Genomic DNA, 72,089 nt, shown 5'->3' on the forward strand with positions numbered 1-72,089 from the left:
TGATTGTTTGTTGTGATTTTTCTGGTGACATCCGAATATATATTTCTAGGAAGTGCAGTAAATCCAAGTCGACGACGACGACGAGCCGATTGATATCGTGGATATTGATATTGATAACTCTATGTACTCGTGGTTTACGACTTTCATTACTTGAAATTACGTTTAAGTGAAAAGTCTTTATTTCTAATCTTTCTCTCTCGGTCTTGAAAAAAGTGTAACGTGGGTGTTAAATGATTATGTGTAAATTGTTTTAAAGTATCGCATTAACACAAGTCAAATAACTTCTTTTTTAATAAACAAAATAAATAAATAATTGTTTTAAACTTAACTCTTTGTCAAGTCAAGTGTGGGAACAACAACGCAACACAATGCATTTCCTGAGGATGTATCTTATGAGGTTCGTTTGAATTGAGTTACTTTTTTTGTTTTGTGTGTCATAATATTTCTTTGTGATCTTTTCATCTTTGTTTTAACATCTTGATGGTGTTGCTTTGCTGACTGTGATTCTTTGAGAGTAGGTAAGGTACATACTATAGAGTGCAGGCATTTATGTACTTTAAGCTGAATTATGAATGAATTAATGTCGTCATGTTGAATTGTGAAGTTGACATCCCGATCCCCAAGAAAATACGAGCAAGAAAAGTATCTAAAGGGAAAAAAGTTTATATTTAATTCCCTTGAGGCGAATTTGTAGGACAGCAAGAGATTTCTGTTGAGTTGGATTTTTCTTCTGCTGAATTTTTGATTCAAAGAGATTTCGGAGACGGACTTTGGTGGGTTTTGTTAATTCGGGCGTTAAATATTTGAGAATAAATTAAGTTCATACCCGTTATTCTGTGTTTTGTTAAAAAAGTTTTGAAAATGATCGTTTAATTCAAAATGATTTATTGTTTATTAATTGGCTATTACTAAGTAGTTAATAAATTTATAAAAAAAATATAATTTCTGCTTTACTAGTGCTTCCTTAGTTCACATAAAGTTAAGAAAGACAGTTCGACCTTTAAAGATTAAGGTGATCTAAATTCGAATTTATCTGTTAAATTTTTCTATTACATCATTGTTTTGAAATATGTCTCTTTAAAAATGCTAAAAACAACTAAAAGTTTGTTTTGTAAACCTAAGTTAAAACTCAAAATATCTCCTAATAATAAATTGTATGATGGCTTTAAAAAGTACAAATCTTTCTATTAGATACAATTTACGTATTTTAGTATCTCACTTAGTTTCTGAATTAGATAAAATCTAAAGCATTATAGTATCTCACTTAGTTTCTGGAAATTCTTATCGGTCATTTAAATCTATATGAAGTGAACAGAAAACCTTGAATTCGATACTGTCATAGTTTTGAAAAATATATTTTGGACTGAATTTTCATAGCTGATTTCTAATACAAACTCTAATTATAACTATTTTCTCAAAATTTAAAAAACACCTGCTTTCAACATTATTTTTATATTTTTAAATATATTTCAGAAACTTGGTAGGTATAATAGAATTGTTTGGCCAACAGATTCATTTCAAGAATCAAACTTCCTTTAAAACCTTTTTGCCTTTTTCTATTCAAAAATAGCAAAAATAGTGTAGCGTCTGAAATCTAACAACTACTGAAGTTTTTTTTTGAATATAATGCAAAATAGTATAAATATTTCCAATGAATATTGAAGAACAAATTATCGATTTGGAATGCGATTACGGATTTTATTAAAAAAAAAGCTTCTTCATAAATTTAGATAGCCTCAAAAAGCCTTAAAGAGGTTTTTTTTCGAATTTTAAAACTGATATCTTAAAAACCTTACGTGATACGTCCGATACGAATTAAGACCGCGAAAATCCATTAGAAAAGTTTAATTTTTATCCCTGAAAGAAAACATTGTAGTACCCGTGACATGATGGTTAGTGCGTCGGACTGTCATGCCAGAGGTCTTGGGTTCAATCCCTGCCTGTGCCATCTAAAAGATTTTTCACGAGTACTGCCTAGCGTGAGGAATTGACAAGTCCCCAAAGATTAATTCTTGTCGTAAAAAGTGCTTTCTCAAATTAGCCGTTCGAATTCAGATGTTAACTGTAGGTCCCTTCCATCCCTGATAATAGTACTCGCACACAGGAATGGTTGAGAATTGTATGTCTCCAGGCCCTAGTTCTCAACGGACTGTTGCTCCACAACATAATAATAACAAGAAAACAATGTCGACCAGTGTATTTCATAAATATTGAAATTCAACATTTAAATTTTTAACTGATTGTTTTTATATTTTATTATTATTCCTAACATCCTCAATCATTTCAACTCTCATTAATAAGGCTTGTAAGTTGTTATTATTAGTTACTTTGTTCTATAAAAATAGGTTTTTAATCTGTTGCACAATCAAAAGAAAGATAAAGATGTCCTGAATTCGAATCCCAGCTTTAAATATTTCTGTCACATAAGGTTTTTAAAATATGCCATTTTACAAATTTACCATGGACTGTATGATGATTTTGCAAAGAAAAAATTTGATCTTTTATACAAAGTTTAAATCATTTTAGTATCTAACTTTACTTTCGTTATTTCCTATTAGTTACGAGTTAACTTATAAGTGTTTATTTGACTCTATATAAAGTTTTTAAAGACCTTAAATAAAATTATGTTTTTGAATTATTTGTTAAAAAGTTAATTTTAGTTATGATTCCGAATCCAAACTCCGATTTTAACTTAATTTGCTCAAAGTCATAAATTCTTGTTTTTAATATTATTTGTATAGTTTTTTTATACATATATTGCAGGTATTATAACCTTTGCTTTTATACCGTTTTGCTTATTTCTGTTAAAAACCGTCTTAGCATGAAATCTTGAGTGTTCTTTTAAGATTAATTTATGGTCGATGAAGACTCTATTTTTTTTCATAAATAAGTAAGATATTGAAAATTTTAAAACGGATTATTAAAGTAAAGAATTGTTGATTTTGAAAATCGTTACGAATTTTATGAACAAGAAAACTAATTCATTAAGTTACATAGATTTAAGAATTCAAATTATTGATTTCGAAGTCAGATTCTACACTACCTACACTACCTTGTTGACCTTGTTTTTATAAGCCAGTAAATTATCGAAGATAATACTTTTCAATCCTTTATTGGGGGAGTACCAATTTAATAATTTTTTGCACTTTCGGTGTTTACAATTTAAATATAAAAAATATGCCACTTATGTTAAATTAATTTTGATTCGAGGTATAAACAGCACAATTTACCAAGCTGCACACAAATTATACCGCTTTTCGTTACCCAAATGGTGCTAGTGGTATACAAATTATTCTGGTTACTAGAACGTAATATACCCCGAAAATGTAAATAATCAACTAATAATTGGTTTAAATCATTCACCTTGATGTTAAACTATTTACCTGACATTTTTGGTACAAATTTTAATTTAAATAAAAAATAGAAAATTTAGGTAGCACCGGTGTTTATTTTCTGATTACAAATTTTAAAAACGAAACATATTCTGCCGGATGAATTGAGAGCCTCGAAAATATTAATTAACTCAAAATTTCTGAAAAGATTCTTGAAAATCAATTATTCGAAATCAAATGTTTTGCTGTTTTTTAATGTTTTAGAGATTTTATGTTAAAAACTAGTCGAAAATACCAAATGCGTTATGTAATTGATTCGTTTTAATATTTTAATATTGAATAACATTGTTTTCATTTAATATTTACATTTTTTAATGTTAATTTAAAAAAATACGACCGGTACTATAGGTTCCTAAGTACTATTTTTAAGTACAAAAATGAATGAAGCAATTTTCTCTTGATTTTAAATAATTTGTATGTTTTTTTGAGTAATTTTTTTCAACCTATTTAGTAAATTGTGGAATTACTTTAATCTCAAGGATATGTTTACATTGAAATGTCAACAGAGTACATTTAGTACCTTTATTAACTGAAGATAGTAAATGATACAACAAATTAATTCGCCTTAAAAAACGCAAACGTTAAAATCTTACAAATATTTCCAGGTTTATGCTCTATTTATGAATGTAATCCATTTGTGAGACCGATATTTAACTAGCTCAATTTCTTGGACAAGTTAAAGCAGATTGTTCTTAATTCTTTTTTGATTATAAACAAATATCGAAAGTATTATTCTGCAAAATTAAATTTAATGGTTAACTGCGGCGTTCACTATGGTATACCCTGTATGCGTATGGTTTTCTCTCGAATTTGGAAATAAATTCACCTTTTTTTAAGAAAAAGCAGGGCAAAAACACCATTGTACACAAGATATCCAAAATTATTTTTTCGGTACATTTGTTAATATTATGGTCTAGCATTTAAGTTTTTTTCAATCTCCACAATATTAAAATCCGACCCCAAAAAATGATTGCTCGTTTCAAATGGTGTATTTTATCTACAAAGTTTGGTGTAAGAAACACGTCATGTTGATCAGGGGCGAACGCAAGAGTGGGTTTTGGGTGTTAAAACCCCCTCCGAAATATCAGAAAATGTGCAGTAAGCAAATATCTATTATTGTTCAAAAGAAAAAAAAACGTAAATGTTACAAAATTAATTTCCAACTCAAATTCTCTTAATATGTTAAACGAAAAATTTTAATAAATTTGCTATGATTAGGAGGTCCTAATTACCAAATAACGGGAGCTGCAACGAAAATGTACAAAAATTCACTTATCTGCTTGCAAATACATTGCATCGGTCGTTTCGAATCTTTTGTATGAAGCTAAATATTAGTATTAACACAGAAATACGCTCTTTTGACATGTTTCTCATGACTAAAAATGAAAAATTGAAATCAGAAAATAACCTTGTTGTAGTCTTTTTTAACTATTTTTCAAGAAAAAGAATCAAATTAATAATGAAAGTTACGTGATGTGTCCTAAATTCAATATTTTTAAACATTTGAATGCATTTCTGCACTTAAGCATACCTTAATGTAGGTTAGGTTAGGTTATAGTGGCTGTCCAAGATGGAAACGGACACACTTAGGCCAGTTTAATGGCCCATTGTGATACCACATGAATCTTGAGGCTTCCTCCTAAGTTCAATGGAACCAGTTTGAGTCCCTTATGAAACGTGAGAGACTGATTATACCGATATGATTTAGATCGTTTAGATCTCCTAGGTAATTCTTGTGTTTTCGAGCTAGAGCAGGACATGTGCAGAGAAGATGAAGAACCGTTTCTTCCTCTTCCTCGTCCATACAGCTTCTGCAAAAGTCATTTGAGAATACGCCTAGTCTCGTAGCGTGTTTTCCTATTAGACGGTGTCCGGTTATTACACCTATTATCGAGCTTATATGCGATCTGCTTAGAGAGAGCAAGCATCTTGAACGTTTTAAATCCAGTGTTGGCCAGATATTTTTTGTGACTTGACACGTGGTGATGTTGTTCCACCTGGTGCCTGCCCTCCTGGCGAGTTCATCTGCCTTACAGTTACCTGGAATTTCTCTATGGCCCGGCACCCAGCATAGGTGAATATTAAACTGTTGCGCCATCTCCATTAGAGATGATCGACAGTAATGGACTGTTATAGAGTTTGTAGAGACAGAGTCTAGAGATTTGATAGCGGCCAGGCTATCAGAGAAAATACGGATATCAGATGTTGATATCACGTTTTCTTTGAGACAAGACAAGACTTCTTTTATCGCCAAAAGTTCCGCCTGGAACACGCTTCAATGATTGGGAAGGCTTATAGGTCGTATAGATCTTTAGCATTGACTTGGGAGCATTTACCTGCTTTAGGTATAAAAACAACTTTAACTTCTCTCCATGCCCAGGGAACATGGACCAGGTAAAGACAGCTGGTAAAAATTGCCTCAAGGATTGCTGCAATTATACCAGAAGACTTTTGTATGGTTTGAAGCTGTTGAGAGCCCATTTTAGCTTATCCCTTGTGATCAGACCTTGTGGATATGTTGTATTTGAACTTAAACGTATATAACTGTTCCAAGTTTCGGTAAGAGAACTACGAGGAAAGTGAATGTCCAATAGTAAGTTCAGCGATTCATTACTTGAATTTGTCCAGGAGCCGTCTGCATTTTTCAAGCAGCTTGGCATAGCTAGATTAGTTGAAAGAATTTTTCGTAACCTAGAGGCTTCAGAAGTTTCTTCTATAATGCCACAGAAGGATCGCCAAGAAGATCACTTGGATTTCCTTAGTGCCTTCTTGTAGATTCCTAGGGATTCTTTGTAGGAGTCCCAATGAGAACTTAGTCTTTGCGGCTTTGGCCCTTACCTTAATGTAAGGCGCAAAAGAATATGTCTTCCGTCTAATCTAAAGGTTCGGAACGCATCAAAACATAAGTTTAAGAAAAACTGTGTTTGAAAATTTCAAAATTCAATTTAGCAATCTACAGTAAATTTGAAAATACGAAAACAAACAAGGCTTTTAAAATTTTGCGAAACGCGTTGGGTTGAGCATTTAGGATCCTTTATTTTGTTTTATGACGTTTATGAGCAGATATGCTGCACTATAGAGATCCTGGATAGACAAAATTTTAAAAGTGATGAAATCAAACCCCACACTTTATTAATAGCAATACAAAATGCTCAGTTTCTTGTGTCCTCAACTGTAATAAAGAGAATTTTTAGTCTTTTTAAGAATCTTAGTGAGTTTCTCCAAACAAAAATTGCGATCTCAGCGACTGCGTATAATATGCCAACCATCTTTACGAAGAAATTGTTGAAATGCGACGTAATTCCGAAACAAGATTTGGTAGCATATTTACAGCAGCTTAGGAAATGGCTTATAAAATGGACTTACAGTTGGTAGTCCCACGAATTATTGCCAAACGGACAAAACGAGACAGTTATTCGGGTGGTCCGGAAGATATTATCGTCGTTCTGTCTATGTTCCTTTTTTGGACAATTTGTTGGTTCAGTTAAAAAATCGCTTCTTCGACTATAATGAACTAATTTCCAAAATTCAAAATATTTTGCCAGAAAAATGTTGCGAACTTTATGAAGAAGAAATGAAAATAGCTGTTGAAGTATTTGCTCATGAGTGGCCAGATGATGTAAGAGGATGTGACGCAAATAAAAATTGTATTCTTATTTCTTATAAATTCTTATCGTTGTCAATTTTAAATAAACTATTATGGCAGATATTGCTTGAGTATATCAAATGAAAAACGGCCCAAAATCTATATAGACGCTTTAAATGTTTGCGATGCTTATCTGCGAAGCAAAACCGGCGAGGAGCGACTGAACGACATCTTAACATCTACAAAGAAATAGACGTTGATAATGAGGACGTAATAAAATTATGGCTCTTAATTTTACATACAAATTTAAGAAACTATACCAAATTATACATAAGTGTGTTACTTGAGTAATAGCTTAACAACTTTTCGAATTATGTTTGATAAAGACAGTAGCAATTTAAAGAAAAGTTGATATATTGGCAAACAGTTCCTAGAATAAAAAGAGTGGACACCTAGGTGCCAGTTATTATAAGATATATAACTGGGCAGGTTCAGATGACATAAGGCACTTATGGCTGAAACACAAACACGCTTCAGCTTCGTCTGCGTTACGATGGGCCTGCTTCGAGGTTGCTTTGAATGCCATTTCTAATATGACATTTCTAAAAGTACACTTTAGCCTTTAGCAGCTGTAATTTTTTCTTCAAAATTTGTTTAAAAATATAAATTATGAAATAGACAAAATTGAATTTATCGCGGAAGTAGCAGGCTTACACAGCCTTTTGTTTGTATGTTCAGCTCATAGAGAAAGAAGAAGCGAAGACTGAGAGACGTCGGTGAGTTCGGGAACTCAATCTCCGGAGTTTTTTAATCTATGAGGAGTTCTTCGAAACTCATGTTCTGTTCTACAAAAATAAAACGTTTTCTTAAAAAAAAATTGTGTACTTATTCTATATATATTTCAATACCTTTTAACTTTTTCTAATAACCGATGGGAATCTCCCATAAGCAAATGTTTTTTGTTTGTTGACTTTTTTTAAAGCTGTTGAGCTGTCAGACAAAGTAAATGTTAAGCAAATTTGAATTAGAGCTTACGTTTGGAGTCACATTACGTAACAATACGTTCTTTTACTTACGATTGTCAAACGAAACGTGAGGTCAAAGCTTCATATTGATAGCATGCATTGATTTTCTATGGCGAAGCTCGTAAACGTCAGGCGAAGCCGAAGCTGAAGCGTGTTTGTGTTTCAGCTATTAAAAGAAAGATAACTTTCTAGTATCTGATTGGTTACAGTTAAAGTAACTAATTCAACGTTTGACTGGAAAGTTAGTCAAGATAAATCTCCCTAACTATCCAATCATATCTACTTATGTCAAAATGACAGTTGTTCATGTTTTTTCATTCAACTGATATAGTGGAATTTTATTATTCCGAGATTTATTAATTTTCTGTTATATATCCATAAAAACGTCAATTGTCAAATTAGAAAAAGATCAAATAATATTTATTTAAAATACAAAATACAAGTTAAGATGACAATTATGTTTTTGCTGGTTTTTGTACGATCAACTGAAAGTAGGTAAAGGTTCGTGAAGTAAAGTTCCGAGTTTGAAGTTTATGACACTTGACCTAGTTCAAATCAAATGGGGTGGCGCAACAGTCCGTTGTGAACCAGGGCCTAGTGACTTACAACTCTCAACCATTCCTGTGTGCGAGTACTGTTGTCAGGAATGGAAGGGACCTACAATTTAAGGCCGAATCCGAACGGCTAGTTTTGAGAAAGCGCTTTTTCATGACAAGAATTACTCTTGAAATATTTGTCAATTCCTCGCAAGAGGCAGTACCCGCGAAATTTTTTTTTTTTAAATTAAGGTGGCACAGGCAGGGATTGAACCCAAGACCCTTTGCATGACAGTCCAACGCACTAACCATCATCCCACGGGTACCTAGTTGCCTGGTCAAAATTTATGTTCAAAGAATGAAGTTGACTGCAAATGAAGTTCGTTATGTTGTCTTAACTTGCCCATGAAACCATCATTGGTTTGGTTATAGCTTTCATTGAAAATTGCTGTCATTGGACACACATTTCCTGATTTTTATCAAAAGCATTTCTTGATTGAAATCATTGAAAATAAAAGTCTTACTATTAAATGTATTTGAGTAATTAATCAATTTTATAGACTCACTTCATTTTTAAGTACTTCCAAATGCTTAAATTTATCAGTGCCAGAGACTTCCGTCATATCAATCTATTTTTGTTTAATTTTTATTTACATTGATTTCCCTTTTTGTCAATTCTTTCTTTACTTTAACATAACTCAAATTCGAAGCGCCCGGCCGCCCGCCCGTCATTAGTGTTTGTCATTTTTAAAGTCCTTAACCTTGTCATCACCCACCCTGTCTGGTCCCGCAGTGCCTTTTCGGGGCGAGAAAATTCAAACAAGGATCTTTTGTATGCACTGCATTTTGCACACTCTGCTCAAACAAGGATATTCTATTCATGGCGTTCCTGGGGGTTGTTTTTTGGCAATACGATTCCTGCCAACCTAGTCTTTTGCTCTGTAAATAAAATCAGAGAAATGAATGGACAATCGCTCTCGGTCTCGGTCTTTTTATTCTGTTGCTTTTGCTGTTGCCCCGTTACCGGATGTCGGATGGTAATGCGTGCAAGTCAATGTGACCAGAGATTTAATTTAGATATAAAGGCAGACAACTGCATATATTTATGTAAGTACATCACATCGAGCACGTGGAGTCGGTCTCGGTATACTTAAAACCTTTAGGTGTAGACGTCAGAGTCAATTTTATTGATTTTGTCCGTTTGCCAAAATAAAGTTGTTGTTTTTTTCGGTCGTCATTTGATTTTCTTTTTTGGTCTGTTTTCGTTTTCTGTCATGTCAGGAGTGGAATTTCAAGCATTTTACCGGCTTTGTCCTTCAAGATATTTGTTTTGTGGGGAATGTCCTTTGTAGAGTTCCTTGTTATCGAATAATACCTTATTGTATCGTGGTTGATGAAACCTTGGGTTTGGGTACTGTGCTGTATTGTGTTGGTGGCTCTCCTTCTTTATAGCGTGACTCTTTTGGTCCTTTGTGTAAGAGCGTTTCCCTTCCTTAAATTATATTGTATTTAAACAAGTGGTTGTTTTTGTTGAAAAGAATTTAAATTAATTCCTTACGTTGTTTTGATTTCTGCCATACGCTTAGATTAAATACCACCCCCACTACCCCATAACTTTTGATATATTTTGTTTGTAAATTAATTCTGATTGGCGGACACGAATATTACAAGAGCTCTGAGTAGAGATTAGCTTACAAAAAGCACGTTGCTTCTGGTTCCGTCGTCGTTAAATCGAACACGGACAGACTAGACAATAATTGAGAAAAAGGGTTTTCAAACTGACCCCCAATTAAATGCACGAAGGGAAAGTGCATTTTTGTATATAAAAACCGATTTATATGGGTATTGAATAATTTATTCACAGTTTGTCAGGAAAGTGAAACGAAACGAACAGTGATGGATAATTTAGATTGGATTTAATTTATTGATAAATTATTGTCATTTATTTATATTTACTTTCGACGAAAGAAACAGAGGACAACAAATTATTTGACAAGTTTGTTATTTTGCGACTATTTTCAACTCTATCAGCCAGAGATATACAGGATGGTTCATTTAGTGATTTCTTTTATAATGATAGGTAATTTCGACACCGACAATTATTTTCCGCCAGAAATGTTGTTAGAAACTCATTGTCATACTTCTTTTCTCTAAATTGACTGCGTTTTTTAAAAGGAGTTTTGTCCGAAATGATACCTTAAACTTTTATGACGTATCATTTCGGCTAAAACTCTTTAACGTGTAAATTATTTGACGGACAACATTCGTCAACGAGAATGTGACTGATGTAGCCGAAGGTGAAAGACTTAATACAGGAACATCGAATTTAACAGGTCAGCAGTTCACTCACTAAAATAAGTAAAATTCTGCCCAAAAATCTAGGAATATTCGTTACCAAGTTACAATTAATAGAGGTATTGAAAGCTCAAGTCCATATACTTTTTTGTCATTTCTCATGTTTGGACTTAAAGGATCATGAATTGAACACCGGTTCTGGGTTGAAATTATCTTTTCTGACAAGTTGCACTTTCTTGCACGTAACCGATGTGCAAATTATGTCTTCAGGATTTGGATAACCTTTGGTTCATAAATGATCTCGTGTTATGGTAGGAATCGTGTTATCAAATGTCTTGACGATGCGCCTCGAGGCTGCAATTTGACTTACCCTTTATACATATTATGTGCCATGGATAATTTAATGTGAAAATAGAATGGAAATAAAATACTTTTATTATGCAATTTGAATATTTATGTACTGAAAGTTTAGTTTTTGAAATGGAAATAGATTGTTTCCAGTTCCGATAAAAAATAAATGACTGGAGTTCCTACATGTGGCATGAAGTATTTAGAATCAATCTTATGCATAATGTTCTATTTATTTGTTGGAACTGGATTTCAAAATAAATCAACAATGGGCATTTTGTTTTTGAAGAATACCAACCAAATACATCAATGAATTTAAATTATTATGAGCAATGGCGGATCCAGACATCAAACACTTAACATAAAGATTAGTCTCTGAGCATCGCTAAAAATGTTCTTTAATTTTATCTAAAGGAGGCTGACAATATTCAAATAACACAATGTGCATCTTAATTACTTCCTTACTTACGTACTTAAAGTGGCGCTACAGTCCGGGGCGGACCTGGGCCTCAACCAACATGCGTCTCCAGCCAGCTCGGTCTCTAGCTAGCAGTCTCCAGTTTCACACGCCAAGTTGGTTAAGGTCTTACCCCACCTACGGTGGCGTTAATCGGGATTGGATTCAAAGACCTTCCGGGTTGATGTCCATTCGCTCTACATGACCTAGCCATCTTAGCCGTTGGACTTTAATTCTGTTAACAAGGTCAGTGTCGTTGAAGAGCCTGTACAGTTCGTCGTTATATCTTCTAGTCCATTCTCAATCTATGCGTACGGGACAAAAATCACCCGAAGAATTTTTCGCTCAAAGCATCCTAAGACGTTCTCATCTTTCTTTCACAGGGTCCAGGCCTCAGAATCATAAATGCTCGAGAGAGGACTTTACTTCTCAATTGCCTTCTAAGTATGGTGACGTTGTCCAGTGTCCTTTTTTGATGACAACATATACTTGGTCTTGCCCTCATTGGCCGATAAACCCTTCTTCTTCGCTTCCTTCGCAATGCTCAAAAACGCTCCACTGACATCACGCTTTGATCTTCCAATTATGTCAATATCATCTTCGTAACCGAGTAATTGGATGGACCTTTGGAAGATTGTGCCTCCAGTGTTGACGGTTAAGTTTTGCACAATTCTTTCCAGAAAGATATTGAAGAAGTCGCATGGCAGCATGGGTATTGAATTGAAGTTCGTGGGTTTTTTCCAAGATCTGCCGTAGTGTCAATATTTTCTCCATAGTGGACTTTCCTGGTCTGAAGCCACACTGATAAGGACCTATCAGGTTGATGACGAACGGCTTTAAACGTTTACATAATACGTCAGAGAGGATCTTATACGCAATGTTAAGGAGACTGATGCCTCTGTAGTTGGCGCAATTTACAGGGTCTATTTTTGTATGTATCGGGCGAACTGTGCTGAGATTCCACTAATGGGACATTTTTTCTTCCGACCATATTTTGCAGTTGAGTTGGTGCATGCTCCCTACCAATTCATCGCCTGCTGCTTTGAATAGTTTGGCAGCGATGCCGTCAGCCCAGTAGCTTTGTTTGACTTCAGTTTAGGTATAGCTATCTTCACTTCGTCTAGGTCGGGTAGGTGGAATTGTTGGTCTGCGTCGCCTAGGTTGAGTGGTTCTATCTCCCTTATAGCGGAATTCGCTTCGTCATCGCCGTTATATAATTTGGAGAAGTGGTCTTTCCATATTCTCAACATATACTGCGGTTCTACTACGATGTTCCCCTGATCATCTTTACAGGCTTCGAGTCGTGGCTTGTACCCTTGGGAGGTGTTCTTAGACCTTTTGGTACAATTTACGAACCTTATTCCTGTTGTGACATCCCTCTATCTCCTCGATCGCGTGCTTCTCGTGCTCTCTTTTCTCCGATCCAAGAAGCCGGTGTTCCTCTCTCCTTTCCTACTCGTAAAGCTCGCGAGCAGCTCTGGTCCTTCTGTGCAGCGCCGTTTTGTATGCCTGTTGTTTCGCTGCGTGCGCTTGCCGGAATTCGTCGTCAAACCAGGGGTTTCGCTGTTGTGGCCGGGAGCCGGATTAACCGCTCCTTATAGGCTTGGGCTCCGAATAAGTCGTAGATGCCCTATAAGGTGTTCACTAAGTAGTTCAACCTTACGGGAACTGTAGACGCCACCGTTGATTCCATCTCGGGAATTGCTCCGCTTCCATCTGGATAAGAAGAGGTGTCTTAGTGGAAACACCTTTCCCTCCCTCAATTGTTTGCTGTCCCCAACATTTCCACTGGAACCCAATCTCCTGTTGGAGATTGGCACCCGATGTTCACAGCTGGAAATTGAGAGTAAGAGTTGATAGACAGAGGTGGGTTTTGAACAAAACCTGTGGACGCTTGTGTCGTCATGAATGCACATGTCTACCATTTGAACATAATGTGTATCTTAACCTTTTATTATTTCAAGGGCTTAAGTGACAAATTTGGTTATTAGTTAAAATACAAAATTGTTGGTGCATTTTACGCAGAAATGTTAGAAATTTTGTCGGAACGTAGCTTTTTCCAAACATAATATATTCTGTTCTTGTTGGTAACTTAGGAAATGAGAAATTTTGCCACAACAATATGATCGTTTTTCTAAAGTAAAATGAAACAGAATCTTTTGTGAAGAATTTTCTGACTTTTGTTTTTCACGTTGTTTTTTCGGACTCAATTTTTGGAAGTCTATGATTAATATCGTAATCACTCTGGTTACTCGTAAATTGGAGCTGATGCTAGAAGACAAATATTAAAAAATGATTTTTTTGTGTGAATCTTTTGAAAATATTGTAATTTCAAAAAAATGTAAGGGGACAAATGTTTAGTTCTTGAATTTAAGGAAATAGCTGCATTTAAGTACATAATTACTCTGAAAATGAGTAAAAACAAATAAAGTTTAAAAATAAGGTTGGGAAGACCATTAAGTGTGTGAAAATACACGTTGCAGAATCTCTTTTCACTTCAATTCTCGAGAGATTTAAGGCTTTTATATTCAATTAATAGATATAAAACGTTCCAAGGCAAATTCACTTCAAAAAGTAGATTTCCTTAATTTTTAAATCGTAAAAGTTTTTGTATTTTATAAAAAAAATATTTTGCAAGTAAAAACCCTCTAAGAAAATCTTACAATATTTATGTATTTTCATCAAAATAAAATGTTAAGGAATTGAAGACAAGTTTCAGGAATTTAAAAGCAACTTAGTATTTAATTGGAAATCTTTTATTCAAGATTACTTCTTAAAAACCTGTATATGTTATGTTATATGTTATCAAAATAACTTAAAGTATTACTAAAGTTTTTCTAAATTGTGTGAAAACAAATATTTTTGTTATTTTTGACAACAAACCGCTTTTTAAAGAATATCGTTAAATTACTAACAAATCTTTAGATGAAATCTTTACTTATACAACTAAATTGTGTAAGCTTTATGGCTCATTTGACCCCGCCCCTGGATCATTTGTTCCAATACTCAGTTAAAAGTAGTATTTTTAGCAACACAGTTTAAAGCAAAAATACAAATTTTATTTTCATTTATAAAAAAATAAATAACTACAAATATAGGGTTTTTCAAAAAGGGCGCACGTAGCGCCGTCCTGCTGGGACCACATATCGTCTAGGTGCATATGGTTCAATTTTGTCCATAAGAAATTAGTTATCATCGTTATGTAGCGCTCGCTGCTAACGGTGACCGTCTCACTAACGTCGTTTTCAAATTCAATTACGCCGCTCGTCACACCCGCCGCCGGCCCAAAATCCACACCAAACGGTAACTTCTTGAGGATGCATTATCACCTGGTGGGTTGGTGTCGTCCCATGTACGTTTGTTAACACGGACATTTATCCAAAAATGCGTCTTGTCACTAAAGATGATTTTTCGGCCAAAATTGGGGTCCTCTTCCAAACGATTCGAAGCCCAGTCAGCGAACAACCGGCGCGCGTTGTATGGTCATGAACTTCGAGAGCTCCTGGGTTATTCTGATCTTGTACATGTGTAGACCCAAGTTTTCGTTAAGTCTGCAAAAGGTCGAGTTCTTGTACAGGGCAAGGAATAGACTGCCTCGGGTTGTGCTGTACACTTTCACTGACCGCGGCGATATCTTGGCCGATCTTGCGTTCATTAAAAGTACGGGTGTTGGCTGATTGTTTACTTAACCGTTCATCTCAAATTTGAAGAACCACCACGTCTACTGTAAAATGGGCGCAATACGTGCAACTTATTTGTGTCAACGAACAGTTACATATTTTGATAATAGAGTTTTATTATTTAAACTTGCTTTTCAATCTAAAGGAACTGAATAATAAACACAAAATTTGACTGACGTCACCAAAACAAATTGGCCTATATTTCGATTGTTCCATTTTTTCAAAATTGTTTTCGGATAATACACAACCAGTTTTGTTTCTGATAGAATAACAGCAATTGAAGTTTTCAAATTTATTATTTATGTTAAAAAATGTTGCTTTGTATGTTGTTGACATACTGACCATCGTTTTTAACAAAAGTGTTGAAATCGGTTGGTTTCCTGACCATCTTAAATGTGCAGGAGTCATACCACTTTTCAAAAATGAAATAGCGAAATTATTTCGAATTATAATTCTAAATCGCTTCTTTCAACCTTCAAACATTTTTGAGAAGTTATTTTCGAATTGTATCCTTCTAGAAAAGTTTATTTTCTTTTGTAATAATCAGTTTATGAGCATGTTTTATCAACAGAAAATGCTATCTTAAGGGTATGTAGTCAGTTTTATGGAAGTTTAAATAGCAATAAATCAAAAAAGGGTCTATTTATTGATATGACTAAAGCTTTCTATCCGGTGAACAACGATCTTTTGCTAACTAAACTTTATAATGTAGGCTTTCCGGTAGTTTTTTCAACCTGCTGAATTCTTATTTCAAAAATAGAAAAAAAAAAGTTAATAATAACGTAAATAAATCTAGACTGTTAAAAAGCGGTGTTCCACAAGGATCTGTTCTTGGCCTTTTCTTTTTTCTTAATTAATATTAATTCCATTTTCAAACTGAAATTAAATGGTACTTCAACTGCTTTCGCTAAAGACATTGTTTTTACATATTCATCTGGGACTTGCTTTGAAAGTATTGTGAACATTGAAGAAGATCTGGAAGTATTAAGGTTGTGGCACAGATAATTGCTTTAAAATGAATTGATAGCAATCTAAATTGGAAGAATCATATTCATATGATCAAAACATACATGTCACACGAAAAAATTATTTAATTAAGTCTTTTTGCTCCCAAAAAGTTTAAAAAAAAACTCAAAACTGCAATATGGCATACAACCTGGTGTGGTTCATATGTTAATAATCGGTTGGCTAAAAGTTCGCCTTTATTTAAGGAATTGCAAAAAATTTACAATTTTCTTTTTAAACTGCTATGGTCGAAAGAAACAACCACCCAATTTTTTTGAAAGTCCTTTCTGCATTATTATCTGTATATCGAAATGTATTTCAAGTCGATGTCTTTACTGGTACTTGAGACATAGACAATGAAAACAGCTTTCCGAAAGTACACACGCTCGCACAGACAAACATCTTTCTAAATATCTTTTCTTTAAATTACAGGGCCGTTGAAACTTCAAGAAATGTCAAAATTTTCAATTTGATAAATCGTACCGATTACAAAACTGTGAAAATTGGAAAATAATGATTTAGTTACTATTGAAATGTTTAATAAATAACTAAATATTAAAAACATACATGCAATTAGTCACCGCAAATCAAAGGTTGTGAGAAAACGAAAACAGGTCAATTTGTACTTTGATAAATTCTAAAAAATAAAGCCTTTTTAAGATTTGGACTCATTTTAATTTCACCAATATAACTTTAAAGTTCTTAGTTAAAGCTTATGCACATATAAGTGAATGTAGACAATAATAATAAAATAACTTATGTTCTAATAATTTAGACTTATGCTTTTCTTCTAAAATAATTAATTTCCTTATGTTACAAAGCATTTATAAGCATTTATGTTGTTTATATCAGCTTCTTACATCTTGTTGAAACTTTCTTAACATATTATATTTGCGAATTTAAGCTTCATTAAATTAAAGATGTTTAAGTGTTTTTAAAAAAAATGTATCCAACTGATTTTTATCAATTTAGCAGATCTATAATCGTGAGTCGTTAAGCTCTTGCTTCTGATTTTTCATCATTAACTAAAAACAAAAGACAATGAATCTATTGACGACATATTCTGACAGATATTTAATATTATTAACACTAATGAACTCTTTTAGTTTGATATGCAAATTATTAAGTCTCATTCATTGCTGGAGGCAACGTTAAAGAAGATATAAGGGCGTTTCCGCTCGTTGCATTATTTAAGGAGACAATATATTGATTGTGGAAGCCGCATTTAAGTATGCAAACGAGTCCGGTTCGTTCACTTGCCCTTTGGTGATGTGCCTGAAGCTTTTCATAAAAAGATGTACATATATTTACTTTTATATGAATATTTATTTGTAAATATCGAATAAGAGCTTGACTGAGGTATATGTATAACTTTTTAAATAAACCACAAAAAGTTCAATAGAATGACAAACATTTAGTTTTATTCCTAAAAATTTCATGCCGTTCGATATTTGAAAAATGTAGCTGACCCCACACATGTATGTATCTATGTACCTCTCGTCTCGAAATAATAACGTTAGCGACTTCGGAATTGAATTTTATATTATACATTGTGACGTGATACCAAATATGTATGCATTTTAAATAGAACAATTAACAGTTTCTTTTTTAATAAAAAAAAATTACTTTAAAAAATGTATGATTTAAGACATCTTGTTAAAATTTAAGAAAAATCAAAGTAATGGATTTTGTAAGTTTCTGGTAACCTTAAAACTTTGAAAAATGTCAGTTTTCACTGCGAAAAATTGAACCAATTACAATATCTTCCTAAAAAAAGTTAATAAAATAAAATAATAAAGAACATATACGCTGCATTCATCAACTTTTCAAAGACATGTTTATAGAGTCGTCGGATATAACCGACAATGCAGGAAAAAATAATACCAAATGCATTTACTTACTTACATAAGGTTGCGCCACAGTCCTGTGTGAACTATAGGGCCTCACCCAACAAACTTCTCTGTCTAGCTCGGTCACTGGTTTGATATCTACAGTTGCGCACTCCAAGTTGGGTGAGGGCCATTTCTACTCATCCGCGGTCTTCCTCTAGTGCGCTGTCCTGTGGTCGTGGATTTTAAGACTTTCCAGGCGGGAGCATTTTTTCCATGCGCTCTACTTCACTGTACAGCTCGTCGTTCCAGCTTCTCCTCCACTCACCTTCTGCGGATACAGGACCGTAGATCACGCGAAAAACTTTTCTCTCGAAACGACGAAGGTGATTTTTTAGCTTTTGTCACAGTCTATAGTTCTGCAGGACGGGGGTGATGACAGAAGACTTTTATATACCTATTTCGTAGCTTTCTTAGTCCAAGGAATCAGCGGTTAGCAAGAGTAATTCTTCGTTTGATCTCAGCGCTGGTGTTGTTCCTGTGTTTTTAGCGGAGCCTAGGTAGACAAAGTCCTTAACCACCTCAAAGTTACGTCAATCGTGGTAACGTTTTGGCCGAGAAATCTATGTTTTAGGTCATTTCTTAATGACAGCATGTGCTTTGTTTTGCCGCCATTAACCGCTAAACCAATTTTTGCAGCCTCTGCCTCAATACTCGCAAAAGTACCATTGACATCACGCTGGGTTCCTCCGATTATGTCAAGGTCATCAGCGGACGAGTTTGGCAGTGATGCCAAAACTAGACATGGCTCTATACAGCTCGCCCCTGGAGACGCTGTCATATGCGGCCTTGAAAATCAATGGTGGGTGTAGATTTGTTGTTCTTGAGTTTATTCCGGGATCATCCGGAATGTGAATAATTGATCGACTGTGAACTTTCCTGGTCTAAAACCACACTGATAGGGATCAATCAGGGTATTGACAATGGGATTTAGTCGTTCACACATTACGGCAGAAATATATAAGTGTATTAAGTAACTGTTCCAGTACCCGTACCCAGTACGCCAGTACCCGTGGAATGATGGTTAGTTCGTTGGACTGTCATGCGAGGTTCGATCCCTGCCAGTGCCATCTAAAGTTTTCTTTCACGGACAATGCTTTATCATGGACATGGACAATGCTTTGTCATGAACAAGTGCTTTATCAAATTAGCATGCTATCTTTAGACCATATTTTTAGATAAGTTGGTGCATGCTCCTAAACAAATTATCTCCAAGAAATAAAAAAAAGCAATCTTTACTTCGTCTAGGTTGGGAAGACGGGATTGTTGGCTTTCGTCGTCTATTTTGAATGGATAATCCTGCTTGACAGCGGAAATTGGTTCGTCGTCGTCGGCGTTATACAGTCTGCAAAAGTCGTTCTTCCCTATCCTCAGCATTGACTGCGGTTCTACTTTCGTCTTTGTAGCCCTTCGGTTTGATGTTTATGTATCTTTGAATTTCGTTTCACCGCGTTTCATTTCTGAGTTTGAACCTTTGAAAATCTTCTACCGCACGCTTCTCATGCTCCCCCTTTTCCGTCTGAGAAATCGGTGCCTCCTCTATACTCTTCTGCTTATAAAGTTCGTCAGGAGCTCTCGTCCTTTTGTTTAGCTCCGCTTTGCGTGCCTGTTGTTTTGCTGCATTTGTCTGCCAATATTCCTCATCAAATCATTGATTTCTAGTTGGTGGCTGCTTGATTGCCTCTTGACAATGTTGGCACTGGTTCTCGATGCAGTTACAAAACTATTTTATTTATTGTCATATATATGTACTAGCGAATTAATCATCTCACTTTATTAAAACTAGTTTATACAATAATGAAATGAAATTTTACCAATCTAAATCAAAATCTTTAAAGATTGAAATTTATAACTGATTTGGTTTAAAAAGAAATTAGAAATTATCAATCTTAAAAAAAGGTGCATTAAATTTTATAGGAATAAAGAATAAAGATAAAAAATAATTATGTGCAATTTATGTTCATGACCTAATATGTATATCTTGTAACCTTATTTCACATTTATTACTTTGATTTTAATTCAAATGTTTTGCTATCTATTAAATCATATCTGAACCAGGTTTTATAAGAAGAAGAAAGATTAACTCTTTCAAGCTTCTTAAACCTTTAACAAGTTGGCACTATTTTCATTTTGATTGAAATGTTATTCCAATTTACTGAAGGTTTATAAGCTGTTCATACAAACAACAAATAAAAACCAAATTGTATTTTCCGTCAGTAAGACAGCGTGCTTCCTTATTAAAAGTCTGGATCAAACCATATTCATAAGCAGCTTAATATATTAAAGCATTCTAATTCTCGTTTTGCAATTATTCAAATCCGTATCTAATTAATTTTTCTGCACGCTTGTTCTAATTCGAAGAAGACGAATTTATATTACAATTTCCGACAGTGTGTGACAGATACGAGAACTACGTGTGAGTAGTTTAAAAAGTTGTTATTCTAGGTACCTTTTCTAGGTAAAGAAGGAAATAGAATATTGCTTCTTATAATAACTGTAATTATTTGATATTAAATGGCAATGCCAGAAGTAGGTTAAAGGTATTATATTAATAACTCTTCAGAGGGAACTTGATGTAAAAGTTATCTTTTAATAATGCATGGACGTATATAGTCCCTATTGGAGCGTAAGTAAATCATTCTTACATACAAGCAGGGTGATTCAAAAGATATGTTTCTAACAAATTTGAAAAATTTGTTTACTTAATTTCCCATTGGAACTTATTGTAATCGGTTTATTTGTCCAACTAAACATTTTGACATTTCTTCCATTTCAAGGTCCCTAAAATCTTAATCAAAGGATTTTATACAGATGTCTGTGTGTACGGGCGTGTGCCCGTCCTTAAGTTTGGGAAGCTTGACTTCAAACTAATTTCGTTTTAAAGGAAATATAGGTTTTGACATTCAGTGAAATTTTTATAAAATTTACAAAAAATAGTACGCAAAATTGGTAAACAATTCTATGCAAATTTTTGTTGTAACGTAAAATAATGTAAGAAATAAATACTTTAGAAAAATGGAGCTAAAATCAATGAAAATTGGTTTCGACTAAAAATGTAATCAATAAAAACTATGTATTTATATTGTTGCTAACTTTAAGTTAATTTTTTAAGAAGAATTCATTAGACAACTTTTTTTACAAAACACAGAAACATAAAAAAACTTAAAAAAAACTGATAGAAAATGGTTTTCGACTCAATTTGAAAGATATTGACTTCAAAATAGTACTTCTTATAGTTGGTCTTATCCCAACCTATTTTGTATATGTTATTTTCCTTAAATTCTTCAATCGCTTTCGGATTGTTGGCAGGGCCTGATTTAGGTGAGGGCAACCGGGCGAAAGCCCCGGGGCCTCCACAAACGGGGGGCCCCCACAATTAAGTTTTCGGAAAACTGTTGTTTCAAATTCCAACTAATAAACTCTACTAAGCATCTTTTACTTTGATACGTATTTTGTATTGCTCTTTTACCTTTACCTACAGCCTACAGTACTTTGTACATACATGATTATTTAATTATATTAATCTTTAATAACAGAAATCGTTGATCTATATTTGCTCACTCTAATCAGGCAATCAGTGAAATATCAATATCTCAAATGGCCCTGATAAGAAGCACTTCCATTTCACTACCCAATTGAGGGAGTACCCCAATCGGTTAATGGTTGAGTGGTGTGGTACTTGTCCGCAACCTGGTAGGTTGGGTATTCGATTCCGTGTTTCGACAATTTTTTAAAAGGGTGTCCCAAAATTAACGCAAGATTTGAATTAAATAGTTATATTTTTATTGACTCGTAAAGTACATAGGATAGGGTTATGTATGGAATAACACATCGGACAAATGGCCTCCACGGCTTTGCATGCACATGCGTACTCTTTTGTTGAAATTTTCCATGACCATTCTGCATAATTGTGGCTGAATTTCGTTGATGCAGCGTTGAATCTCCTCCTTTAATGCACGGGTGGTTGTGGGCTTGTTGACATAGATTTGTGATTTCAAATAACCCCATAAAAAGAAGTCTAATGGTGTTAATTCACACGACCTGGAAATGTCTCATGCAGTAATTGAATTGTTTCACGGGCTGTATGACATGTGGCACCGTCTTGTTGAAACCACATATTGGACACATCAATATCATCCAATTTTGGCAAAAAGAACTGTGTAATCATGTCGCGATATCGAGCACCAGTAACAGTCACTGCTTGGCCAGCATCATTTTCAAAAAAATATGGCCCAATTATGCCTCCAGCCCAAAATCCACACCATACAGTCACGCGTTGTGGATGCATTTGTTTTTCGACAGTCACATGTGGGTTCTCCGAACCCCAAATGCGGCAATTTTGGCGATTGACAAAGCCATCAAGATGAAAATGTGCAATTTTGGCGATTGACAAAGCCATCAAGATGAAAATGTGCTTCATCGCTTAGGATGATTTTGCTCGAAAAATCAGGGTCCATTTGTTGATGTCCAATAATCCATTCAACGAACTCTCTTCTCTGCCCATGGTCATTAGGCTTCAATTGTTGTGTTAATTAAATTTTGTAAGCATGAAGACACACAGATCTTTGGTGAGTATACGCTGTAGAGAGGTTCTTGAAATTTGCAATTCTTGTCCACGACGACGTACGTCGAATTGAGGTTCCTGGATTGTCAGCAATACTCTCACGCACTGCTTCGACATTTACATTTGAACGGCTTGTTTTTGGACGACCAGTGCGTCTCCAACGGATCCAGTCTCCATGAAGTTTTCAATTAATCTCTTCACAGTTGACGAAGTTAAAACACTATTCCGACCATATTTTGTATGAAATTTTCGAACTGCAGCCGCCAAGCTTTCACTATTTTTGAAATATTCTTTAATAATGAAGACACGTTGTTCTATCGTGTAACGCTCCATTTTTTATAACCCTATACTGTTAGCTGTCAAATTGCTTTTTTTGCAGGGTTGCCAACACTTCACTGTACAAATAGCCGCAAATTCAAATCTTGCGCTAGTTTTGGGACACCCTTTATAAATTATATAAATAAATTGCCGTATATGAAGAATTGGTGTTCTTTAATTCTTGGAAAAATCAATTATTATTAACTAATTGGGAAGTTGTACATCGGCTGTTTTATTTCGTGCAGAATTTGTACACGTTTTTCATAGTCAGTACAGAGCGTCACCAAATTATGCTTGAGAAATTATTGGAGAAGAAAAGCGGTCAGTTTTCAGTCTTGAAAAGGCTCAGCGTAACTCGTTGGTTTTGTCGAGCTGAAGCTACCAAAGCCTAAGTCAACGGCTATTCGGAAATCGAAGAAGCTGTAACCAGCATGTCTTCCAATAAAGAGCTAAAAGACATCGTGAGGAATGAAGCAAGGCACCTTCTACAGAAGATGAGTGGTCTCAAAACCGCTTTGTTTGCAACATTTTAGAACGATATCTTGGAGCGATTCAACGCTACAAACAAGATGTTGCAAGACATCTTGATTCTTGAATGGGCAATGCGTGCACTAGAATCATTGAAATCATTCGCGGAATCCAAACAAATTGATTATGATAAATAAGAGGAAGCAGCCAAAAAAATATCCCATACTAATGAATATGTACAACAACGCACCCGCACCAGAACGAGATATGTGATGTTGAATCCGCTAGATTACGGTAAAACTCAAGATTTAAATCCGTAACCCAACGAAACATACAGAGTATCCGCCTCCATCCCAGTGATTGACCAGCTATCCGTTTCTCTTACTGGAAGATTACATACCAATGAAGCTGTGCGTTCGAGATTTGGATTCCTGAATCACATCGAGAAGATGAATGCTGAAAATTTGCACGCTACAGCAGAGGCATTAGTGAAAATGTATCCGGATGATTTAGAGCCTAGTTTTGGTAATGAGTTGGTTCAATTTGTGTCTTTGATTGACTCATACAAAAAGGAAGAGGACTATGGAACAGATCAATCGCCGGAACTATTTTACTACCAAATTCTCTAAAATCAAAATTTTAGTGTTACATTCCCAAACCTCGAAATTTCATTGAAAATGTATTTGGAGAGCTCTCATTTTCAAAAATGAAAATTAAAAAATATTGGCTTCGAATCACGATGGGACAAAACTGTCTATCGAAGTATTTTCTCCTGAGCATTGAAAGTAATTTACTGTAAGAACTGGATTTCAACGATATCATCAACGATTTTTCGGCGAAAAAATCTCGAAAGGCTCTGTTCGTTAACCCTAAAATTTAATTTTAGATAATTCTTTTTTCCGTTTATGTTTATATGTGTTTGTTCAATACTAAAGAAATCTACTTGGTCCCGTGGCCTCTGGTACTCTAAATCCGGCCCTGATTGTTTGTATAATATGTATTGGTCTTTCACGGTTTCCCACAAAAGTCAAAAGAAAAAAAAGAAGGCCTTCATGTTCCTATGTACCTGTCAAATGTGTTGGTAAATCCTCAACACTGTCAAAATATGACTTTTAAGTTCTAAAATACTTGTTAAGACGGTGCTAACATTAAATATTTGTTCTGGAGACTTATTTTGACTTTTAATAAATGTACATATATTCTTTTAATTTGGTAATTTTAATAAAAACTGTCTGGAGACGCATTTTGGTTGAGGTTCAAGTTCGCCCGGCCCGGACCTAACGCATCATAATTATGTAACTAAAAGGAGACAGACCATTTTTAAATTTTGAAATGATTTGTATGAAAAAAGACGAATGTGAGAGCCGTTTTAACTATAAGTCTTTTTGTTTTAAACCATTAGTAGTACAGTATAAATGTATATGAAAAACAAATACAAACATCAGCAGTAGAATCACGGCAGATAAAACGTAAAGTGAAATCCTGCTGCGGATAAAATATGAGTTTATTCGAGTATCGAAACCATTTTTAGAGTATTTCATTCTGCTAGGCGATGCATGATACGTTTGATACCTTCTCAAGATTTGATGAATAGCCGTGTTTTTTTTGGTATTCCATATATAGTACAGTGAAAAATTTGCCAATGAAAAAATCCGCAGTAGTCCGGTTTTTTTTACTTGAAAGTTGATACAATTGAATGTTTGCCACAATAATTTATAAAAAAAATTCGCGAACGTACGGTCTTACGGACACACGCACACCCAGACATCTTTCTAAAAATCTTTTATTTCGACTCTAGGGACCTTGAAACATCGAGAAAAATGTCAAAACTTTCAATTTGATGGGAAGTTAATAATGTTATTGTTGGTAACCAAGAAAATGAGAAAGTTTTCCCACAAAAATGTGATATTTGTCTGTAGGAAAATAAAACAGAATCTGTAATGGACCATTTTCTGACTTTTATTTTTGAAGTTTTTTGTCGGACTCAATGTTTGGGAGTCTATGATTATATGTTAACCGGTCTGCTGTCTCGGAGATTGGAGCTAGACGACACATTCTCAAAAATTACTCTTTGGCGTGAAGCTTTTGAAAATATTTTGATTTTGAAAAAAATAAAGAGACAAAAATGTTTAGTTCTTCATTTTAAGAAAATAAGTGCACTTAAGTACAAAATTGCTGTTTTTGAAACATTTATTTTCTCGAAATTCATGTTTAAAGTAAGTTCTGAAAAGTTTTTGTATTTAATAGAAAAAGAAAGAATACTTTAAAAAAGCCTTACACTATTAAGGAGCGTCAAATAAGTTGAAATTCGAGTTGAGTTTCAGGAATTTAAAGGCAACTTAATATCAAATTTTACGATCCCTTATTCAAGGTTTCTTTCTAAGAACCTGAATATTTTCTCTTTCTCTCAGAAAAGATCTTATGAAAATAGTTTCACTAAAGTTTTTTTAAATTCTTAATATTAATATATAAAATATTAGATATAAGCTTTATAGCTCACACGACCCTCACCCCTACAGGATCTTCAAAAAAATATATGTGTAGGTATTTGTGCTGCGCCATTGGAATGGGGATTAATTTACGATTCATATTATGTTCTTGGTCCAGTCCTCAGTTAAAAGTGGTACTTTTAGCAACAACGTTAAAAGCAGTCATGACCCCTTGGTCCCCTCCTCTGGATCCGCGATTGAGCTACATCGGAGTAACGCGATCCACACATAGTTAGACCATAATCCATCAGCGAACCCCTATGATTCAGTTTTTAATTTACAAAATGGGAAATATTTGTTCCTTTATGTACTATTTGGTATTTCTGATTATATTAATTGTGAGTTTTCTATAAACAATCTTTTTAAGCTTTATATTTTAAGAGCAAAGTTTAGAATCAATTGCACTTTTATTTTATAAAAATATTATCTCGACGAGGATGGGATTCGAACCCACGCGTGCAGAGCACATTGGATTAGCAGTCCAACGCCTTAACCACTCGGCCACCTCGTCTTATAATTTAATTGCTCATGAAATTAGCTGAGCCTGCCTATGTTTCAATTTTGTTAAAAGTTTTATCTACCCCTCACCTCTTAAAAATATTTACAAAAAGAATACATTTTCCATTAAAGCTCTATTGTATGTATTGTAACTTTATTGTTATGTAATAATTTTATTTTTAACTTTCATATTTCCAATTGGAAAAATGTGAAACCAGCTTAAAAGTTGAATGTGAAAATTAATCATCGTTCTCAGGAATTACGACTGTCTTACAGCACATTAAGGCGTACTTTGCATTTGGATCTACATACGCCTACATCCATGTAAAGTCCAGCTCACACAACAGCTGAAGCCAGCTGACCATTCACATTGCGGTCGTAGAAACGTCGAATTGTTGCTTGAACAACAGGGGGCGTTGGAAGGCGATTTTTCAAACTACAAATTTTCTTCAGATATATAGTAAATAAACAAAATTGTCGTATTTTGGGTTCTGATCCACAAAAAGTCACTATTTGGTGAGCTTTTTGGTCCCGCGCGGACGTGTGATTGGAGCTTAGTTTTTCGAAAACGACGAGGGAATGACTTTCACCGTCAAATCGGAGCGGTGAAGAATACGACTTGGAGAATATGCGGTTTCAACAAGACATGTGCCTACAACTCGAGCGAATAGGGCTCTAATACAAGAGTCATTTTCTGGCAGTGTAATTTCTCGTCGTGGTGATATCAACTGGCCACCAAGATCATGCAATTTGCTACCGCTTTTTGTCTTGTGGGGCTACGTGAAAGACCGTGTTTATGCAGATAACTCGTGAGCACTTAAAAACCAAAATTCGTTAAGTTATGGTTGAGATACCACCTAATATGTGTCGAAAATTACCTTGAATGAACCGAAACTTGCAACAACAAAGAAAGAAATATCATGAAAAACAATTTAATATCTGTTCTATTTACGTTTACTTTTGAAACCGCAAAATGGATAACCCTGCACCAAATGAAGTTGTAATTAATTGTGAAGCAGTAAATCATCCCTGACAACATTACCCATTCGCACATAGGCATGGTTAATAGTTGAACGTCATTAGGTCCTATTTCTCAAATTACTGTTGCGTCACCTAATTTTTAGTAAAATCAAAGAGCTTAAAAAAACATTGTTGAACATTTAAGACAACAGCTTTTTTAGAAGATTTTATATGGTGATGCATTTTCATTGTCAAATTCTATGTCTCTCTTACAACTTGTTACTTTTACACATAGGCGGATTTAAAACAAATGAAGGGGTTGGGGGAGGTATGTACTCTGAACGACTAGAATTAAGTCTCCCATTCCGACTTCCTAATAATTGTAGCGTATTAGAGGCAAAGCTTTTGGCGATAAAAGAAATCTTGTCTTGTCATAAAGAAATCGCGATATCAGCATCTGATATCCGTATTTTCTTAGATAGGTAGGTAGGTAGAAGTGGCGATCTCAAGGCAACCTAGCCTGAGATCCAATTAGCGCTGTTGTGCGCCATTTTGATACCAAAAACTCGTTTGACCTTTGATTGAAAGGGACAGATTTATAGAGATACTTCATAGCGATTATGTTAGAGCCATTTTATCGCATTGAGAAAAAAGATTAGGTCTTTAATCTTTGTCTCAAATAGCTCATCAAGTTCGTGAAAGAATGCTTTTCCAAAGTATTTCATTCTAGTGTTTGCCAAAGCAGGACATTTGCAGAGGAAATGGATTATTGTTTCACTTTCTCTTTCGTCACTACAACTACGGCAAAAGGTGTTGTAGGAGATACCCAACTTCTCCGCATGAACTCCTATAGGCCAATGTCCGGTACAAACCGCAACAATCCTAGCTATGTCTTGCCTTGGGCTGCATAGAAGATCGTTTGTACGGGTTTTGTTATAGGTGGGCCATATCTTCCTAGATATAATGCAGTTGGGTAAATTGCTCCACCTTCGGTTTGATTCAGTTTGATAGATAGAAAAGATCTTACCCTTTATAGCACCAAGAGGAATGTTAACCATTTCAGCAAGTGAACTATCAAGGGCCGATCCTTGCCTGGCTAGCTCGTCAGCCCGTTCATTTCCCACGATACCACTATGGCCCGGAACCCAGATAAGGGTGACACCAAGGTTAATATTCAGGCTCGCAAGCTCATCGCGACATTGCTGAACCAATTAAGATGAGGATATAGCCGAGTTAATGGCTTTGCTACCTGACTGTCTGTAGAGATAGCTGCATTTCGGTTTTTGTTTCGGTTTTATTTAGAAGTATCTTACATGCCTCCCTTATTGCCAGCAGTTCAGCCTGAAAAACGCTAGCAAAGTCAGGAAGCCTATAGGATTTGGCTACATTTAGGGACTCAGAAAAAATCCCAGAACCAACTCCGCACTCTATCTTTGAGCCGTCATTAAAGATGGTTGTTTTGAAACCTATCGACACGATGTCATCCTCCCAATCTTCTCTGGATGGGAAAATAACCTTAAAACCCTTCCTAAGGCTCAAAGTAGGAGTGCAGTAGTCAGTGTCTACCAAGATAATATCTGAGGGAATCAATTTCGTTGTGTTGCTGTGACCATAAGGTTTTGACAACCAGCTGTTTGATTCCTTCAGCCTAATAGCCCTGGAGGAAACTATGTATTTAATAAAAAGGTAGATTGGTAAAAGATCCAAAATAACGTTTAAGGCGTCCGTTGGGCAAGTACGCATGGCCCCTGTGGTGCCCACGCAAGCTGTTCTCTGAACCTTCTTTAGCTTATCAATATTATAGGCTTTGCTAAGAGCAGGCCACTACACTATCGAACCATATGTTAAGATTGGACGTACTACGGCTGTGTACGTCCATAAAATCATCTTCGACTGAAGTGTCCACTTTTTGCCGAAAGTTTTGCTGCAGGCGTAAAAGGCAACACAGGCCTTCTTAACCCGTACTTTAATATTTAGTTTCCAATTTAGTTTAGGGTCGAGTATAACTCCAAAATATTTTGCAATGGAAGACAATGATACGATTTGACCGTTGAGTCGAGGTAGTGTGAAGGGCGGTACTTTAGTTTTGGTGGTAAAGAGCAACAGTTCAGTTGTACTTTGGTTAATTTCTAGTCCACAACTCGTGGCTCAACTGCTAACTTTCTTCAAAGGTGACTCCGTGATTTCACTAATCACAGAGGTGTACTTTCCTGACACCAATAGCACCAAATCATCCGCATAGGCTACCGCCTTCACTCCACATCTCTCTAATTTAACGAGAATTGTATCCATGACCAGAAGCCATAGAAGAGGCGATTTTCTTAGATAGTCGGGCCAAAATAAAATCTCTGGGCTTTGTCAATACAAACTCTATAACGAAAATATAATACTTCCCATATTTAAAAGAGGTGATAATAACGATCCAAACAATTATCGGGGCATATCATTTCTGAACACCATAATGAAAATACTCACTGGCGTCATTCTAGACATGCTCACAGCCTGGTTAAAAAGTAAAAACCTTTTGAGTGAGTTTCAAGTCGGCTCCAGAAAAGATTATTCGACAGTTGACAACATCTTTTCACTTACGTGCATAGGTAGATCTTATCTGGATAAGGGAACGAAATTATATGCTTTCTTTATTGATTTCAAAGCAGCTTTCGATTCAATCAACAGGGATGCATTGTTCTACAAGCTCAGTTGCCTGGGAATATCCACAAAAATGTTGAAAATAATAAAATGCCTGTACGAAAACAGTAAAACTGCAATATGGGACGGAAACAAAGGATCGCCGTGGTTTCAAACGACATCGGGGGTTAAGCAAGGCTGCCTTTTAAGCCCGATTCTGTTTTCTATCTTCCTAAATGATTTGACATCAGCTCTGCCAGGTGGAATTCATTTTGCTGGTGTCGACATTAAAGCGTTGATATATACAGACGAGATCGTCATTTTCTCTGAAACCCCAAAAATGATGCAAATAGTGATAAATAAACTACAAGCATATTGTCGTCTCTGGAGCCTCACCGTTAATACAAACAAATCAAAAATCATGATCTTTAGAAATGGTGCAGACCGATTCGCAAGAAATGGAAAGTGGCAATGGGAAAATGTGAACATAGAGGTGGTTAAGGAGTATAAGTATCTTGGAGTTAATATAGCACCAACGCTTTCATTCAACCAACATCTTAATGCCAAACTAACATTGGATGGGGTCCTCAGCAAAAAATATGTAGACCTGAACGTCAAATATAAGCTTTTTGAAGGGGTGATGAGATCGATAATGTGCTACGCTACCCAGGTGTGGGGATTTCTTCAATATGACCAAGTAGAAAAGCTTTTGAGATACTGCATCAGAAAAAATATTCTGGCTTCCAGAAAACACCCCTAACTACATGCTGCATCTAGAGACTGGACTTTCTCCGCTGTACATCTTTCCTCTAAAAATGCATTTTAACTACATTTTGAAAGTAAAAGCTCTGCCAAGTCATCGTCTACCCAGGATCATTGCACGGCATCTTCTTAAATGAAAGAGAGTGGATGCTCCTAGAGCAGTCACATAATTTTGAATTGCTAGAAAGTGGGACGGATACTTGGAACTGTAGCTTCGATACACTGCTCGCAAGGATTGAAGAAGATAATGTCTGTAAGTTCACCGAGATGGCAAAACGAAGCAACACGCGAAGTATGTACAAGGGTCTGCAGCACAACCTCCACGCCAGCAACTATTTTGTTACTACATCTGAACTACCGACCATATTGTGCAGATTAAAACACAGAGTGTACCCTATGCAACCACAGGGTTAGAGAAGACGTACTGCACTTCCTAGCAATGTGCCCTATTCTTGCTGCAATCAGAAGAGGACACTAGGAAAAGAGCGTCTTAACTTTAGATGAAACCAAAGGAATCCTAAATGGACAGGAGTGGAACGTGTTGAGCAGTAACGTCAAAACAGCGCTATAATAACGATACCAAATCCTGAACTAAGCCTTCTGAAGGCACCTTAAATCCACCCTACAAAACGAACATTATAAGATTATACTCTTTCTTCTGGCTGACGACAAAAGCCAATTCTATAACTGTGAAATTTAAACAAAAACAATAAACAATTACTTTGATAAATAAAATCACATTTTTACTACTATAAGCCATTCCAGGAAATTGTAAGGCAGATGAACTCGCCAGATATGGTACAGTACAACAAATTCTACCACGTTTCACTAATGCTGGCATATTAATTACGTAAACTATTAATAATGCAAGACGCTATGAAGAAGGCAAACATCAGGTGGGATAATATTACCGCGTTCACCTGGCGCTTAATTGCTGAAACACGTTTACGAGTTCAGCCATAGGAATTCAATGCATGCGATCACAATGAATCTTTGACCTTGTGTTTCATTTGACTATCGTAAGGAAATAACGTAATCTTACGTAATGTGACTCCAAATGGAAGCTCTTGTTCAAATTTGCTGAACATTTGTGTTGTCTAACAGCTTCAAAGCTCCAAAAAAAATACATTTATTTTGGAGGCATTCTCATTGGTTATTTTCAGAAAAAATAACAGCAGCTAATGAAAGAAGTGCTATTTTAGAAATGTCATATTGAAAGTGACATTCAAAGCAACCTCGAAGCAGGCCCATTGTAACGCAGACGAAGCGGAAGCTAAAGCGTGTTTGTGTTTTAGCCATAAGGTGCTTGCTATCTCTAGCAGATCGCATATAAGCTCGACAATCGGTGTCCTAAATGACTTTTGCAAAAGCTGTACATGCACTGCTCTAGCTCAAAAACTCAAGTCTTACCTAGGCGAATTCTTCTACATATAACGATCTAAACGGTATCATTTTTATCATAATCAATCTTTCACGTTGCGAAAGGGACGCAGGTTTCTTTGAGCTTAGAAGAAAGCTTCAAGATTCATGTGGTATCACAATGGGCCATTAAAGTAGCCTAAGTGTTTCCTACTCTATCACTAATAACCCCTTTAACCTAACCTAACCTAGAACGTGTTATCATTATTGATCAATCAATTGCGATTTTAATAAAGAATCGAAAGTTATGGTTGTAAGAAGATGTAAAAGACCGAGGATTGAACATTTGCAATGTGAATCACTGTAAGTCTCCCTGTCACTTTTAACCCTCTTCAAAAAGTAGTATTTAGTAGATACTCTTTTCCTTAATAAGACCTTTCAAATGGGCACCGAATTATCTCTTCCACCTGGCTAATGTTCTTCATATACCCTCAAACCTAATTTGGTCTTATAGGCATGCGTTATATAGGTATACCTATGATTAATAGCCTTACCCTTCCTATTACCATTTGTTATGTAGATAATGTCCGTAAGCTTCTTACTATAGGCATTATGTAGGTAAACGCATTAAAGTTTTGAGATTAAAAAGAAGAGCCAATTACGTCTTCATCATCATAAAAATAGCTTGTTTATTTCTAATTGCCGACAAATTGAACAAATTTCAATCAACTTGAGAAATTCAAAACAAAAATTACAAAAAGACATTCTGTTTGTTTCATTTCCTTTACAGCTTATACTACCTTGTATCGGCAAATGTACTCGCTTATGGATTAACCAACGATAACGGCAGTAAAACAAGTTTATTACCATCATCTTCTGCTGAAAACGACCAACATGACCACCAACGCCAAGACCAAGACCAACCCAAAGCGACTTACCTTAGGCCTGCTGAAGCTACTCGTACCATGCCAAGGAAGACCATCAAATCGGATAAAAGTCCACACATTCTGAATAAGAAATTACTTAAGTAAGTTTAGTCAGCGGCGTATTTCGCACATATAGTCGTAGTATCGGTAGTATAAAGGTCCATTATAGAAGTCTGCGCATTTTTGTTGGTTGCATTCTTTTGCAACTCAATTTTGCGCCTTGTACAATGCACCTCTTTTCCGTTGATGTTGATGGTCTGTTTTAATCTTACACATGGTTTGTTTTATTTTTGTTGCGTCCTTTCTCCCGCGCATAGCAAATTAGGACTGGCAAAGGTTCGCGCCCCGAACAGCCACAACCGGAAACGTCTGGCCGTGGAGTCACGCCGTCACGCTTCGCCCGATGATTCACACATGTTCATCATTAAGCTGCCACCAAACCTATACTATTACACGGGCCCAAAAGCAGGAGGTACCAGCACCGCCAGCAATTCTGCCGCCACCTCCACTGCCGCAAAGAACAACGCTCTGGATCAGGGTAACGGGAAAAAGGTAAGACTATAAAAGACTTAACTTTATTCATAAAACATGTTTATTGTACGAGTGGAACCTGCGATATTTTTCAAAGGTACACCTCAAGAATTATTTTATTGTGGTTACCACTTGGACTAATTGGAGGAAAATTTTATACAACCTATTGTTGAAAGTTTAACAATTTTCTTGTTAGCAATTTGCTTAGTATAAAGTAATTCACTAAGGGACTCCAAACTTTAAACCTTTCTTTTAGTTTTTGCAACTAGTAAATTGCTAATTGCTTTTTATTAAAAATGAGCATTCAAAAATGTCTAAAAAGTGACAGTTCGTGGAAATAAACAAAGCAAATACACTTAAACGGACCTATTGTTTGGATTTTCAAAATGTTGACACTGGACTCTTCCATTTTCCATCCTCTGCTCTTATAAAAATATTTGACAAATGTCATATGAATTTAGCAATTTGCTAAATGTTAAATAAGCCATTGCGTGATTTTAACTTTAGCAAATTATTAAGAGTTAGGAAGATGTTAAAATTTTTTAAAATAAGGTACATACATCCTTTTAAGCTTAGTAAATTTTACGCCACTTTTTTTTCTAACCTACTTCTCTATGAGACTCTTTATAGTGAACCAGAGAAGAGACATAATTAAAAAGCTTCAGAATTATAAATGAAGTTAACAAACAAATTTCCGGTTAAATAAGAACCCGAAGACACGTGGAAACTTTGTTAGAGATTTGTTTTTGACGTTTCGATTTCCTTTAAAATAAACTTTGGGCAAAGAAAATTGTTAATAGATTGTTTTAGTTTTGCTGATTGAGTAATTTTTGAATTAATTAAAAAACAAACAAACAATTAGACTCCACATATTATGTATGTAAAGGGTCTAACATTTCAAATGTTCAATTACTAAATTTGTGGAATGCATCCTGATGTCATGTTTAACAGTTCCCATATAGTAGATATTATTTAAGAAGTGAAAAATATTGAAATATAAGCAATTAAAAGAAAAGTACTGACACATGAATGTCTCTTACTTAAATAAAATCAGCTTTTAACATAGATCAATATAGCCATGTTTTATTGAAAATTGATAGTAACTTAGTAAATAAGATTGAAACAAAATTATAGTCACTTTTATATTCAGTCTTTTCTTTTATACTATAATTAGATGCGCTTGATAGCTAAGCTAAGTATACACGTTCGGAAGATCATTTAATATTGGCCGAACTGCCAAAAGTCTTCCAATAGCATTTAATTAGACAATTAGACAAATGCTAATTTACTATCAAGTGAAAACTGTCCGTTTATACGGTTGGTTAATTTTATACAAATATCAGACAATTTTTTAGTAGAAAATCAACTGACAATTGGTGACAATTTTCATTTTTTTCATTTTAGATATTAAATAGTTGATAGAAAATTCGTCATATTGTTTTGGCGAAAATTCAGCTAATATTGGAAGATCTTCCAATCGTTTATATTTGTCTTTAGGTTCTGTACAGAGTTTACACGGGACATAGTTAATATCCAGTACAAAATTCGACTCGTTGACTCTCTGACTTGTAGTACACCGACAATGCGTTGAATTTCGCTTTGACACGACACATTTTGTGTTAACTTCACATTTACTTTGACCTGTTTAGAATATTTCTTCCCAGATTTATGCAATTTGCTTGCAATTATTTGTACTATTTCAATAACAATCTTTAAAGTATGGTTTTTCCGTCTTCTTGATTAACAAAGTTTTAACTGTATTAAAGTTTTTTTAAATAATCTTTTTCTGATAAAAAGTCTCTACCAAGTACATTTCTTCTAGTTCCTCTCAGGACTGGGTACCTTCCGACAAAATTAAAAATATCCCCTCGTTCATCCATGTTGCAAATATCACATAGCAGTGAAAGATCTTCGCGATGTGCAACGAAATGTATGTTAAGCAGTTCACCTCTTAGCCGAAACATGTTGGAGATTTTCTCTACAGTATTTATGTTCTTTAAGTAGTTTCTTTCATTAAGATTATAATTCAGCCTGCTATAGATCATCCGATGAAGTGAGCTGGATGACTGTTCTGCGAACACATTTCTAAAATTTGCATCCAGACGCCTGATTACCTGGTACAGTGACGATTTCCATATACTCTGTTCACTGAGATTAAAAGTTACACCTGTATCTTGTACTAGCCCAATCCACTCTTTAACCCATCCTGTTTTGCTTTGTATCGCTTGTAAAGCTGCTTTTTTTGGTTAGCGATTGTTGGGCATATTCAGTACTTTCAGAATGTAATCGACTTGCAGCTTCAACGTTTTTATGAAGAGTGGGGAAGGCGGAATGCTCGTTTTTAATAAAGTCTCAGGAGTTTTTCCACAGTCTCAAATTTCTTTGTTCCCCACACTTGGGCTGCGTAAAACAGGATTGATTGGAATACTGCTTCGAAAACTTTATATTTACTGCTATGCGCAATGTTTTTGTTGTTGAAACATCCTTTCCATGACACGTTAATCGCAATTTTTGCCTTAAGAAGATTTTCGTTGAGGTGTTTTTCCATACTTAAGTATTGGGTAAAATATACTCCTAAGTATTTGTATTCTTTTACTCTTTCCATGTTCTCATTGTTGAAGTACCATTGTTTACTTGAGCCTAACCTTTCTCCACCTTTCTTGATAGCCATCACTTTCGACTCGTTCAGGTTCACTGCCAAGCTCCACCATCTATAGTATTCCAAAAGTCGATTTATCATATGCTTTAAGGATTGCTGTGAGTTTGCCAGCAAGACTATATCATCTGCGAAGAGTAAGGCTTTCAGTAATGCGTCAGTGATGTCATTTATAAATAGTGCGAACAAGCTAGGACTGAGAGCACAGCCCTATCTTACTCCCGACTGCGTCTGAAACCATTCAGATACCTGCTTTCCATACCGCTGCTCTCGTGTCCGCGTACAAGTTCTGAAAAACTCTTCCAAACTTAAACTACATCCTGGATCCAAACAACTTGAACATCAATGCGTTTCGATCAACTGAGTCAAATGCAGCTTTTAGATCTACAAAAAAAAAAAAAGTGTATAGCTTCTTAATTTTTTTCCAAAATAGACTTAGCAATGCACCTTAGAACGAAGCCTGTTTCTAACAGATGTATGCTAAAAACCCTAAAAAGAGGTTTATTAATTAAGGGAATTTTATAGTTCTAAGATTGTTACGTAGAAAATAAACTAAATTTTGTTATAAAATATAGTATTTATAATTTGAGAAAGTGCTTTTTCAAATGTATTTACATAATAGAAACCTATCAGAACAAAAATGCATCCAAAACACATCCTAATACCACTTCGGATCCAGGGGGGCCTTAGGGGTCATGACTCCCTTTGGAGATTATCGTATTGCGTTAATGTATTTGACCCCGCTTATATTTTTAAATACTTATTTTTTACGATTATTATATGGAAATTAAATTTGTGTTTTATTGCTTTAAACATTATTGCTAAAAGTATCACTTTTAACTGAGGACTGGACCAAGAAAATTATATGAATCGTAAATCTTGCCCTATTCCAACTGCGCAGCACAAATTCATCAACTTTTGACCAATCCACAAGACTTACATGGATGAGTTGTATTAACTAAAGATTTTACCTAAATTTAACTACAATCTTCAAAATGCGTTTTTCTATCAAAAACAACTAAAATCCTTTTTTTTCACACAGTGTAGACTTTCGAAAATTTTTAGTAATGAATTATAAGACATTTTCTGAGATAAAGAGCAAGTATTTAGGTTCTTAAGAAAAGAGCTTCAATAAGAGATCGCCAATTCAATATTAACTTAAATTTAAATTCCTAAAACTCGTCTTTAATTTCATGTTATTTATTTTGACGCACATAAATAGTGTAAGGCTTTCTTTAAATAGCTTATCTCTTTCACAACTAATTTTTCTTTAAATACAAAAACTAACTAAAACACGAATTTCGAGAAAACACATGTCTCAAAAACAGCAAAAGTCACACTTTCGTTAAATTAATGGCTAGTTGAAAAACATAATGAACGCGTATACATTTTTTAAATTAATGTGAAAGTTTTGAATCTCTCAAGATTTGAAGAGATAAAAATCAACGTGTTATTTGAAAATGCCATATTAAAGTTCCTTTCCAACTTATTTGTTTACCTTACTTTGTTTATATTTAATTTCTATATAAATTATGTGCATCTTTCTCTCTACAATTTTTAAGTTTTATTGACTCTTTTAAAATCCAAATATTTTCAAAAGGTTTACCCAAAACTGTAATTTTGTCTTCAAGCAAAAAGTGTCTAATCTACGAGTAAGCGGTTTTCAAAAACTTATCTGTATGTTAAGTGTGTGGTCCGCCTTGTCTAACAGTCAGCATTCGAAAAAATATATTTCTTTAAGTTTAGTTCCCGAGCTAATATGGCAACCATCAATTGTCTCAAAAGAGTCTTCAGTGCAATTGTTTTTTGCCTTGTTGCAGCGAATTTCGTGCGCACTGAACTTAAATGCAAAAGATGTTATGCAGCATGTTTCCTGGCAGTGAAGATGTGTTTTATATAATTTTGGAATACTTAATCACTTAAAATTGTTTGCATTCACTATGACTTTATACAAGTGTTAACATTATACAAAAATTGTTTAACATGAATTCCGGCATAGTTATGTCGACTTTTAGGTGATCCGCAAAAGGAATTCAAATTATGTCTCAACAATTTAAAATATTTTTTAAAGATCGTAGTATTGTAGATCAATAAGATTAGACACGATATAATTCTCCAAACATTTAAGGAACGCGGAATAATTCTAGAAAGCTTTCTTTAATGCCACTTTATAAAAACTATTATATAGTTGTTCAATCTTAGTTAAATATTCAATAACCTCATCAATTACGCAGAAATATTACAATATTATTTTTTTCTTTAAAGGTCTCATTTAATTTTAATTCGAATGGCAAACCCAGTCATATTTACCATTGGAACTTACCTGTTATCAAGAAGATACTCTCAAACGAATCACGATTTCCTACGTTACGTTCGAAGGACGACTTAATCGACATAAAAAACACTCCAACATGGTCGAAACCCTGGGAGAACGAGACAATTGAAAAGTCCTTCGGCAAGTCCAATATGGCAGAGAAGAAATCCATGAAGAGGAAATCCCCATCGTACTATGCTCCGGCAAATTCAATCAACAAAAACAGTTTCAACAAGTACTTCGCCGGCAATGGAAAACCTAAGGGCTTCTATGTTATCAAAAAGAATCATAAAAAGGCGACATACTTCAGGAACATAACTCCTTGAAGGTCAGACTCCGCTTCAGACTATAATGAATAAAAAATAAGACATCGTTACTTACACATAAATATATACTTTCCTACCGCAATCATATAAATGGAATCAATTCTTTTGTACTTTTATACGAGTTAAATCAGCAGCAACAACATCACCATCATTATCATCGGTAATGTGGTAGGAAGTTCTTATAGATAAATACAAATAAAATAATAAATTAGACTTATATAAGTAAAGTAGCAGATTAATTTATTTTATATTTTTTTTTAGATAATAGTTTGTTTGGTTGGTGAATTTATGAATTTTAATTTGAGAATGCACGAAATTTGCATTTTTTACAATTCTTTTTTATTTTACATTATTATTAAGGGGTAAATAATAAAAAAATAATAACATCGAAGTAATAATAGATTATTGTGTAAGTTAAATATTTGTTTTATTTGTTAATTGTATGATTGTACGTCCATATAAAAAATATACTTTTGTAAGCACACACTGACTGATAAATACTTTTAAACCATTAAATTTTGCAATAAGATACGAATATGTTTGCATTTTTATTTACATATGGAAAAAATAATAAAAGGCTATTATCAAGTAAGTCATACTCAGAAATTGAATAGTTAATTAAAAAAAATGGATTAAAAAATAATAAACTAAATAACATTTTTTAATAAAACGTAAACTATTTGATATATTATTGGTTTGAAGTACAGCGCAAAAACGTCGCAAGTCCAAAAAACAAACTGAGAAAATCAGGGTTCAGATAGAACATGTTTTTAACATACCTATTTACATTATTAATTATTATTAATAGTAAACAATAATAATTTATGTAATGTGTAATGTTTCAGTTTAATAATAGGGTCTTCATTATTTTATAGAAACTGAGGGTTAGGTAATTTTGCTTCTATTGGTTAAGGTGCATACATATTTCTTCTGACTTTTTTTTTGTTTATAATTTACAGGCACTTAAGGGTTTATTAGTACCCTTTATATGTTTATATTTAAACATAGTGCGAGCATTAGGAAAATAGGGAAGGATTTAAGAGAATATACCGGTGCATATTGGTCTTAAAGTTCTGAACATCAAAATGGGAGGGAAAAACAGAGTTAGCCAAAGCTTACCACATTCTTGATGTGCGGTTTAAGAAAGAATATCTATACTTGATAGTACACCCGAAATTGAGCTCAAGGGTAAACTGATGAGCATTCCTGGAAGTGCCAGTATTACGGCAGAATCGTTTAAGGGGTGCAATGCAGCTGGCTAATTCGACAGAACATTGTTTGTCAAAATATCGATAAAACAACGGAAGGCTTGAAACATTTCGGTGGTGTTCTATCGATGTAAATGTTTAGATTATATTTCTATCGCCTATCATTCTTAAAACCCTTTTTTGTATTCTATCCAAGGGATTTAAACTTGTTTTAGGTGCACTTGCCCAGATATGCGAATTATATTCAAGGTTTGACGAATGAAGGATTTGTAAGTTACAGCCAGATCAGAAGGGGTGAAACATTTCTTGCACAGTCGGCGAAATACTAAGCACCTGGCAGCATTTTTGGCAATATCAAATTTATGATCATTCCATAAAAGGTGATCTGTGATACACATACCAAGTACTGACAGTTGATTAGTTTCTTGGATGCAAGTGCCACTCAAAGATAGTGGCATCGGGGGTGTGGTACGCTTTCACAACAGGAGACAGCATTGAGTTTTAGAAGCATTAAATTCTACACGGCTTTTGATTGGACAATGCTGTCAAGATCAGAATTTAATGAGCTTATCTTACGCTGCCGTTGAAGTTCCACATCCGAAGGGCAAGGATGTGAATCTATAAACGAGTATGAGAAACTGAGGGTACCGTCGTCGGCGAAACTGGTTAATGGATTAGAAGTGGCAGACATAAGATCATTTATGAATATAAGAAAGAGTGTCGGAGACAAAATTAATGAATTTCAGACTTGTAACCATCCAGTACAACTTGTATTGAACGGTTAGAAAGATAATTTCTAATCCAACGAAGAAGAGATTCATCAACGTGAGTACTATTGGACGATAGTTAGACGGAGAGAAGGATTCGCTTTTTTTAGGGACAGGCTGGACAAATGCTATTTTCCATCGGAAAGAGACCTGTAGAGTAGGAAAGATGGAAAAGTTTATGCAGTGGTTTTGCCAGCGATGAATAACACCTCTATAGAACAATTGGGGAGATACTATCCGGGCCAGCGGATTTGAGTATGTCAAGGTCTTTCAGTACCTACTTTTGCAACTGCATGAGTGCGAAAGAAGATTCGTCCCATAGAATCATTTACACTCTCAAGAACAGGAGGCCTGACCAGACATTTTTACTACCTTTGGGACATTGTAGTATTTTTTGCTTAATTTCTGATCATGCAAAAATTTGGTTCGTCGAATATGACCATTACGGGTCTTTCTAGCTTGTTTGAACTTATGTCGGATTGGCTTTATAACAAAGGAAACTTACATCTCTGAACTTAATAACCTCTTTACAGCTCGAATCAAACCATGAGTTCTCTATGGGTTTGATAAATTTTACCCTATTTGGGATAAAATTTCTCATTCCACAAAGAATTAAATTTGTAACCATATCTGCGCTGGAATCCACGTCACTATCGAGGAAGCATAGTGACCAGTTAAAGTTCCTAAAGAATTCATTGACACCGTCCCAATTGACTTTCTCATATTGCTAAACGATTCTCATAGGAGTTTTTTCTTTAACTTAGTTTTTTAGACATGAGAATTTTGCAGATACGATACAATGGTCTGATGTGCCTAGAGGCGGTAATACATTGATTGTGGATTTATTAGGGTCAGAGGTAAGAAACAAGTCTAGGGTGTTGGCGGATTGACCTGCAACGTCAGGGATTCAAGTTGCCTCATCGACAAACTAAGTAATTTAACTCAGCAAAGATCTCAACATACCTTCCTTCCGGTGTTGACTGGCCAGAATAAAGAAGACAAGAAGAAATGTGTACATTGAAATCGCCCGCAATGACAATTTGAATGCAGTCAGACAGAGCATCAAATTCGTTAAAAGTTGAATTTCTGTCCAGATTTGGACTTCGATATAAAAAACATGCGTGGATGATGTGCTTACTTATAGTGAATTTTAACCTCATGGCTCTATTGATTAAGGTACATACACATTTCTTCTAATTAAGTTCCTCTTTGAAATGTCAACCTCTTCAAATAAGACAGTTTTATTGTTGAATAATAAAGGGCTTCACATTTGCCATTCGAAGCCATTGAATCTTGAAGTCTTGTACGAGGAAACTATTCTGTTTGTATATAATTTTTCGATTAAGGATATGCTTTTAATGTCATCAGTTGTCACTTTTATTAAGTCAAAAGATTTCCTTTTTATCCCGTCATGATAACACGATCCCAATCATCGGGCGTAAAAAAGTCGTTATAATATCTCTTTTCCTTTTCAATGAGACCAAAATCTTGGTTGTACGACAGAAATGAGTGGTTAGATACTAAAAATGTGTGGTCTATCTGTTCCACTTAACTTACAAGGTAGAAATATTGACCAAGTATGTGCAAATGGTGCTAATCCTTATGTTTCGGTTTTGGCCACCACATTGATAACTATACAATATGGAATTCTTTTATTTGAATTTCGCTATCACATAATGCATAATGCAATACTTTTCCTGTGGGCCCTGTGAACCTATTCTCCCATTCCAGGTATATATGAATGACTCGTTTTTAATAAGGTCATCAATTACTTACTTAATATTGTCCTCAGACCTGTTAAGTCCGTTGGGAAACCCTTAAGGGGCATGGGGCCTCTAGTATTCATACGTGTGCGGTTTCAATAGATGTGCTTCAGCTCCCTCTAACTCCGGCCTAGTGACGCTTATTCCTCCTCGGCTATCCTGCGCCAAGTGCTTTTCGGTCTTCAAGCTCTTCTTCTTTCTTGTGTGAGAGGCTCTTCTTTCTTGGCCTGCAATGCATTCTTTACGTTTTCGAAGTACAAATTAGACATTTGTGCGAAACAGTCGTAGCTTTGTTAATAAGCTTATAGAATTATTCCTTTACATTTTCGACAGCATACTGAACGCCACTTTTGCTTTACCAATGCGGCAGATGACGTCTTGTTCGGTTCCGCCTTTGATGGAGACAATACTTCCAAAGTATTGAAATCTCTCCACTTTTTCCACCGGTTGCGAAAATATCTATTTAAGAGAGTGGTCGGGTTCCGTTCCGAGGCTGATCATTTTTGTTGACTTCTGTTTCTCTCTCTACACTTGTTGTAAATAGTGGAGTTCCATGATCCTATGAAAGTGCAAACATCGTCCGCGTAATCCAAGCGTTTTAAATAGGATGCCAAAGTTCATTTGATCCCTCCGGTACCTGACAAAACTGAGTGCATTACATCCCTTATCACCAACAAAAACAATATTGGTGACAGAATACAGCCCTGTCTGACTACGCTAACTATTTTCTGACCATCTTACCATCGTGTAGGACGTGACACTTGGATCAATCATATGTTGCTTTTATAATAGCAATTAGTTTTTCTGGAATGCCTCTGCCCCCAAAGCTAACCAGATATACTCCCTGTTTACGCTATCAAAAGCCTTCTCTAAGACGATAAACAAAAAACAACATATAGTAAGCAACCCCTGTGCAAATTACTGGATTACACAGAGTTTTCGTTAGATCGACCGAAATACTCGCAACTTCATATTAATCCTTGTTAAGCTACCTAACTGCATTCGACTTCTAGCTGATTCAGCTTTTCGGTGACGTAAATCTTTTTCGCTCGTAATCCTTTGCTTCACGGGAGGATGATCTGCAGCTTCAATTTTAACCTAAAAAGAATCACTTTTTTGAAGCTGTCAGAAATGGGAGCTCAAAATGTAACTTAAAGTTTCGGTAAAATTAGGTGCAAGAAACTCCAGTTAAATATTCTTATTTTTTTATGGGAGCTATACCTTGGAAATTTATTAATAAATTCTTTTGCGAATTCTATAGTTTTAAAGCTCGTCTAATTATGTGGTGAATTTCTTCCTCTTTGGTCTAATTTAGGTTTAGTTTTGCCAATATACATAGATGGTTTGTGCGATATACTGCCATGCGAGAGGTCTTGGGTTCGATTCCTGCCTATGACACCTAAAGTTTTATTCACGGATACTGCCGAGGAATTGACAAATTCTCCAAGAGTAATTCTTGTCATGAAAAGTGCTTTCTCAAATTTGCAGTTTGCACGTGTAATGCGAACATCAGTAATTTGTTAGATCTACCTAACTGCATTTTGCAAACATGAACTTCAACATTATTTGCTTTAGGAAGTTTGTATATTCTAGTGCTAAATCTTTGGCTTTCAACAACAAACTCCTTGTTTGATCTTTTTTTCAATTACTGCAATTTGTCCACATAAATTAGCATGTTTCGAATCATGATACTTCAACTTCCAAACTAGTTTTCAAAGTTTCGAGTTAAAAGCTTTTTTCAATAATTTAATTTGAATTTAAATGAATCAAAATAGTGCTTTAAAATAATAATTTCATTGACATCTAAATGTGTGAAAAATATACAACTGGAAACTATGTGGAATGCTTTACCAGGTTCAAAATATTTCCCTCTCATAATGATGTACCTTTACGATGTACATGTATTTTTTAATGTAGGTTACTACAAGTTATGGGTAACTACTTTTATAGCAGCTTTTATTTAAAGTTGAAATTTAAAAATAAACCGATACATTATTGTATAATTATACCAGAACAATAAATTCGATTAACGCTTGATTTAATTTTCCTTGTTTAACAAAACATTAATTTAACCAAGCTCCCTATATTATATGTATACACGAAGCGACGATGACACGGACGTCAACATGCCCACGAAACCAATGGGCACATTCGGTTCGGACATTTTATGTGTTCAATTTGTTTCAAGTCCTCAAAATGCCCCCAAACAATAAAATAACGATGTCCATTACACATTTATGCGCGTGTTGAATTGTGTGAATTGTTGCACTATACTCATCAACCGAAATGCGAATATGCGTTGTTGTGTAGCTTTGCACAATAAGGGCACAGCCGCACCGCAAACAATTTACACGCTGCGGTCATTCTCATTCCGATGCCAGCTCGTTATGTCCGATGGGAACAAAATAATATACTAGATGCGTATTGTTTAGTGTGTAATGTTTGCACTTTAGTGCAGGCAAATAGTCGCGGAATCTGTCAAACTCTTTATACACTCGTCCCGTCGTCCGTCCAATATAGAGTCCAGAACTTGAAACGCAGACAAAGGGCAAGTGAAGAATATTTCTGACTCCGATGTTGCTGTTGCCGTCGGTAGTCGCTGATGACGACGTCCGTCGTAGTCGTCGTCGTCTTATTGGTTGTTGTTTTTGTTTCCATAATTTGTTATTTGAAGGAAAAGTGCTAATTTTTCGTAGATTTTATTTTAACACAAACATAGGGTATTTCAAGTTTGTAACCTTACTGATGATACTCAGAAATTGTGAAAGTTTGAATATAATTTTGAAAAGTAAACGTAACTTTTAATACAAATATGTAGTACATATTTGCTGATCATTAATAAAAATAAGTGAGACTTTACCATCTTTATCATACATCTTTTAAAAGGCGTTAAAAAAATGAATTATTTCGGTGAGAACTAGGGCCTGGTGATTTAAAACTCTCAATCAATTCCGTGCCAATTCTGCTTATTTGAGAATGTACTTTTCATGACAAGAATTAATTATGGAGGATTTGTCAATTTCGCGCAAGAGGCAGTGCCCGTGAAAAAACCTTAGATGGCACAGGCAGGGATTGACAGTAAGACCTCTGGCATGACAGTCCTGTGTGTACTAACCATCACGCAACGTATAAACTTTTTTTTAAAATCGTAACCCTTAAATGTCATAAAGTCTAAAATTTGTCGAAAAGCCCGAAAAGGTTAACAAAAAGCTCCAAAAAACCCAAAGCGAATGGTGTAACGACCGACTAAATTTTAAATAAAATTGATGGTTGTCATTTTGCCCTTAAGAATTTTAAAATTCGTTTTTATGACATAGGGGTTGTGCTTTAAGACATTTATTTACGACAATTATGATTTATATCGTTTCCTATGTCTTATCACCCAAATCAAAAAGTTATATAAAGCCCGAAAAGAGAAACGTGTCACTAAGAAAACGTCACAAATTCCAAATAAAATGCCATATGACAACAAACTAACTTTCAATATCCTAACACCAAAACTTAGAAATGTCTTAGCGGCCAAAATAAATGGTTTGCTTGATCACATTGCTAGCACCAGCCCCGTCGAGAGGGAGGGGAAAAAGGGGGGAAACCGGATTTTCTAGGGGTCCGTAAAATTAAAAGCAATGAAGAGAGCGTACATACATACCTATTCCCACTTATTTTTAGAGGCCCGAAAATTTAAAATCATTCACGCTTTCGCCATCGGGCCCCTATTTGCATGTTATCTACCAATCCATCAGTCACAAGCATGTCTATTATCATCATCATGATCATGTGCAGCTCACAGCCTTTACTTGTTTTAAGTCGATTCAGCGGAATGTTGAACTGCCGCAATCACATCATCATTAGAAGCCTTAAGTGATATTAATTTACCTGATGAATCTCGAAGACATGTAAATGGCGTCCTGATGTCTTCGAGCATTCCTTAAGCCAGGAACTTGACTATTGGCATTGAAATTCTAAAATTGAAACAAACCAATAAATTAATTTTAAGAGAAACACCTTTTACGTCATGGTTGATTCAATCATGTCTGGAATTTCTCGTCGGTTCGATACGATTAAAAATAGTACATTTTTATTTTTATGGCAGCTTTCAACAATGGACGAAATTGAAATTAAAAACTCCGCTTCAAGTTTCATCCAAAAGTATAACTCGCATGTGTCTCAAGAGTTGAAAGACGAAATAGTTCATCTGAAACACGTTTATGAAGATAATTACATTACATTACATTTCACACTACTCTGCACATAAATGAAGATAATTTTGAAGCAGAACTTCTGACATTGAGTTTGCTCAATGCTATTTATTCCCGGAACTTGGGGACGATTTTCTCCCAACGATTGTGTTGCTCAATGTATATTTTCTACCGTACCTGTAACCGTAGCTAGTGCCGAACGTTCATTAAGCGTTTTTGCCAGAACAAAGAATTTTCATCGTTCGTGCTCATCACAAGATCGTGTTTCCGGACTTGGTACACTGTGCATCAAAGCACCTTTGACAAGATAATTGAATTTCGATGCAATTATAAGTTGTTTTTCTGCTCAGAAAGCTAGGAAAGATCGTTTGCCAAAAAAAAATATTTCATTGAATGCAAACTAACTCTAATGAAAACATTGTGATAATTTTTTTAATATAAAGAAAAACAATAAATAATATTTAATACATAGCTTTTTTTAAAGACAAATTTCAAATAATTTTACTTCGCTCTATATTATTTTCATAGTAGCTAAAAGATCTTCATGGTAATTTTTTTTAAATATTTAATCGACAGTGTTATCATTTACTAACATGTTGTTGGCAATATTTAATTGAATGTAGGATTCTGTTTGGAATCTGATCTACTCGCATGTTGATTTTTTTTCTATCCATCCTCCATTTCAACTAAACTGGACAATACCCGTGAGATTGATTTTGATTTGAAGATTAACATTTTTTTCGGTTCACTTTGCAAACAAAAAACTATGATTTCCGTTAATTCCAACCAATGTTATGCTATTCGTTATTGAAAATTTGAATTGGAATTTTTTCCGTCTTGGGCCCAGAATTCTTCTCGACGTCCCTGGCATTATACGCATTAATGCGAACAGTGAAATATGTAAGTTGGGTATATTCAAAGCTTCTTTGCATTTAACCTCACACCTGACCCAAATCCTTATTTTGCATTCGGCAAGTGAAATAAAACCCAAACATATTTGTTACGCTTTCTTCACGTTTCAAGTTTTATGCCAATCTCACATTTATTTAAATTACTCACAATATCGTAGCTCCCAAAATCTGCAAACATTTTGTCAGAATGCCCAAATGATAATTTTTTACTGATTTGGCCAATATGACATTGATTTTGGGTGTCATTCTCTTTTGAAAAAGTTTTAGATGATATAACATTTTAAATATATAGGCCTTATTTTATAAGACCGAACGCTTCTTTTTATTTAGAATTTCATTAAATTCAAAAAAAAATTTAACTGACAACAATTCTATTAGATTGTCTAAGTTAAGTAGGTAGGGATGGCAGTTTGCTTATAGCCACTTCCTTTTTGACACCACACTTGTTCTTTTCAGCTTATATCCGAAATTTTTTTGCTTTTAATTTAGTTTTCTTATGAAATTTATTTTTGGCCATTATGTGAGGAAGGACGATTCTGGAGACGCTACAATCATGAAATGTATACAATCTATACCTTAAAGCAGATATTTGCAAACAATATTTGGACTTTGGTAGGCTGGCCACCTAGCTCGGGATCAGCTTGTGATCGAGATAAATTTAAAGACTTGTTGAATGGTGCCTGTACTGGATCCCGATTGTTGAGCTGATTATGAAGATGAGATTTTACATAATTAATGCAGATTTCAATGAACAAAGGAATTTTTTTTACAGACAATGGAAAACTATTTAAAATTGATATTTGTTTGATTTAATTATTTATTTATTTGCAGCTCAAGCTTATACATACATAGATGTCATATTTAGACTTGATCTACTTTTGAAGAAAATCGGGAGCTTGTTTCAATTATTAATTAACAAAAACCTGCTCTCTTTAAAAATGAAAATATTTTTATTTAATTAATAGAACCAAAGATAAAGCAAATGAGTAACGAAGTTCAGCTTTCAGTCTGAAAAGTTAATCATGAAAAGCTGATATATCGACAAATGTAAACCTGGCTCCATGATATGAAGGGAGAGTTTTCTTGGCTAACTTTAAAGTCAACTTTCCAATAAAGTTTCTTTTATTGGAATGTAAATTTTGGTGGCTGTATTAAATGCAAAAAACTTGCCTCGTTCCTTGTGTTATATGAACCTACCTAATAAACCATGATCTTCAAAGTGACGGCTTACAGATGAAAACTCCATATATTGTTAAATCATAAATTATTAAATTTATTTCAACTATAGTTTTGGAGCGAATAGGAAGATCGGGTTTTAAGAAGATTTAAATACAACAATACATTAATAAAAAAAATACCATATGAAGGGTGATTTTTTAAAAGCTATAGGAAAGTCTCAAACAAAAAACATGAAATCTTTATTTGAATCGATAGTCCGGTCCATATAATTTAATATTTGAAGATTAATTCATGCAAATGTTGACCTTGACTGCGCCATAAATGGTCCATCCGCTTAGTCCAATTTTGGCATACTCTTTCCAACATTTCGACCGGCATCTCACGAATAAACTTGTCTGTATAGACATAGCCCCACAAAAATGGTCTAAAGGCGTTAAATCACAAGGTCCCGATCGTGAAATAAAATGTTTACCGATCTCGCCTCTCAATAAGTCCACTGTTGCGCGCGCTGTGTGGCATGTTAAAACCACATGTAATGCAAGGCATGCTCTTGCTTTTGGGCAAAAACAAGTTGGATATCATCCCACGGTAGCTCTCACCATTCACAGTTACCTTACGATTCGCATCTTTGAGGACGTACGGTCCAATGATGCCACCATCCCATAAACCGCACCAAATTGTGCTTTTCGGGGATGAATTGGGAGCTCTTGCAATGCTTCTGGCTGATATTCACTCCAAGATCGACAATTCTGCTTATTTACGCACCCATTGAGCCAAAAATTAACTTCGTCACTGAACACAATTTTTAGCGCGATGAACTTTCTAAACAGATCACTCATTTTGATAATAAAATTCAATAGATTCAATTCAAGACGGTTCGTGGTTAAATTATAGACCAAACTAAAGATGTTTGACAGTGAAACAAAACACGAAACGTTCGTTCGTCAGCTGTTAAACTATTGTTGCCCAAAAGATAATAGCTCCAAATAACCCTTTTTTTGAGTGCATTTATTTTGTTTTTTTTTCGATATAAAATTCATTCATAGGGTATTGCATATTATAACTTCAACTAAACTTTGTTGCCTAAATACTTATTTTCAGCCTCTTAAAGTTAAAGAACCGATTGAGCAAAGTGTTTTCTTTTGCCTTCAGTATTTAGCTCACGCATCATGCAAGCCATAAGACGTTAAGAAACTTTTAAATAATATAATATAACAAAGACTTGAGAAAGGCTCTGGTTCTGGCTTTGCCAGGAAGGTGGTAAATTTTATGCATGGGCATTTTTTTTTTTAATTCTTTTGCTGAACGTCTTTATGGTTGCACATAAATATATATTGGGTAGGACAGTATACCTTTATTTTATGTAAACTTTACACATAAGGCGCAGCAAAGGATGGCGCCTTGCCTTGGAATAAAGGTAGGACACTTTAACCGCACTTTGCCTGAAGCAATATTTAAGATGAAGCGTATAATAATCTAAGTATATATATGTATATGTATGTACGTATAAGTATAAGAAGTCGTATTTCAGGTTAAATGTTTTATTTTCCTTTCTTTCAATTTTTTAAAATCGAATTCTGATCTAATTGTCATGCAAGTGACATTATGCAGTCAGAGTTTATGCATTAATTTTCATTAAACAAATATAGACAATGGTTGTCGATTCACGAATTTTAATTTAAACACCGGCCGCCGCGCCGCACTGGCCGCACGGCTGCATATTCACAGTTGCATTCATAAATAATATCAATCGATATTACAAATGCAATAAATTTGTTTAAATGGTTTCAGCTGAATTGTAAAATTAGGTTTAAAATGGATTTGATGGGAAAATGGAATATACACATTTAGTGTTATCAATGGGGTTGCATTTTTGACTCCTTTTATTTTCTTACAAGGAATTCACTTTATATACGCACCTTTATTGAGCAAAGGGTCTATTTTTAGAAGTTTGGTTTTAAGGAAGAAATAAAACGAATATAATTTAATGTTGTGACAAAAAAGGTTTGCAACTATGTTTTAAAAATGATTTCGGGAAAATGGCCACGCTAGCCCGCTTTAATAAATTCCATCCGAGCTGCCCAATTTTCAATCTCTTTTTGCATCAATTGGGTCATAGCGACTTCGCATAACGCCCCAAACAAGTGGTCAGCACTGTTAAATCGAACGATTTTGGAGGCCACATCTAAAGTTTCATTTAAAAAATTGATGCGTCGCGCGAATCGAACCATTATTAACTTCCCATATAAAGTTATTGTAATCGGTCCGATTGAAAATTTTGGTGGTTGGTCTTTTCGTTAAAAACTATAACGCCCAACTCCTAAAATGTCATTAAACCAAAAATTTGTTACAAAGCCCAAAAAGTTAAAAAAAACGCAAACAAAACCCAAAGCGAATGTCGTTACGCCCAAATAAATTTAAATAAAAGATCACCCATTTGGCCCAAAAGAATTTTTAACTTCCCATAGAAAGTTATTATAATAGGTCCGATTTGTTAAATAAACATTATGGCATTTCTCGACGTTTCAAAGTTCCTAGAGTCGAAATAAAAGATTTTTGGAAAGATGTCTGTGCGTGCGTGTGTACGTACGTTCGCGACGTTTTTTTCGTCTTCCATAGCTCAAGAACTAGAAGCCATATCGACTTCAAAAAAATTTTGTTAAACAGATAATAAGGCAGAACGATGTAGAAAGGGCTCTCAAGAAAATTTCATGGGTGGTTTTTTACCATAGCAGTTTAAAAAAAGGTGAAAAATTTGGTTAACCCTATCTCATGAACCAAAAAGGCTAGAGACTTGAATTAGATTTTATATAATATATTGTAAAGTGATACCAAACAAATATATTTTTTGAAAAAAATACAATAAACGTTTTTTTTTTATAAATCAAAGAAACTGAAACAAAAAAGTCATACAATTTTGTGCAACAAAAATAAGGTTTTTAACATCTGGTAAGATTTTGCGAAAATCGAATTGATGGTTTTTTTATAAAAAAAATAAAACCTAAAAAAAACATTACAAAAAGTTGGTAAAAATTGAATTTTGACTCAAATATATTTTAAAAAGTCCAAGATTATTTAATCTTATAAGAAATATAAATCGATAGTTTTTTCGAAAAATAAAAACCTAAACAAAAAAATTTATAAAAGTTGGTAAAAATTCATTTTCGACTCAAATATCTTTCCAAAACTTTGAGATATTGGCTTTAAACTAATTTTATCATTTAAAAAATATTGTTGTAAACATTCAGTACAATTTTGAGAAAAATCGAATTGACAGTTTTTTTTACAAAAAATTAAAACCTTACAAAAAAACAATACTAAAACTTGGTTGGACTCAAATAGCTTTTCAAAAATTAAAAATATTGTCTTGAAACTTTTTTTATTTCACAGAAAATATTGTTTTCGATATTGTTTTTTTTTATAAAAATCCAACAGTCCGTTTTTTCATAAAAAAATAAAATCTACCAGAAGTAGTACGCAAATTTGGTACAAATTGATGTTCGGTTTTTTTTTTTAATTAAATTCATTTATCCAATTTGTAAAAATTTAAGAAATTGGTAAAAATTTGCTTTCGACTAAAAATCTATTCAACAAAACAAGATTTTCAAACTAAACTATTTCTTTATATGAAAAATATTGTTGGTAATTTTAAAATTTGTAAGAATATTTCAACTAACAACTTTTTTTAACTCAACCCTACAAACTTCTGCAGAAAATAGAACGTAAAACTGGTAAAAATTGTTGTTCGATATTTCGTGAATAAATGAAGGTATTGCAACGAACACTGACAAAAACAACAAAAAAGAGGCTGGGATGCGACCCACACTGATAACTTCCCATCCCGTCTGTCAATTTAAGTTTGTAGGTTTGGATTAAAAAGTTGTTAGTTATATTATTCTTAAAAATGTTTAAATTATAACAGTATATAATATATAGTAATAAAATAGTTTGAAAATCTATTTTTGTTAAATAGGTTTTTAGTCGAAAACAATTTTTTTCCCAATTTTCGTAGCATTTCCTAAATTTTTACAAATTGGATGAATGAAATTATTTTGAGAACCAAACGTCAATTTTTACCAAATTTGCGTTCTATTTTTTATGGAAAAACAGACTGTTGGATTTTTATATAAAAAATTACTGTGAAATTAAAAACGTTTAAAGACAATAGTTTTAATTTTTTAAAAGCTATTTGAGTCGAAAGTAAATTTTAACCAAGTTTTAGTATTGTTTGTCGGAAATCAATTTGTATCGACTTTTATTAATTTTTTTGCTTAGGTTTTTATTTTTTGTAAAAAAAACTGTTAATTCGATTTTTCTCAAAATTTTTCCGAAAGGTGAAAACCGTATAGTCCTAATTTTCTTTCAGCCGTTCGATCATCACAATTCAGCGTGCTTCCGGAAACAATTTCAATATCGCACCTGCAGGTCGTGTGCCTTATCGGAAATCCATTTGTTTGTGGGTGGATACAGGTAGTGTGCAAAAGAAACAAAATGGACCTTCCGAAACCGTCAGGACGCCAGAAAACATCGAAAGAGTAAGGGCGGCGATTTTGACATCGCCTAGGCGATCTGCACACAAACTTTCGGCTGCTTTAATGATTTCTAGTCGCACAGTGAGACGAACTCTTCATGAGGAACTTAATTTTCACCCATACAAATTGAAATGGTGCAACAACTTAATCCACGCGATTGTGTTGCGCGAAAAAATGCATGTAAGACCTTCCTCGAAAACCTGCCTCAGGACGCCCTTGTTTTCTATAGTTACAAGGCACATATCCATATTTCAGGATACGTGAACCCGAGAGAACTTCATGAGCAGCAACGTGTGGCTGTTTGGTGTGCAATATCCAGAATCCGAATTATTGGCCCATGGTTGCTTGAAAAGAACGAAAGAGCAGTTACGGTCAATTCTGAACGTTATGTCAGCATGTCAGCATTTTTTTTCTGGACAAACTTGGGGAAATGAATGTAGGGGGAGTTTGGTTTGAACAGGATGACGCCACAGCTCACACGGCAAGAAGGTCAATGAATATTTTTCGTGAACACTTCCCCGAACAGCTCATCTCTCTTAGAGGCAATCTTTATTGGCCAGCACGACCGCCAGATTTAGCACCATGTGATTGCTTTCTCTGGGGCTACCTTAAGATCGTTGATCGTCCAAAGACTCTTCGTCATCTTAAAAATAATATTCGGGCTGATATCGCCGGCATAAGCACAGATATGCTGGAAAAAGTGGAAAAAAATTTCAAATTTGAACTAGATAGATAGATAGATAACTTCTTTATTAACAAAAAAATTTGATTAACAATATTTCTTTTCTTAAGAATAATGACATGGCTTATTCTGCCGTCTCACAGTGTTTTGTCCCTTAGTAATAAATCGAAAGATGAGCTGTCACGTAAAAATTTTTTCGATACATAAACTAGATTATCACTTGTCAAGTCATATTAAAACGGTATTTTTCCAAAGAAATTCTTATCCCTGGATGAGATCTAAGCTCTGAAACTAATTTTATCATTTAAAAAATATTGTTGTAAACATTCAGTACAATTTTGAGAAAAATCGAATTGACAGTTTTTTTTACAAAAAATTAAAACCTTACAAAAAAACAATACTAAAACTTGGTTGGACTCAAATAGCTTTTCAAAAATTAAAAATATTGTCTTGAAACTTTTTTTATTTCACAGAAAATATTGTTTTCGATATTGTTTTTTTTTATAAAAATCCAACAGTCCGTTTTTTCATAAAAAAATAAAATCTACCAGAAGTAGTACGCAAATTTGGTACAAATTGATGTTCGGTTTTTTTTTTTAATTAAATTCATTTATCCAATTTGTAAAAATTTAAGAAATTGGTAAAAATTTGCTTTCGACTAAAAATCTATTCAACAAAACAAGATTTTCAAACTAAACTATTTCTTTATATGAAAAATATTGTTGGTAATTTTAAAATTTGTAAGAATATTTCAACTAACAACTTTTTTTAACTCAACCCTACAAACTTCTGCAGAAAATAGAACGTAAAACTGGTAAAAATTGTTGTTCGATATTTCGTGAATAAATGAAGGTATTGCAACGAACACTGACAAAAACAACAAAAAAGAGGCTGGGATGCGACCCACACTGATAACTTCCCATCCCGTCTGTCAATTTAAGTTTGTAGGTTTGGATTAAAAAGTTGTTAGTTATATTATTCTTAAAAATGTTTAAATTATAACAGTATATAATATATAGTAATAAAATAGTTTGAAAATCTATTTTTGTTAAATAGGTTTTTAGTCGAAAACAATTTTTTTCCCAATTTTCGTAGCATTTCCTAAATTTTTACAAATTGGATGAATGAAATTATTTTGAGAACCAAACGTCAATTTTTACCAAATTTGCGTTCTATTTTTTATGGAAAAACAGACTGTTGGATTTTTATATAAAAAATTACTGTGAAATTAAAAACGTTTAAAGACAATAGTTTTAATTTTTTAAAAGCTATTTGAGTCGAAAGTAAATTTTAACCAAGTTTTAGTATTGTTTGTCGGAAATCAATTTGTATCGACTTTTATTAATTTTTTTGCTTAGGTTTTTATTTTTTGTAAAAAAAACTGTTAATTCGATTTTTCTCAAAATTTTTCCGAAAGGTGAAAACCGTATAGTCCTAATTTTCTTTCAGCCGTTCGATCATCACAATTCAGCGTGCTTCCGGAAACAATTTCAATATCGCACCTGCAGGTCGTGTGCCTTATCGGAAATCCATTTGTTTGTGGGTGGATACAGGTAGTGTGCAAAAGAAACAAAATGGACCTTCCGAAACCGTCAGGACGCCAGAAAACATCGAAAGAGTAAGGGCGGCGATTTTGACATCGCCTAGGCGATCTGCACACAAACTTTCGGCTGCTTTAATGATTTCTAGTCGCACAGTGAGACGAACTCTTCATGAGGAACTTAATTTTCACCCATACAAATTGAAATGGTGCAACAACTTAATCCACGCGATTGTGTTGCGCGAAAAAATGCATGTAAGACCTTCCTCGAAAACCTGCCTCAGGACGCCCTTGTTTTCTATAGTTACAAGGCACATATCCATATTTCAGGATACGTGAACCCGAGAGAACTTCATGAGCAGCAACGTGTGGCTGTTTGGTGTGCAATATCCAGAATCCGAATTATTGGCCCATGGTTGCTTGAAAAGAACGAAAGAGCAGTTACGGTCAATTCTGAACGTTATGTCAGCATGTCAGCATTTTTTTTCTGGACAAACTTGGGGAAATGAATGTAGGGGGAGTTTGGTTTGAACAGGATGACGCCACAGCTCACACGGCAAGAAGGTCAATGAATATTTTTCGTGAACACTTCCCCGAACAGCTCATCTCTCTTAGAGGCAATCTTTATTGGCCAGCACGACCGCCAGATTTAGCACCATGTGATTGCTTTCTCTGGGGCTACCTTAAGATCGTTGATCGTCCAAAGACTCTTCGTCATCTTAAAAATAATATTCGGGCTGATATCGCCGGCATAAGCACAGATATGCTGGAAAAAGTGGAAAAAAATTTCAAATTTGAACTAGATAGATAGATAGATAACTTCTTTATTAACAAAAAAATTTGATTAACAATATTTCTTTTCTTAAGAATAATGACATGGCTTATTCTGCCGTCTCACAGTGTTTTGTCCCTTAGTAATAAATCGAAAGATGAGCTGTCACGTAAAAATTTTTTCGATACATAAACTAGATTATCACTTGTCAAGTCATATTAAAACGGTATTTTTCCAAAGAAATTCTTATCCCTGGATGAGATCTAAGCTCTGAAACTTAGACACAAAGGAGAAATGGAAAATGCAAAGAAAGGTGATGCCGATGTTTGAGTAGTGTTCTTTTTATAAATATCATTTTTTTGTTATAGAACGTTATATAAAGTTATAAGCTATTTTTCGGACGACTTAAAAAAATTAGTGAAACTGACATTCAAGTAAGGTTTAAAAAAAAACTCCTAAAAACACCTGAATAATATTTTTTTATTTTGTTGCCTTAACCTAATGCTTGATGTTGGCAAAATTTTATTTGCGTCTGTTTGCTTTTTCGTGATATATTCGCTTTTTTGTACAGCCTTTCAGGTACTTGAAAACAGAGCTTGTTTCGAGAAATGGCGGTTAGCTAACTCCAAAGTCAAGAGTACACCCGTTTTCGATTTTGTTTTGGATTTTTATAAACTCCATGATGCTCCAGATGCAATTAAAATAAGTATAAAAAGATCCGTAAATTTATTTACTTTAAAAATGATCAGTTATTGGAGGTCAACAGGAAGAAATGTCAAAAAATTGAATACAAAATATTGTGTTTATTTAAATAAGCCTTTTAAGATGAATGAAGATGTTTTAAATTTTTTAGAAAATAGAGCAGCAGAAATTCAAAATCCCAAACGAGGTAGACCACGCAAAGATTTTGAAGGCCTTAATCTCTTGTCGAAAAAACGAAGCGTGGCGGATTTACTTCATGGCAGATCATAATGAAATCAAATTTGCTGCAACTGTATCAAGTAAAAAGGATGATATGAAAAATTCTCTATCACCCTTAGACGCTTTAGCTTTGTTCATAGATCTTGATCTTTCATATCGATCATATGAAAGGCTTAGAAAGGTTATAAATAACATTGACCCTGATACATTCCCGAGTTACTATTCCATGATGAAAACCAAAAAGGATTTACTACCTCAGAATATCACTACTGATGAAACAAATGCAGAAGTAAATCTACAAGAGCTTTTACATAAAACTGCTTCATCTATAATTCAATCAAGCGAAGAAATACATTTCAATTCTTCTGCTCCCCTTAAACTTATCTGTAAGTGGGGTTTCGATGGTTCTTCGGGTCATAGCAACTATAAACAAAGATTTTCGGATTCAAATTTAACAGATGAGTTTTTGTTCATCACCGCCTTTGTCCCTCTTAAATTAGTTGAATCAAATACAGATTTAGTTAAGTGGAATAATACTGCACCGTCTTCTACCTTTTTCTGTCGACCTATTCGTTTGCATTTTATCAAAGAATCCAAAGATATTGTTAATAATGAGTTGACCAGAATGAACCATGAAATTGATAACTTACTACCAATAAAATTACCAATAAAAGAAGGCGGATTTTTTATTGACATTAGTTTTGAAATGATTTTCACAATGATCGATGGCAGCAGTGACGTGCGGCAGTCCATTTGACTGGGTAGACACAAATTTTGATTCATTATTTCGCATTGTAATAATGAATTAATAGTCATCTTATCTTCTATAGGTAGCATTGAAAACTTTACATTTGTAACTTTACTTTGTATTGAGAAATACTCAAAAATATCATCATTTCCTGAAAAATCCATTTTTCAAATATGTATTGATTTACGCAATACAGGTTGGCAATCTCAAAAATTTACAACCTTAACTTGTCCTGTCAGAGTTCAATATCAGAATGAAATGAACATAATTTAATTCGCATGTAAGACGCAACCTCTTCCGAAAGAGCTCAATATCGATAATTCGATTTTTTTCAAAAACAAACCGATAGATTTTTTTAAATTCTTGCTAAAATTTGTGTTCTTAGTTTAGCTTCTTTCAATATAAAAATATATAAAGGCTAACTCATCCCAGCTAGAACCGTTATTTTGTTTTAAGTTTTCTCAAGAACTAAACTTTTTTTTTCTGCCAAAACTATCATTGGTTTTTATTTTTAATTTAAAAACAAATATTATTTTTTTCGAAATTTGATTTCTTGAAAATGGGTTATCATTTTTTACAAAATTTAAATGCCGGTCGTCTAATGATAAGTTCAAAATTATATTCCAAAAATATTTTTAAACTAAAATTCAAAAACTATTTTCAAACGCAAGTTTAAAAAAATTTTATTTTTTTCTTGAGAAATCAAATGGCATTTACATTTTTGAAAACAAACTTTTTTGCAGGTACATTTTAATTTAATACAGGAAATAGTTTTTGAATACATGAGCGAGTTCATGCTAATCAGTCGTTCATTTTTTTTTGTTTTGTTACAGTTTTAAGTTATGCCCTAGTCTTATTTTGGATTTGATTGTTTGTTTTCAATATCAAAAGATATTTTCAAGTTGTCTAAAAACAAAGATAAAAGGTTTGTTGATGTACTAAAATTGTATTACGATTCCAATAACTATTTCTTGAAGAACTCGTCCTTTGCAATAAAAACATCCAAAGTCATTTAATATGACCAACACTAGCCCAATCATTGCTTTTTCGTTGCTGACAACATCTTGAAGTATATGATATGAAGCCTTAAATAATTAATTTTTTTTCTATTTTTTATTGAAATAATATAATTTAAAAATATGTAGGTAGAATAATTAAGAAAAAGTTAATTTTTGAAATCTACTTCCATTTTTCTCAATCTACTTCACTTTTTTCCTAAAATCTACTTCCACTTTTTTTGAGAAGTGGTAACACTTGCCTGCTGCCGCTGCCGCTGCGTGCTGTGTTGATCACATTCACTGTGCTGCTCCTATTGACTGACACTCGTTCTCTTCATGAAAAATTCGAATTAAGAATTTACTTTCAAAACAAACAAGCGATTAGACAGATTCACTTATGTCTACTAGCATAGACAAACCATATATATGGTTTGTCTATGTCTACTAGCTTCCATACAAAATCAGTTTTTGGGAATGATAAGCTAACCTTTTTCCCTTCATATAACTATTTAAAGGGAAACAAAGACACCAAAGACACTGTCTTCGTCGTTACTCGTGCCACTTTCGGTATTCGGTGTTCGTTCGGGAGGTTCGTTAATAGAAGTCAGTCATATATGTAGAGCCAAGCTATATCCATCATAGCATAGCATGATGTTGGTATATGTGAGGTAGTGATATAAATAAATAAGTATAGCGAAATAGGTGTGAATGTAGATTGTAGATACACATACAAATGGGTTAGACAAAAAATGACAAGAAGTAGGTACTTTGGGATAGGAAATATTATTCTTAATGAAATCAATAGGAATTAGTATAATTAGGTACAAATTTTTGTTTTTTTTTTCATGCATATCATTTTTAAAGTTATGTAGGTATTTAGGTACTGTAGAGAGTAAAGTATTGTTTCAAATCTGAAGGGTAGACACTGTCTAAAACGTCTTATTGACGCACCGTCACTGGATGGCAGTATATGCAACATTGTTACTGATACTCGTTCCACACAAACCTGCTACATATGTGGTGCAACACCAAAACTTATGAACCAACAAAATGTTGGCGATCTTCAACCAAACGTACAAACTTATAAATATGGGTTATCGACCCTACACAAATGGATTAGAAGTTTTGAGTGTATCCTTCATATTGGGTATAGATTGCCCTTAAAGTGTTGGCAGGTACGTGGATCTGCGAATAGGGAAATTTTTGATCAAAATAAAAAAAGGATTCAAAGGGAATTCAAAGAAAAAATGGGTCTTCTGATTGACCAACCAAAGCCTGGATATGGTTCTACGAACGATGGTAACACCGCACGAACATTTTTTCGACAGGCAAGTCTTAGCTCTGAGATAACCGGGGTAAGCAAAGATTTGATTTCCAACTTTTTTAAGATAAATAGAGTTTTATCTAGTGGCATAAAAATTAATACAGAAAACTTTAAAAAATTTCTGAATGAAACAAAGCTTAAATTCTTATTCGTGGTACTACATGCCAATGTCAATACATAAAGTTCTTATGCATGGTGCAGATGTTATTGACTTCTTCTCAATACCTATCGGACAATTATCTGAAGATGCCTTAGAAGGAAGACATAAGGAGTCAAGAAAGTTAAGGGAAAATCATACCAGAAAGTCTTCCCGGAAAAATACCAATATAGATTTGATGAATATGATGCTTATAACGTCAGATCCTTTAATTTCAAGTATTCGAAATAAATTAAGAAACTTTCAACCAAAAATTATAGATGAAGATATACTGGAATATTTAGAAAATTGATGAAAACCGATTCAAAATTTGTATATGTGTTAATATTTTTTTTCATTTTTAATAATTGCTTTTTTAGTGTAACTATTGTTTTAAAATCGGCAACAAATTTGTATGAATATGTTTTTAAACTTAAAAAATGTTTCTTTGGTTATAAAACATTACTAAAAATGTGAATAAAAGATAAAACTAAAAAAAACAATATCGCAAGTATTTTTGATCAACTTTTGTATGGGCTCGCAACACTGTGCGTCTGTCTGAAATTCGGACTATCTCAGTTCATTGACGAGAACGGTGGCCACTTTCGAGATGATGTTTATAAAACCAAATAAAAAAGAGGATGGGATGCGACCCACACTGATAACTTCCCATCCCTTCTGTCGATTTATCTTGCTTAAAAGTTTGTCTATATGTATCCATTTTTACCAAATTTGCGTACTTTTTTTTTTAGATTTTATCTTTTATGAAAAAACGGACTGTTGGATTTTTATAAAAAAACAATATTTTATGTGAAATAAAAATTTGAAGCCAATATTTTTAATTTTTGAAAAGCTATTTGAGTGGAAAGTAAATTTTTACCAACTTTTATTAATATTTTTGTTTAGGTTTATATTTTTTGTCAAAAAACTGTCAATTCGATGTTATAGATGTTTTAATAGATGTTGAAAACGAAATTTTTCTTTGCACAAAATTGTTTTGGAGATAAAACCATTTTTTTTTATTTTTTTGTTTTTCATTTATAAAAAAAAATTGTCAATTGTATTTTTTGCAAAAAATATACTTGTTTGGTATCACGTTACAATATATTATATAAAATTTAATTCAAGTTTAGGGTTAAGCACAATGTTTACATTTTTTTTTAAACTGCTATGGTAAAAAAAAACTAACCACGCAATTTTCTTGAGAGCCCTTTCTGCATTATTATGTGTATAACAAAATTTATTTGAAGTCGATATCTCTTCTGGTTCTTGTGCTATAGACGACGAAAAAAACTTCGCGAACGAACGGACTTACGAACGTACATACGTACACAGACACGCACAGACATCTTTCTAAAAATCTTTTATTTCGACTCTAGGGACCTTGAAACGTCAAGAAATGTCAAAGTTTTCAATTTAACAAATCGGACCCATTACAATAACTTCCTGTGGGATGTTAAAAAACACCTTAGAAAGATAAGACTTATCGACAAATAGGATGAGAAGTTATTATTGTGCGTCGCAATCCATCCTCAAATTGGTTATTATTCATTAATATTGGACTCGACATCAAATATTTTTTCTTTATGTTGAAATATAATCAATTTTTCTATAAACAGTTCTGTATAATCAATATAAGTGATCAAGTTATATGGTGGAATTCTTGTTAAATCCAGCTAATTCAAAAATTCCGCAGGATCTTTAACAGTGTCGATCGATTGGAACAATATCTTATTGCCGGGCGATGACTGTTGTATGATGAAGTTAATAGCATCGATATCGAAATTTTTTGCGGCTAAACCCTTGTGTTTTTTTGGGGGATTTAAACAATACTCGAACATTGGTTAGCTCCATAGTACCTAATCATTTTAATAGTTCTCGTTTCTAGGCACTTGGTAGATCAGCTACCATATAATTTTCTTTATAATCATAAGGTACATACATTACAATTAAAACAAAACAATTTCAAGTCCGTTGCCACAGAAGCTGTTTGTGGTAGAATCAGAAGATTGTCACGGTAGGACAATTACCTACCTGATACACGTCTTATTTTTAACTATTAAACTTATTGGTTATCTTATTCATCTCATAATGTCCAGTTCACGCAACACAATTATCTTTATTTGTTGGGCTTTATCGTTTAAAGCACTTAATACTCGTAAAGTTTATGTTGAATAATATTTATCTAAGAAAAATATATTAAAGATCGAATAAGCATTTACAAAAAGTAAACAAGTAAAAAAGATACAACAGAATAAGCACAAAAAGTCTGTCAAAAAAATGTGATAAGCCCAAAAGGTGGGCTTTGCTTGAATCACATACATATAAGTTTTCTCTCAACCAGAACTCTAAAGCATAATGAAGTACCTGTGTTTGTACTTAAGCAAAACTCATATAAAATGTCTTGGTTCTTGTAAATTTATTCAATTAGAAGTACGTACAATTTATTCGTACTAGTGTTTTTAAAAAATTTCGTAGTAAGTATCGGTCACTTGAACTTGTACGTAAATTCAAACCTCTATTAATTTTCAATTTCTCAAGTAGTTAACTTTTTTTGAATGACAGGTCTTTAACGAATCACGTTTTTGTGATAAAAGCTATTAAAAAATATTTGTATAAATATAGGGTCATTCATTTCATGGTATTAAGTTTGTAGCACTGTCATATGACATCTGTCAAACTCAGCTGCCATTTGGAGTTTCAAAATATTAGTTGAATGTTTATCATGGACGATTTAAGGCATTAATTTGAAACGAACAATACGAACAAATTATTTCAACTAATTACAATGATGTGATGATTCAAACCCTAAACAAGCAATTGGTAAAATTGTGAACAAAACAGAATTGAAGCTGAATGGAAGCGTTAAGCTACTTGCACATAAGCTTTATTTCTATACGCAGACAGCGACGAATTGTCAATTTTATAATTACGACCAAACAAAATTGGTATAATTTTGAGGTTAAGTTCAGCGCGAAAAATGTATACGTTGCAGTGTGGATGGCATGTGGAACGCGAATGGAGTTTAACAGTTTGTAGCAACCACACTGCAATTTGTTACTACCAAATTGTTTTAACAAAATTGTCTTGTTTTAGGGAACTTAATGCAAATTTTATCATCCTAAGTTTCTAATGGTTTCTTATAATTTAAATGTGTTTTTCTTTGAAATTGACTTTTTGAAATTTGTAAAATCACGTTTGTTCGTCCATTCGTTGTTCGCTCTCATGTGGAAAGCTCTTTAACGAGGACGTAAAGAATTTTTTAATTAAAATATGTTAACTTAAATCTGTGGTCACAAGGAATAACCGCTAAAGTCAGTTTTGCTCATTTTTCAGAAGAGCAGTTTAAAGTTTTTGATAAACTTACGAAACTACAAACGACTCTATCTGGCGATCGGAAACTCCGATTGAGTTAAAACAAAAAGTGACATGAACTAACTTTAGTTGTTATGGCCTTTCATGTTTTCCATCATATAGAATCTAATCTCGAGTTTAGTTGCTTTTCCATTTTAAAGAAATGTTTTGTTCTGCTCTTAAGTCTACTTTAGCTGTTATTCCTCTTCTATTGTGTTAAATATACAGTTCTTATGTCAACTTTAGTTTTTATTCCTAAATTAATTATGAAAAATAATCGACTATGTTCTCAGCAGAGAATAAGAACCAACATGAATTTCGAGTTAGAATACGTTTTATTTATTAAAAAACACATAGAATTAAAAATACCAAAAAAAAAAAAAAAACTTTACTTCATGCAATTATGCAATGTAAATTCATTAAAAAAAGTAAAAATATTGGACTTAATTCAATTAACGACCAAAATTAAACAAGTGTTCTTCAATTTTCATCGTCACTACGCAGATCTGGATGCATGTTGAGTTCAGTGGAACTCGTTTTAAGGTTTTAATAAAATTAATGAAACTCTGGATTTATATACTGCAATAAATCCATAAGATCTTTTTTTTTGTCTGAAGATACTCGTAATACTGGTCTTCAATATTTTTTAGATTACCCAGTGTTAGTGTCGTAAAAGGTTAAACGGTTGTAGTTGTTCGTATAGCTTATCCACCTTACCGGGTTCCATATAAACTTTTGGCCATCTGAGTTACACCTTTTCCATTTGAAATTATTTTTTGAAATTTCACTAAAGTTGAAGAAATTGCTTTCTTTCATTTCAACAACTTTAATTTCTGAATTTATAGTTCCGATGAACTGATACCAGTCCCTTGGCACACTAATTTCGACACTTAATTTTTTCTTTTTTCGTTCAATTAACACATGATCAGAATCACACTCGAGGTGTGTGTGGCCAGGTTCCAAAAATTTATGATCTATAATATATTCCAATGAAGGATTTTCTTTTATGAACAGAAGGAACATAGCAGAGACACAGGAATTTTTATTTTGGCCTGAACATGAGTCACTATAGAACATTATTTTATTGACGGAAGAAGGTAAAGATTGTAGATGTTTGAAAACGCATGAAGCAATCTCATTTCCACCCCTTTGTGCCACATATAAAACAGCCGGAACCATTCGTTTTTAAGTCGTGGATCGTAAGATTGAAGGTCCAAAGCTACCTTTTATAGAAACTAACTGAGTTTCTCAAAAATGGTGTTGGTAGGCACTGTTGTAAATCAAACTCGAACGCTGCCATATCGTTGTTATGTCTAGCATTTTCTTTATCGCCCCTTTTTTGCTCAAAGCCAAAATCTCCCTTTGTCACATGAATTAACTTTTGCTCCACCAGAACTTGTTTTTCTGTTTCATTCTGGGCTATTTTTATCTTTGACAGAAAACCGTCGCAAGTTCCACAAGTGTCAAGTTTGGGAGCTTTGAATTTTAAATTCATTGTTTTAAATATCTCAGCATATTTGGTAAGGCTTACAGGATTAGAAACTTCATTACTATACATCCGATGCATTTTGGAGAGATTTCAACTACCATGAATATATTTTTTAGATGATGCTTTAATGACTTTCATACGATGGGAACTTATTTATGTGGTTGCACACTTCCTCTTCTTGACCCAATGTTAATTTGTTTATAGGAATCCCTTTACCCCGACAATTCTTAAACGGTACGCTTGGACTTGAAACTTTTTTTGCTTTTACGTTTCTAATGAAACTCTCCGTTTCAGAAATACAGTCCGTAAAATGTGTTCGGCAAAGTTGTGTTCTCATACCATCATATTCTAAAAAGTACTTGACAGATTTTTCACGACGTCGCTTTCTTTGGCTTGCGTTAAATAGATTATCACATTTTTTATCTTCTATGGAATCAGAAGATTTCCAATATAAAGTACTCTCTGGTCATAGGTTCCCAAAGCCCAATAATGTTTAAATAATCGTTGTATCTGCTCGAATGAAATTTTATCTCGACAGTTGCTTCGACACATTTCAAAGGGTTTTGGAGCTCTAGCATGTATAAATTTCCCAGAAAGTGTTTTATATGATTTTCCAGCGTTCTATTTCTGACGTAAGCGTTTTTTATTCTTTATTTTTGATTTCGGATCGTCATTGCTAATCGGGAAATTCAAAACTTCGCTATTTTCACTTTCAGGGTGTTAATCAGAAGAAGTAACATTATTATTTATTATATAATCAGGGTCTTTTGAAGAATCATTGGAATTTTCACATTCTGGCAACTTATCATATGCTGTATTTAATGATGGAGATATTGAATTTCTATTTTCAACTTTGAACTCACTTGAATGACCTAAAACAATGGAAAACTTGAAAAGTGTTCTTAAAGAAAAAAATATCGTTCTTACGTTTGAATACATTTATGTCGAAGTCAATTTTTTTTGCGGCCATTGGTATACCTATCGACTTTTTTGTGAAATTTGTTTCCGGGGATACAGGAAATGTGAAAGAACTTGTTTAGATGTTTTCTGTGTAAATGAGAAAAAAACTTCGACATTTCCTTATAATAAAAATTAAAATATACATCGTTTTACCAATATCTTCTTTAGTTCTGGTGTGGAAGTTCTTTGCATCACAAAAACCTTTCTTAAATGAGTTTCTTTTCTGTAAAAAAAATTATATTCAAATACCAAACATTCAAGAAAAAAAGAGAAAAACATTTAAAATATAAATGCCAACCACGATGCGAGAAGTTCTTGCTTCAGCTGTACGACCTTGAAGCAAAAGGTTTCAGTGTCAACGCGACCAACGCAACTGCGACGGCGCGCACGCCGAGGAAAAACAACTAAAGTCAAGTTTAGTCTTTATTCCCTGATGTAAGTCTTACAAAAATATTATCTTAACTCAACTTTAGGTAATAAATTTCGTCCTTTCTGAGTTTAGTTGTTTTTTCTTAATCTCAACTTAAAAAAGTGACTTGAGCTATTATGTTTTTTTGAAATTGTGGCCACATTTTTAAAGATAGAAAGCTGAAAAAAATTTACAAAATAGATTTAAGTACGCTGAATATAATGGCATCAAAATCTCAATTTCGTCTAAAGTCGACTTTAGCGGTTATGGCTTGTGGCCACAGAAATACTACTTAAAATTAGTTCCTTAAAACCTTAGAAAGATTAGAAATAACTGAAACTACCTATTCTACCCAAAAACTTCTTAATATGAGAACAACTACGGCAGCAACCCTAACAATATAAAATAGGTATGTAAACTGGCCAAGGTTTAAAACCCCATCCCGACAAACCATTATCGAGTGCAGATTGAAGCCACCGAAACTAATTCACCATATCAGTTCGGTCAGGCGCTCTGCTCTTTCTAATATAATGCCATGAACATACAGATTGTAAAGAAGTCGCCTATCCACGGTTACTCCTCCGACGTGGTGGATTAGCAGAACTGACAATATAACCTGTATCAAAACAATTCTGCCTAAAAAGAGGAATGCGTTTGGTGGATTGAAGATTTGAAGATTGTAGTCGAAGTCATAGTTCTCACAATGTGATAAAGAGTCTTATCACAAAATTTTCAATTCTGTTTATTGGATAACCGTTGTATAGTATCTCGTTTGAATGAATAGTAACAAACAGATACGGTCGTTCGATGTTAGCCGGTAGAGAGTCGTAAACACTACCGCTCTAAAATCCAAAACTTCCTCATCTGCGAAGGGGCAAGGTTAAACCACAACAGGACATCCAAAAACCTTTACTCTGGGGTCAAGCCGACTAATGTGAAACAGCTTTTCCGCTAAACAGTCGAAATATACATAAATACTGATCTAAAAAGATACTTTTGTACTTCATTACGCTTTCGTTCGTTTATTACTGCCATCAAAGATCAACGATGACCATCTTGCCCCAATTCTTGCACAGATCCCTCTTCGCTGCAGACAATGGAGTCCGGAACCGAATTGTCTTCGATTTTTGGAAGTTTATTTTCAATTTCCAGCCATATCAAATCGTTAAATCTTGTCGAGTTGAATCTTGCAATAGAATATATAATAACCTCAACTTTTTGGACCATTCTGTACACAAATAGATCGTAGGCGTATGCCGGACAACCTATTAGGTCGCTGTCTTTAACATTTATAATTAGGAATGTTGTAGAAGAAGTAACATTGCATTTCTTGACAACAAACTTTCTACCGTAATACATATAAATATATACAAAAATGGTTTGCTTGTGCCCAGCCGGCTTTATACATAAAGACCATCTAACCATCAACTGAACCCGAACTTTTTATCCAAAGTTAATTTTTTGTCCGCAGCCCAGTCAGTCAGGGCTCTAATGACGAACTTCTCAACATGACTACTTATCAACTGAAGATTTGATGGGTTGAAGTTTTCATTCCTTTTGGTCCCGTTTGTTCGGCGACTTTGGCATTTGCCAAGAAATCGTCATTAAACCGCTTGAAACCGTTGCTCCCAGATTGCCATTGCGCCATTTCATTTCGAAGATAAAATTGATGAAGTAAGGCTCTGTTTTCCACGTCGCACAGTGGGACGACTCATAGCAATAAATACAAAAATCAAATGTTATAGCGGTACTTTTGACTGATTGGTAAGTCACAAATATATATAGGTTTTAACTTCAACAACATTTTTTGCACAGACCAATAAGTGCAAAAGTTGGCCTTATATGTATATAAACTTGGGTTTATCTAAAAGAAAATATTCTTTACTTCGTTCCGTTGTAAACAGTTTATATACAGATTGTTTTTCAAGCTATTATAAGTTGCAAACATATAAGTCATAAATATTGCCAGAAGTTGCTTTTGGTTCTGAATCCATTACGGACGTAAATTTGCAATCTTTATTACATAAAACTTCAAAAAGCAAACTGAACATTGCGAAAGAAAATGAAAAGGCACATGAAAATACAAGCCAATCTTTTAATCTTCTTTGTAAGTGGGGCTTTTATGGCAGCTCCGGACACAGCAACTATAAACAAATTTTTGAAAATTCTCAAACCGATGCAGATAGCTTTTTATTTGTTACAGCTATACTGCCACTTTAATTATTGGATTCTCTAGATGGCAAAGAAATTTGGGTGAATTCTCAACGCTTTTCCGAAAGCCAATAAAATTAATCTTTGCAAAAGAAAATTCCGCGCTTGTTAGATCTGAGCAGAGTAAAATAGAAATGGTACTTCAGAACTTGAAAGCTTTGAAACCTTAATTAGTAACAAAAATATTTCGGTTTCCTTTAAAATGTAGTTGACAGTGCTTGACGGAAGTGCCATAAATGCATTGAGTGGAGCAAATGCTGTTAAGACCCAACTATAATAGGCATAAGCTAGCATATGCGCGCATAAGTAAACGTGCGAATACAAGGAATCTCAATACGAGTGAACATAATGGTGTCTAGCTCCGTTTCGTTCAATTTTTCTCAGTTTCGTAAACTTAAGCAAACTTTAGCAAGAGCGATCCCAGTCTCTCGCCGCATATATAAAATCTGACATGTAGATACGTAGGCAAAATTACATTATTGCTATCCGCAGTAATTTCACAAACTTAAGTGAATTTTCGTTGGGTTTTTGACATAAGCTTATGTTTGCTTATGCCTATTATAGTTGGGCCTTTAGATTTGTGGAGCAAAACCCTCTCAAATGAATTTATCTTAATTACAAATACGGCCTATATTCTCTTCATTCCTGGATAAGACATAAGATGCTTTGAATGTTTGCTGCACAGTGCACATCTCATACAGATTATCAATTCAAACTTGGACAGTTCGAGGCAAAGAAAAAAAAATTGATATTTGATGAGAGGAAAGAGGAGGAAACAAATTTTAATGAAAAAATGGGGCTCCTTGTCGACATCTCAAAGCCCCATATGGAACAACCAATGACGGAAATACTGCGAGAAGGTTTTTCTCAAACCCAAGGCTCAATTCTGAAATTACTGGTGTGGACAAGGACCTAATTTTTAATTTTGGAATTATTCTTCGAACAGTTGTATCTGGTCGTCAGATAAACAATTTTGTTATGCTATTGGAAGAAACAAAAAGCATATACTTAACAAAATACAACCGGTATTACATGACAAGCAGCATGCTACTTATTCATGGAAAGGCCATAATAAGCTTTTTCGAATTACCAATTGGCGTTCTTTCCCAAGAAGCCTTAAAAGCAAGCCATAAGGAAATAAGAAAGGCTAGACCGGATCACACCAGAAAAACAAGGAGAAATCATACAATGAGTGATTTCATCGGACCCTCAGCTTTCGAATTTGCGGTCAAGATATTGCTATATGTCAAAATATGATCAAGATATATTCCCATCTTTTTTAACAGACAAAACTAATATTAGTTTTCCTGTTGAATCTAACCCGGAAGACTTAAATTATACATCCAAAACCGAATAATAATATGCAACTTTCCGTGATTTCAATAACTCAAATAAAGGATATGACTTTTCCGATTTCCCAATATGTTCATCCCACGAATGCTAACATTAACTTTCTTCACTTGCTAGAAAGCAGCTCCCACTGCGTCCACATTTTCCTTCGGATCTTCAATTATGTAAGAGTCATCGTCAAATATTGGTTCTTCTGGATATATTTGCGCTGTCAAAAGTAGGTCTCTGTTCTCTTCAGGTCTTTGGAGTTTCAGACACGGAAAGTTATTATTATTCTTTTTCCTGAATATCTTGTTGATTTTAGGAAACATACTCCGGTAACTGGAATTAAACGACCGGATCTTGTAGTCCCATTATTTGTTAATTGTAGTTATCCTTAATAAACAGATTGATATTTTTTATTGACCACTTCAGTGCCCTAACCTCAAAGTCGAGTGGGTCTGGAAATTGTCTTTACAAGTTTTTGAGTCTTGTCAGTAAGCCACTCTTGTGTCTATGTAGTACGTCTATAGTCGCGTTTCTGCATAGTTTGGTCCCGTTCTTTATGCTTAGGGATTGTCCATTCCATTATGCGTTTTATTTGTCTCTTTTTGTATAGGTGCTGGTCCTTCTCACTAACCATCACGCTACGGGTAAGAGTTAGTCATAAAATAACTTGTATTAAACTGACAAATCCTCAAAGAGTAATTCTTATCATGAAGAGTGCTTTCTCAAATTAGGCGTTCGGATTCGTCTTAAAACTTTAGGTCCCCTACATCCCTGATAACAGTACTCGCACACAAGACTGGTTGAGAGCTGTAGGTCACTAGTCCCTAGTTCTCAAGAGAATTTTGCGCCACCTAATTTATGTTTAAACGTTATTGAAGTCATGTTAGGATATTTGAAATCGTATTCTCAAACACCCCTTCCAAAACATATTTCAGGCTGCGCGCTTGGTTCAAATTCTAATTGTTCTTATGAGTAAACATTTCTATGCAGACAAAGGTAGGGATAGATACTTACATACAAAAGTATACCTACACGGTTATCGTACACATGTTTGGTTCAGTGATTTCAGAGAGCAAAAGATAAATAAATGTTTAACCATTATACAAGTACCTAGGTACCTGCATATGTACACTAAAAACACCTGTTAGAAAACATAGTAAGTTAATGAATGTTCGTACTCAACTCAGTACATTTATTGACCCCAAGAAAAAGCTAAAATACGAGTACTATGACTTCAACGAACTTTATGGTCAGTAATTTTGTTGTTTTTTTAAACAATCTTAGATAAGTGGTTTGCCTTTCTTCTTTTAAATGAAGGCTAGTTGCCTTGGAAAACTATTCAATGGTAGATAGCGGTGGCTTCCACTCCACTTGGCCAAACAATATAATAACAATTCCAAAAAAATTTATCATGAAGAATGGTGTAAGAGCTTCATATTATTATAGAATAAATAATAATAACTATGTTATAGTTTACTCATTTAGGATACCCTTGTTATGTGCTGCGAACAGAAAGAAAATACCACATTCAAAAATTCCTTCTAATGTAGGGAATCAAATCAAAATCTCCGACCACGAGAAGTATCTTGATGCCTAGACATTAAAGATAGATGAACAAGGCTGTGTTCGCACTCTA

The 72,089-nt window shown here is 34.1% G+C and overlaps 2 protein-coding genes and 1 non-coding gene across 3 annotated transcripts in view; 1 reads left to right on the forward strand and 2 right to left on the reverse strand.

Annotated features, from left to right (window-relative positions):
• The first annotated feature begins 286 nt into the window (after positions 1 to 286).
• On the forward strand, positions 287 to 39,541 carry LOC129942606 (uncharacterized). The gene is made up of 4 exons (XM_056051622.1): positions 287 to 397; positions 33,050 to 33,286; positions 33,503 to 33,737; positions 38,638 to 39,541. Exons 1-4 carry the CDS (start codon positions 369 to 371, stop codon positions 39,010 to 39,012), a joined length of 876 nt encoding a protein of 291 aa, XP_055907597.1. The 5' UTR covers positions 287 to 368; the 3' UTR covers positions 39,013 to 39,541.
• On the reverse strand, positions 26,482 to 26,563 carry Trnas-gcu (transfer RNA serine (anticodon GCU)). The gene has a single exon. It is a non-coding gene; the product is annotated as a tRNA-Ser (tRNA).
• A 31,037-nt stretch (positions 39,542 to 70,578) lies between the features above and the next one.
• LOC129942508 (uncharacterized) overlaps positions 70,579 to 72,089 on the reverse strand; it is an 8,080-nt gene continuing 6,569 nt past the window's right edge. Inside the window, exon 3 of the mRNA XM_056051490.1 lies at positions 70,579 to 70,705. Within this exon, the coding sequence (XP_055907465.1) occupies positions 70,579 to 70,705 (127 nt within the window). The remainder of the gene's footprint in view (positions 70,706 to 72,089) is intronic.

Source organism: Eupeodes corollae, chromosome 1 (genome assembly GCF_945859685.1).
Source record: "Eupeodes corollae chromosome 1, idEupCoro1.1, whole genome shotgun sequence".
Taxonomy (NCBI): domain Eukaryota; kingdom Metazoa; phylum Arthropoda; class Insecta; order Diptera; family Syrphidae; genus Eupeodes; species Eupeodes corollae.

Coding starts and splice junctions, on each gene's coding strand:
- LOC129942606 (XM_056051622.1), top strand. CDS start 369: ATGCATTTCCTGAGGATGTATCTTATGAG. Junction 33,287..33,502: donor CTGAATAAGAAATTACTTAA/GTAAGTTTAGTC, acceptor TCCCGCGCATAG/CAAATTAGGACTGGCAAAGG. Junction 33,738..38,637: donor ATCAGGGTAACGGGAAAAAG/GTAAGACTATAA, acceptor TTTTCTTTAAAG/GTCTCATTTAATTTTAATTC.